A 72,089-nucleotide genomic window follows, 5' to 3' on the forward strand; every position below is an offset into this window, starting at 1 on the left:
GCCATCGAGGATAAAAAGATGGGGTTTATATAATATTGCATGAGTTTATCCCTCTACATCATGTCATCTTTCTTAATGCGTTACTCTGTTCTTTATGAAATTAATACTCTAGATGCATGCTGGATAGCTGTCAATGTGTGGAGTAATAGTAGTAGATGCAGGCAGTAGTCGGTCTACTTGTCACGGACGTGATGCCTATATACATGATCATGCCTAGATAATCTCATAATTATTCGCTTTTCTATCAATTGCTTGACGGTAATTTGTTCACCCACCGTAATACTTATGCTATCTTGAGAGAAGCCACTAGTGAAACCTATGGCCCTCGGGTCTATCTTTTATCATATAAGTTTACCATCTACTTTTATTTGCATCTTTACTTTTCCAATCTATATCATAAAAATACCAAAAATATTTATCTTATCATATTATCTCTATCAGATCTCACTTTCGCAAGTGGCCTTGAAGGGATTGACAACCCCTTTATTGCGTTGGTTGCAAGATTCTTGTTTGTTAGTGTAGGTGCGCGGGACTTTTGAGAAGCCTCCTACTGGATTGATACCTTGGTTCTCAAAAATTGAGGGAAATACTTGCGCTACTTTGCTGCATCACCCTTTCCTCTTCAAGAAAAACCAACGCAAGCTCAAGACGTAGCAAGAAGGATTTATGGCGCCGTTTCCGGGGAGGTCTTCGCTCAAGTCAAGACATACCAAGTACCCATCACAAACTCATCTCCCTCGCATTACATTATTTGACATTTGCCTCTCGTTTTCCTCTCCCCCACTTCATCCTTGCCGTTTTATTTGCCCTCTCTTTCCTAATCTCCTCTCTCTTTCGCTTGCCTTTTTGTTTCCTTGTGTGTTGGATTGCTTGTTGCGATGGCGCAAGATAATACCAAGTTGTGTGATTTTTCCAATACCAATAATAATGATTTCCTTAGTACTCCGATTGCTCCTCTTAATGATGTTGAGTCTTGTGAAATCAATGCTGCTTTGTTGAATCTTGTTGAAAAAATCAATTCTCCGGCCTTCCTAGTGAAGATGCCGCTACCCATCTAAATAACTTTGTTGATTTGTGTGAGATGCAAAAGGAAAGAGATATGGATAATGATATTGTTAAATTGAAGTTATTTCCGTTTTCACTTAGAGATCATGCTAAAGTTTGGTTTTCGTCTTTGCCTAAGAATAGTATTGATTCATGGAATAAGTGCAAAGATGCTTTTATCTCTAGGTATTTTCCTCCTGCTAAGATCATCTCTCTTAGGAATGATATTATGAATTTTAAACAACTTGATCATGAGCATGTTGCCCAATCTTGGGAAAGAATGAAATTAATGATTCACAATTGCCCTACTCATGGTTTGAATTTATGGATGATCATACAAAATTTCTATGCCGGATTGAATTTTGCTTCTAGAAATCTTTTAGATTTGGCCGCGGGAGGCACTTTTATGGAAATCACCTTAGGAGAAGCTACTAAACTCCTTGATAATATTATGGCTAATTATTCTCAATGGCACACCAAAAGATCTACTAGTAAGAAAGTGCATGCTATAGAAGAAATTAATGTTTTGAGTGGAAAGATGGATGAACTTATGAAGTTGTTTGCTACTAAGAGTGCTCTTGTTGATCCCAACGATATGCCTTTTTCTACTTTGATTAAGAATAACAATGAATCTATGGATGTGAATTTTGTTGGTAGGAATAATTTTGGTAACAATGCTTATAGGGGAAACTTTAATCCTAGACCGTTCCCTAGTAATTCCTCTAATAATTATAGAAATTCCTATAGTAATTCTTATGGTAATTTTAATAATATGCCCTCTGATTTTGAGAATAGTGTTAAAGAATTTATGATCTCTCAAAAGAATTTTAATGCTTTGCTTGAAGAAAATTTGCTTAAAGTTGATGATTTGGCTAGGAACGTTGATAGACTTTCGCTTGATGTTGATTCTTTGAAACTTAGATCTACTCCTCCTAAGCATGATATCAATGAGTCTCTCAAAGCTATGAGAATTTCCATTGATGAGTGCAAAGAAAGAACCGCTAGATTGCGTGCTAAGAAAGATTGCTTTGTAAAAGCATCTTCTAGTTTCCATGAAAATAATGATGAACATCTAAAAGCTATTAATGTGTCCCCTATTAAATCCTTGTTTTGCAATAGGAATCTTAATAATGATGGGACTAGAGATGAGTCAACTTTAGTTAAAAGGCGTCCCAATGATTCAGAGTTTTTAGATCTTGATGCTAAATTTGGTAAAAGTGGGATTGGAGAGGTCAAGACTTTAAATAGCATTGAACCCACTATCTTGGATTTCAAGGAATTTAATTATGATAATTGTTCTTTAATAGATTGCATTTCCTTGTTGCAATCCATGTTGAATTCTCCTCATGCTTATAGTCAAAATAAAGCTTTTACCAAACATATTGTTGATGCCTTGATGCAATCTTATGATGAAAAACTTAATTTGGAAGTTTGTATACCTAGAAAACTTTATGATGAGTGGGAACCTACTATAAAGATTAAAATTAAAGATCATGAGTGCTATGCTTTGTGTGATTTGGGTGCTAGTGTTTCCACAATTCTGAAAACTTCATGTGATATTCTAGGTTTCCATGATCTTGATGATTGTTCTTTAAATTTGCACCTTGCGGATTCCACCGTTAAGAAACCTGTGGGAAGGATCAATGATGTTCTTATTGTTGCAAATAGGAATTATGTGCCCGTAGATTTTATCGTTCTTGACATAGATTGCAATCTTTCTTGTCCTATTATTCTTGGTAGACCCTTCCTTAGAACGATTGGTGCAATTATTGATATGAAGGAAGGGAATATTAGATTCCAATTTCCATTAAGGAAAGGCATGGAACACTTTCCAAGAAATAAAGTTAAATTACCTTATGAATCTATCATGCGAGCTACATATGAATTGAGTGCCAAAGATGGCACTACTTAGATCTATCCTCGCTTTTATGCCTAGCTAGGGGCGTTAAACGATAGCACTAGTTGGGAGGCAACCCTATTTTATTTTTGTTCTTTTGTTTTTGCTTCTGTTTAGTAATAAATATTTCATCTAGCTTCTGTTTAGATGTGTTTTCATGTTTTAGTTAGTGTTTGTGCCAAGTAGAACCTATAGGATAACCTACGGTGATAGTTAATTTGATTCTGCTGAAAAGCAGAAAATTTGCACGCACGAAAATAATTTTAGTAATTCACAGAAACGTGATTTTGCGTTGATTATTTTTTCTGTAGATCAGTAGACAAATTTCCCAGGACTTCCTATTTTGGTAGGATTTTTAGAGTTTCAGAAGTATTCTAGAGTTACAAATTGCTACAGACTGTTCTGTTTTTGACAGATTCTGTTTTTCGTGTGTTGTTTGCTTATTTTTGATGCATCTATGGCTAGTATTGGGGGGTATGAGCCATAGAGAAGTTGGAATAAAGTAGGTTTAACACCAATATAAATAAATAATGAGTTCATTACAGTACCTTATGTGGTGGTTTTTCTTTCTTGCACTAACAGAGCTTATGAGATTTTCGGTTGAGTTTTGTGTTGTGAAGTTTTCAAGTTTTGGGTAAAGATTTGATGGACTATGGAATAGGGAGTGGCAAGAGCCTAAGCTTGGGGATGCCCATGGCACCCCAAGATATTCAAGGATAACCAAAAGCCTAAGCTTGGGGATGCCCCGGAAGTCATCCCCTCTTTCGTCTTCGTTCATCGGTAACTTTACTTGGAGCTATATTTTTATTCGCCACATGATGTGTTTTGCTTGGAGTGTCTTGTATGATATTAGTATTTGCTTTTTAGTTTACCAAAATCATCCTTTCTGTACACACCTTTTGGGAGAAACCCACTTGTTTGGAATTTATTTAGAATACTCTATGTGCTTCACTTATATCTTTTGAGCTAGATAGTTTTGCTCTAGTACTTCACTTATATCTTTTAGAGTACGGCGGTGGCTTAATTTTGAAGAAATTGTTAATCTCTCATGCTTCACTTATATTATTTTGAGAGTCTTTTAGAACAGCATGGTATTTGCTATGGTTATAAAATTGGTACTAGAATGTTAGGCATCCAGGTTGGGTATAATAAAAACTATCATAGGAAGTGAATTGGATGTTATGATCAATTTGGTACTTGATAATTGTTTTGAAATATGGAGGTGGTGATATTAGAGTCATGCTAGTTGGGTAATTGTGAATTTAAAGAATGCTTGTGTTGAAGTTGGCAAGTCCCGTAGCATGCACGTATGGTAACCGTTGTGTAACAAATTTGAAATGCGAGGTGTTCTTAGATTGTCATCCTTATGAGTGGCGGTCAGGGACGAGCGATGGTCTTTTCCTACCAATCTATCCCCCTAGGAGCATGCGCGTAGTGCTTGGTTTTTGATGACTTGTAGATCTTTGCAATAAGTATATGAGTTCTTTATGACTAATGTTGAGTCCATTGATGATACACACTCTTACCTTTCCATCATTGCTAGCCTCTTCGATACGGTGCATTGCCCTTTCTCACCTTGAGAGTTGGTGCAAACTTCACCGGTGCATCCAAACCCCGTGATACGATACGCTCTATCACACATAAACCTCCTTATATCTTCCTCAAAACAGCCACCATACCTACCTATTAGGGCATTTCCATAGCCATTCTGAGATATATTGCCATGCAACTTTCCACCATTCCGTTCATCATCATGACACACATCATCATTGTCATATTGCCTTGCATGATCATGTAGTTGACATCGTATTTTTGGCAAAGCCATCATGCATAATCTTTCATACATGTCACTCTTGATTCATTGCCCATCCCAGTACACCCCCGGAGGCATTCATATAGAGTCATATCTTGTTCTAGTTTTGAGTTGTACTTCATGAGTTGTAAATAAATAGAAGTGTGATGATCATCATTATTAGAGCATTGTCCCCAAATAAAAAAAAGGCCAAAAAGGAAAAAAGGCCAAAGAAAAAAAAGAAAAAAGGGAAAGGCCAAAAGAAAAAAAAGGCCCAAAAAGAAAAAAGAAGAAAAAAGAAGAAAAAGAAAATAATAAAAAAGGGGGCAATGTTACTATCCTTTTCCACACTTGTGCTTCAAAGTAGCACCATGTTCTTCATATAGAGAGTCTCATTTGTTGTCACTTTTATATACTAGTGGGAATTTTTCATTATAGAACTTGGCTTGTATATTCCTACGATGGGGCTTCCTCAAAATGCCCTAGGTCTTCGTGAGTAAGAAAGTTGGATGCACACCCACTTAGTTTCTTTTGTTGAGCTTTCATACATTTATAGCTCTAGTGCATCCGTTGCATGGCAATCCCTACTCCTCATATTGACATCAATTGATGGGCATCTCCATAGCCCGTTGATTATCCTCGTCAATGTGAGACTTCCGTCCTTTTTGTCTTCTCCACACAACCTCCATCATCATATTCTATTCCACCCGTAGTACTATATCCATGGCTCACGCTCATGTATTGCATGAAATTTGAAAAAAGTTTGAGATTACTAAAGTATGAAACAATTGCTTGGCTTGTCATCGGGGGTGTGCAAGATGAGAGCATTCTTGTGTGACGAAAATGGAAGCATGACCAAACTATATGATTTCGTAGGGATGAACTTTCTTTAGCCATGATATTTTGAGAAGACATGATTGCTTAGTTAGTATGCTTGAAGTATTACTATTTCTTATGTCAATATGAACTTCTATTTTGAATCATTTGGATCTGAAAATTCATGCCACAATAAAGAAAATTACATTGAGAATTATGCTAGGTAGTATTCCACATCAAAAATTCTGTTTTTATCATTTACCTACTCGAGGACGAGCAGGATTTAAGCTTGGGGATGCTTGATACGTCTCCAACGTATCTATAATTTTTGATTGTTCCATGCTATTATATTACCCGTTTTGAATGTTTATGGGCTTTACTTTACACTTTTATATCATTTTTGGGACTAACCTACTAACCGGAGGCCCAGCCCGAGTTGCTATTTTTTTGCCTATTTCAGTGTTTCGAAGAAAAGGAATATCAAAGGAGTCCAAATGGAATGAAACCTTCGGGAGCGATCTTTTTGGAACAAACGTGATCCAGGGGACTTGGAGTGGACGTCAAGCAACAGAGGAGGCAGCCACGAGGGTGCCCGGTGTGCCCCCCACCCTCGTGGGCCCCTCGAGCGTCCACCGACCTACTTCTTCCTCCTATATATACCCACGTACCCTGAAACCATCGGAGAGCATCACGAAAAACTATTTCCACCGTCGTAACCTTCTGTATCCGCGAGATCCCATCTTGGAGCCTTCGCCGGTGCTCCGCCGGAGGGGGAATCGACCATGGAGGGCCTCTACATCATCTCCAAGGCCCTTCCCATGAGTTGTGAGTAGTTTACCACAGACCTTCGGGTCCATAGTTATTAGCTAGATCGCTTCTTCTCTCTCTTTGAATCTCAATACAAAGTTCTCCTCGATCTTCTTGGAGATCTATTCGATGTAACTCTTTTTGCGGTGTGTTTGTCGAGATCCGATGAATTGTGCGTTTATGATCAAGTTTATCTATGAGAAATATTTGAATCTCCTCTGAATTCTTTTATGTGTGATTAAGTTATCTTTGCAAGTCTGTTCGAATTATCAGTTTGGTTTGGCCTACTAGATTGATCTTTCTTGCAATGGGAGATGTTCTTAGCTTTGGGTTCAATCTTGCGGTGTCCTTTCCCAGTGACAGCAGGGGCAGCAAGGCAGGTATTGTATTGTTGCCATCGAGGATAAAAAGATGGGGTTTATATCATATTGCATGAGTTTATCCCTTTACATCATGCCATCTTTCTTAATACGTTACTTTGTTCTTTATGAACTTAATACTCTAGATGCATGCTGGATAGCGGTCGATGTGTGGAGTAATAGTAGTAGATGCAGGCAGGAGTCAGTCTACTTGTCATGGACGTGATGCCTATATACATGATCATTCCTAGATAATCTCATAATTATTCTCTTTTCTATCAATTGCTCGACATTAATTTGTTCACCCACCGTAATACTTATGCTATCTTGAGAGAAGCCACTAGTTAAACCTATGGCCCCCGAGTCTATCTTTTATCATATAAGTTTACCATCTATTTTTATTTGCATCTTTACTTCTCCAATCTATATCATAAAAATACAAAAAATATTTATCTTATCATATTATCTCTATCTGATCTCACTTTCGCAAGTGGCCATGAAGGGATTGACAACCCCTTTATTGTGTTAGCTGCGAGGTTCTTGTTTGTTTGATTGTTTGTGAGGTTCCAAGTGTAAGACAATAGGTTTAGGGAACCGGCTCAACCCTCTAGGGGTGGCCTATCTCATATATATATAACAAGGGGGTACAACGTTACATCGTACGTATTCATATACGTACACATATACAGGAGCTATACAGTCTAACACCCTCCCTCAATCTTAGCCACTTCCTAAAGAATCTAGAAGGGTAAGATTGCGCCGACAATGCTCAAACTGTGGAAGAGGTAACGGCTTGGTGAAGATGTCTGCAAGTTGATCTTTGGAGGAGATGAACTTGATCTGTAGTTGCTTCTGAGATACCCGTTCCCGTACAAAATGATAGTCCACTTCGATGTGTTTCGTTCGGGCATGAAATACTGGATTAGCAGATGGGTATGTAGCACCGATGTTATCACACCAAAGAATAGGAGACTGTGATTGAGATATACCCAACTCCTGAAGTAAAGACTGCACCCAAATAATCTCTGCAGTTGCATTAGCCACAGCCTTATACTCAGCTTCACTACTGCTACGTGAAACAGTAGCTTGTTTCCGAGCACTCCAGGCGATCAAAGTAGAGCCAAAGAACACAGCATAGCCCCCCGTGGATCGCCTGTCATTCGGACTGCCAGCCCAATCCGCATCAGAATATGCTGAAATGATCCCAGAGGGATTCGGCCGAATGTGTAATCCATAGGACAATGTGAAACGAATGTAACGCAAGATGCACTTAACTGCAGACCAATGAGCATCACGTGGTGCATGGAGATACTGACATACTCTGTTGACAGCAAATGAAATATCTGGACGGGTAATCGTCAAGTACTGCAACCCACCAACAATACTTCTGTACTGTGTCGCATCAGCAGAGGGAAGGAGCTCACCATCTATAGCAGTAATCCTGTTAGTAGCAGACATAGGTGTAGTAGTTGGTTTGCACTTAAGCATTCCAGCTCGCTGCAGCAAGTCCAAACAGTACTTCTTTTGTGTCATAACAAGACCATCAGAGAGAGAAGCGACTTCCACACCAAGAAAGTAGTGAAGCTTCCCAAGATCTTTGACTGCAAAATCAGCACCAAGGGACCGAACAAGAGCAGAAGCAGCCGACTGAGAAGAACTGACAAGTATAATATCATCCACATAGACCAGCAGATACATGATAACTTCGGGCCGTTGGAGAAGAAATAACGAAGAGTCAGCAGCCGAGGATGCAAAACCATGAGCACGGAGAGCTGTCGCAAGACGAGCATGCCAAGCACGGGGAGCCTGCTTCAGACCATAGAGTGCTTTCGTAAGACGACACAGATAATCAGGACGATCAGGATCAGAGAACCCTGGTGGCTGCCGCATATAGACCTCCTCCTCCAGGACACCATGCAGAAAAGCATTCTGCACATCAAGCTGACGAAGAAACCATCCCCGAGTAACTGCAAGAGAGAGAAGAAGCCTGATGGTAGTCGGTTTAACAACTGGGCTGAAGGTGTCATCATAATCAAGACCATAACGCTGCCAAAATCCTCGAGCAACCAGCCGCGCCTTGTAGCGCTCAATAGAACCATCAGAATGCTTCTTCACTTTGAAAACCCATTTGGAATCGATGACATTAACTCGAGGTGGTGGAGGAACAAGGGTCCATGTCTTGTTACGAAGAAGAGCATGATACTCCTGTTCCATAGCCTCTCGCCAATGAGGTATGCTGAGAGCAGCTTGATACGTACGAGGCTCAGAGGTAGGATCCTCACGGATGGCAGCCAGGCATGCAGCCAACCAGGCAACCGTACCATCAGTACGCTGTTTGGGCTGAAATACTCCACTGCGACTCCGTGTATGTGGTCGTTGAGGAGCCACAGGAGGCACAGGTGGCGGTGATGGCGACGCCTCAGAGTGTACAGACGGCGAAGCAGGCGATGACGATGATGGAGAGTCCTCGACCACCGATGGAGATGCCTCAAGGAGCAACGGCGACTGGACTCCAGGGGCAGGTGAGCTCAGGACAGGCGAGCACGGCCCAGGCGAGCATGGCCCAGCCGCACCAGACCGAGTGGGTGACGAGGTCGGCGTGATGGTGGGCCGAGAGAACGGCGAGGCCTCCTGGCGAAGCGGCAAGGCCGGCTCACCAGACGTGGTGACAGGCCGAGACGACGAAACCTCCTGGCGAAACGACGAGGCCGGCGCAGAAACTGACTCCGGGCCCATGGGCGACGAAGATGGCCCGGTGATCAAGGGCGCCGGTCCAGAGGCCGGGGGCGCTGAAGCAGTCAGCGTAGGCGGAGGTTCGGCCCGATGTGCATGAGCATGATCACCGAGGCCATGCAGGGACACCTCACGATCATCAGGAGGAGACGATGGCTCCTCCAAAATCTCCAACCGAGCCCCACGTCCAGTGCCTGCACCATGGTTAGGCAGCAAAATAGGAGAGTATGCAATATCATCAAATTGGTTAGATGCAACGGAGGATGAATGCAAAGGCAATGGTTCAGCAGTGGACATAGGAAGCTTCGCAAAAGGAAAGACTTGCTCATCAAACACAACATCCCGAGATATGTAGACACGATTTGTGGGAACATGAAGACATTTGTAACCTTTATGAAGAGAGCTATAACCAAGAAAAACACATTTCTTGGAACGAAACTCAAGCTTGCTTTTGTTATAAGGACGGAGATGTGGCCAACAAGCACACCCAAAAACCTTAAAGAAGGTATAATCAAGTTGTTCATTAAGGAGAACTTCGAGTGGAGTCTTCATATTCAAAACACGAGTGGGAGTGCGGTTTATGAGAAAACATGCAGTGGTAAGGGCATCACTCCAGAACCGAAACGGAACCGATGCATGGGCCAAAAGAGTAAGACCAGTTTCAACAATGTGACGATGCTTACGTTCCACAGAACCGTTCTGTTGATGTGTATGTGGACATGCTAAACGGTGAGCGATCCCAAGCGACTGAAAGAAGGAGTTGAGGTTGCGATACTCACCCCCCCAGTCCGACTGGACATGAACAATTTTGTGCTTGAGAAGGCGTTCAACATGTTTTTGGAACTGAACAACAATGTCAAACACATCAGATTTGCGTTTAATAAGGTAAAGCCAGGTAAAGCGACTATAAGCATCAACGAAACTGATATAATAATTGTGACCACTGACAGAAGTCTGAGCAGGACTTCTAAAGGATGTTTAACCTCACGACTGGACTCCGAAAAAGGAAGTTGATGACTTTTCCCTTGCTGACAAGCATCACACACTGCTACATCTTTATTACTAGACATGCTAGGAAGCTCATGACGACGCAAAACATGACGAACGATAGGTGTGGCCGGGTGACCAAGACGAGCATGCCACTGTGACGGAGATACCCGAACTCCACTGAACACGCGAGCGACACCAGGATGCTCCAAACGATAGAGGCCCTGGCACAACCGCCCGCTAAGAAGAATGTCCCTCGTGCCCCGGTCCTTAATAAAAAGATCAAAAGGGTGAAATTCACAAAGCACATTATTATCACGTGTGAGTTTAGGAACAGAAAGAAGATTACGTGTCACAGAGGGAACTCTAAGCACATTACGAAGCTGAAGACTCCTATTTGCATGCCTAGTAAGAATAGATGCTTGACCAATATGAGATATATGCATACCTGCTCCATTGGCGGTGTGGATTTTGTCGGAGCCATGGTAGGGTTCGCGAGTATGGAGCTTGCCCATCTCGCTCGTCAGATGCTCCGTTGCCCCGGAGTCCATGTACTAGTGAGGATCAACAGAGTAGGACTGAGTGTGCCCTTGCTGCTTTGTGGCCGTCGGTTTTTCTGCCATGGCCACTTGACGCGCAAAGTTGCGCGTGTCCTTGCCATCATTGCCAAGGCCCAGAAAACTCTTCTGAAAGCGCTTGTGACACTTAGAGGCCCAGTGTCCATCACGACCACAAAGCTGACACACACGAGGACCGCCAGCCCCCGGTAATGTTACAGTAGGAGGGGGGGCCGAAGTGGGCTGTGGTGGCAGCCCCGAAGGGGCCCGAGATGATGAAGATGCGCGGCCACCCTTCGTGGCGGTGTTGGCCGAGAGGGAGCCGCTGCTCCTGGAGCGACGCGTCTCAACCCGTTGCTCAGTGAGAAGGAGACGGGAAAAGACCTCGTGCGCCATCATGGGTGTGGAGTTGCCCCGCTCGTTAATGATCTCGACTAAGGCATCATACTCCTCATCAAGACCATTGACAATAAACGAGTTGAACTCGGAGTCAGTAAGGGGCTGTCCAATAGAAGCCAGCGTGTCGGCGAGGCCCTTGACCTTGTTGTAGAACTCGGTGGCAGTGGAGTCAAGTTTCTGACACTCCCCAAGTTGACGACGGAGCGAAGAGACACGAGCCTGCGACTGTGCTGCAAAGGAGCGCTCAAGGATGGTCCAAGCCTCATGAGACGTCTTGGCGAAGACAACAAGACCGGCAACGGTCGGAGTGAGCGACCCCTGGATGGAGGAGAGGTTCGCTTGGTCCTGCCCCATCCAAACACGGTGCGACGGATTGTAGACCGGGCCGTGCACGCTGTCGATAAGCGCAGGAGGACAGGGGAGAGAACCGTCGACGTAGCCAAGCAGGTAATGACTCCCAAGAAGCGGGAGGACCTGCGCACGCCAGAAGATGTAGTTGTCCGCCGACAACTTGATGGTGATAAGGTTTCCGAAGTGAAACGGCGGCGGCGGTAGAGAACCCGTGGAGACTGCCGGAGGCAAAGGCGCCATAGGGGCAGTGGCGACAGGCACAGCCGCGGAGATCGAGGGCGCAGGAGCCGCGCCCGACGCGGCGAGACCGGCCATCAGGGCCGAATCAGAGGCCTCCATCGGGGCAGCAGCGTTGGCGCTGGCGAAGGCGGCCAGGGAGTCGTCCGTCGTGGCGCTGGAAGTGCGGACCACCAGCGTGGTTCCCGGCGACGAGGAGAAGAAGGAGCCGACGCTCCTCGTCCCGATCGGGAGTGAAGCAGCCGCGGCGGAGTCGAGGGGCCGGGAGAGGAGGGCCGCCAGGGAGGCCGGCAGGTAGCTGGCCGTGGAGGAGCCCGAGGCGGCGGATCCCGACATGGCGGCGGCGGCGCGATCGAAGATGGCGACGGCGCGACGTGGGGCGGCGGCGGCTTGGGGTGTAGCGGAAGCGTAGACCTAGTCTGATACCATGTAAGACAATAGGTTTAGGGAACCGGCTCAACCCTCTAGGAGTGGCCTATCTCATATATATATAACAAGGGGGTACAACGTTACATCGTACGTATTCATATACGTACACATATACAGGAGCTATACAGTCTAACACCAAGTCGTCTGGAACTAGACCGAGAGCACATAGCAAGACATTATCCGCCGGCTTTGGCTTGGCAGGGCTGGCGTTGACACTTCTCTTTGTAGCCCTGGTCGTCCACTTGGGGGTGAAAGGCTCTGCCTCGGGGCGGAGAGAGGAGGTTTGCACCTCGCGGAGGAGCAGGGGTGCCAGTTTCTTCATGAGGTTGTTGCAGAAGGCCTTGAGCCTGTCAAAGGCTATAGATTCTTGAGCCGTAATCCCTCCCCCTACAGCCTCATTGTCCACGGACGTCTTCGTGCACTGCTCCACAATGGTGGTGTTGCCCTCCCGAACAGCGCGGGTGGGAGCAGCTCGTCTTGAGGAAGCACAGCTAAGTCCCACACCGTTTCGAGTTCCAGCCCACGCACAGCAGGGGCATGCAACCCGTCAGCCCCACAAGCAACCTCATGTGCATGATTCCCATTAATCCCCTCGGGTGGGGCCCGTGCATGACCTCCTGAGTGGTGGGGTCATGTGGCACTGTATCCCCAACTACGCCCAACTGATACCAGGACATGAAAAACCACGATAGAATGTTATGTTCGTTACAAAGTAGGAGAGATAGCTCATAATTTTACCTGCCTATTTTAATATTACGGTGTAAATAGTTGTTTACTAAATATAATACCTGCCCGTGATTTACTTGCCTAAATAAAATCTGAAATTTTATTTGGCAAGCATTTATTGGCTTATCACAGAAAATATAATTTTATTTTGTAAATCACTAAAAGATAGGGCAGTTAAGGCCGTGGTTTTTCATGTAAAATCGATGAAAAATAATATATATAGATGGGGCTTAAAAAAACAAATAGAAAAAGATGAACTTACTTTTTTTAAAACACAATACAGACGCAGGCGCTTATATATACTCACATACACTCATCTATATGAACACACATGCAGACCGTACCCCTTTGAGCACCTCCATGAGACTAAGTCGGCATATCGTCTTCAGATCAACGAAGTCACGTCTCCTCCCTCTGAACACACATTGTCGGAAATTGTAAAATAAATTTAGAAATAATGCAAGTACCAGGACTTGAACCCTCGTTGACTGGGGATAACACTACCCTCCTAACCATCCAAGCTTGGTTTGCGATGAATGTACTTCAGGATGGATGAATAAGGTGGTGGAAAATAGAAAATTACGTTCTTTAGGATATGAGAGATTTCTAGAGTAGAGATGGTAGAGAATAAGATAAAAACACACACAAATATACTACTCTCTTCGTCTCATAATATAAAAACATTTTTTATACTAGTACTAAATATTTGCACAATAAGGTCTTCCTTGTTTCACACTAGTATTGCACATTTATTTGTTTCTGGAATCATGTGAATCTTCTTTAATTTTAGAGAAAAAAGGTCCTGCGAATCAAACAAGCACGGAATTAAGCTCTGTGCTGCGTCAACTGTGGTTGGCATCTGTAAACTATCGAACGGCAAGCGTGGTAGGCATTTAAATAAGGGAGTAACTAGAACTCATCTAGATGAGACGTAATTTGGTCTCATTCACTTGAAAAACAAGAACGGATACAACTCACGTCAGCACACAAGTATCTTATAGCATCACATCCAATGGCTATAAAAGATGAATGAGACTAAATTAAATCTCATCTAGATGAGTTCTGACAAAACTGTTTAAATAAAAGAAGCAAAAAAAAAGAAAAAGAGAGAGGCAACTATAGCCACAGAAGATCGTTCCGCGGTATCCTTCCTGGCAAGGGGCAACCCACCCCACCAACTCTCGCCATCGGCGGCCGTGTTTGGCACGCCGTCACGGCTTGCTCTCCCTATATAGCTCCTCAACCCGTCCACCCATCCCGTACCACTATCGAGCATCCGGGCAAGCAAGTGCAAGTCTGCTCCGTTCCCTCCCAAATCCACCCATCCCTCACCCGCGTCTCCTCCGGTTGCGGCACGAGAATGGGCAGCGTCGACGCCTCCGAGACGACGGTCACCGGGTGGGCCGCCAGGGACGCCACCGGCCACCTCTCCCCCTACACATACACCCTCAGGTACGTACGATCGGCCGTCCGAATCGACCCTCCGGATCTACCATTCCTCCCCGCATCCTCTGCTCCCGGTGTTCTCTTCGGCGGAATCTGTTCCTTTTCTTCCATGTTGTGCGGCATGCATGCAATCGCATCGACCATATGCCGATATGCGATGAGGTTTTGAAGGGTAAGCCCAAGAATCTGATGCGTAGAGCTCTGAAAGATTGATCTCGACAGTGGTTCCTGCTTTTCAGCCCACCAACTGAGCAGCAACCGCATGATGAACGCGCTGCGCTTTAGCCGTTACGCTTTATGCACCACTTCGGTTCGGAGGACCCGCGTCTGGTAGCCGATGCTTTTTGCCTGCGTGTTTGTTGTGTGTACGGTGCATGTTCTTGCTCCTCGGTAGGACTCAGATATGGTGCAAGTTGTCCAGCTGCGCGTGTAAATGAGTAGAGCACGTGTATTTATAAGATCTTTGTCACGTTTTGATGTTTCTTCGTTGACATATCCTTGTTTCCATATTACTACTATGTGTGGCGTCTGGTCTAAAAATTGCACCAACTGTTTGCAATAATACATACTTCTTTGGACTACAGTTTTTCAAGCCAAAATTATGCAGCTTTAGGTGACGATGATTTACGAAGTTATTTGTAGCAAATAAAACATTTTATTCCTGTTTTGGTAATTCACAATCACTTGAAATTATGAGTTTCCACATTTTGGGTTCTCCTCATCCATGTGAATTTTGACACCTGTAAAATAGATACTCCAGTGTTTTGCACCAAGTCCAGTTGACAGCATCCATATACGCCAATATTCCCTCTATAAAAAAATATATAAGCGTTTAGATCTCTTATATTTGTTTACGGAGGGAGTAACTGATACGGACTACCACTTTATGGCTCAGGGTTCGTCTATTTGCACGTGCCTGCTCTGTATTTGCACTTGCAGAAATACACAGCACTAGACACGAGTACAGTACTTGTTTTTTTTATTTTTGAGAAGGTACAGTACTTGTTGAAATTAACTAGTCCTCGCCAAAAAAAAAAGAAATTAACTAGTCAGTTTCGGGAGCGACGAATGCTCTGAATGGCACTTGCGGCAGAATAGTCAGCCAATTTCTCGTGTCGTCTTGTACCGAGGAATCTTGTGTTTTGCCATGGAATAACTGAGTAAGGATCTTCTTCAAGACAAGAATCTTGTGTAAGCATCTCTCTTACCTTTGTGTTTTGCCATGCTGTGGTAACAGGAAAACAGGCCCTGAAGACGTGGTGTTGAAGGTAAAATACTGCGGCATCTGCCACACAGACGTCCACCAGGTTAAGAACGACCTCGGCGCTTCCAAGTACCCCATGGTCCCAGGGTAAGCAACCACAACTACCTACGACTAAAATAGATGTAATTTCCTTGATGAATCCGAAATTAAAATGAAGATAAACCCTGCTAGTACTACTTAGTTTGAAACACAAAGTCCATCTGAGAAGAGAATGGCAACAGAATCATGCGTGAAGGTGGGGCATGCAGTAGGAATTTGGTGGGTGGCGGTGCCGTCAGACTTCCAGAAGCAACGGAGCACTGAGATAGAGCGTGCGTCACTTTTGGCATTATTTTTTCACTGTCATAGTAGGTAGAGACGTAGACACTAAATGTGCGCCATCAGTTCGAGAGAGAAATGCGTAAAAAGGACTCCATCAACTATCATCATCACCTTCTAGTCCGGATTAATAATGTTTCTTGGTGGCTGACAAAATGATATGCAGGCATGAGGTGGTTGGCGAGGTGGTGGAGGTCGGGCCGGAGGTGAGCAAGTTCCGCGCCGGCGACGTGGTGGGCGTCGGGGTGATCGTGGGGTGCTGCCGCGACTGCCGGCCGTGCAAGGCCAACGTCGAGCAGTACTGCAACAAGAAGATCTGGTCGTACAACGACGTCTACACCGACGGCAAGCCGACGCAGGGCGGCTTCGCCTCCGCCATGGTCGTCGATCAAAAGTGAGTTCTGTTTTACTACCACTACTACTATTCTTGCTAGCAAAGCCATTGCACCCATCGGTGTCATCCGTTAGATCTACCGAAAAAGACATATGGTAGTAGGACTTTTTCGATGTGGTTGGATCAAATCACTGTCGAGAAATTGTTGTAGTGGAAAAGAAGGATGCGAGGCTGCGATCTGAAACTTAGAAAGGCGTGGTGCGTGCGGAGAGTCAGATAAGGGTTGGTGTGCATGCCGTGATTCGGCTACTTTTCCTTGTGGAATTGTGAGCAACCAGCAGCTGTGCGATGAGAAAAGGAAGTACTAGTAGTAGGTTTTCGCTTCTTTGAAGCAGACTAGCGTGCTCATGATTCGTCAGCCGTCACCTGCTCCGCGGTTGTTGGGAGGATCGCTTGGCTTCTTCTACCCATGCAGTTTGATCCATAGCGACGTTGCTTTGACACCGATGGTAATGACACCTTCGTGAGTTGGTATACGTACCATTCTAAGAGTATCTACCATGTCAAAGTCTCCTGATCAGTTCAGTCCAGTGTCGTCCGTCCAAGTTGGTGACCAACACTTTCGTCGGCGTGATGTGGCGATATTGGCATTGGAATCAGTCAAGCACACACATATAGGAGTATATATTTATGAAAATTAAGTTGGGTTGCATTTTCTCGCGTGCAGGTTCGTGGTGAAGATCCCCGCCGGGCTGGCGCCGGAGCAGGCGGCGCCGCTGCTGTGCGCGGGCGTGACAGTGTACAGCCCGCTGAAGCACTTCGGGCTCATGACCCCCGGCCTCCGCGGCGGCATCCTGGGCCTGGGCGGCGTGGGCCACATGGGCGTGAAGGTCGCCAAGTCCATGGGCCACCACGTGACGGTGATCAGCTCGTCCAACAAGAAGCGGGCCGAGGCCATGGACGACCTGGGCGCCGACGCCTACCTCGTCAGCTCCGACGCCGACCAGATGGCCGCCGCCGCCGACTCGCTGGACTACATCATCGACACCGTGCCGGTCAAGCACCCGCTGGAGCCCTACCTGGCGCTGCTCAAGATGGACGGCAAGCTGGTGTTGATGGGCGTGATCGCGGAGCCGCTCAGCTTCGTGTCCCCCATGGTGATGCTGGGGAGGAAGACCATCACGGGGAGCTTCATCGGGAGCATGGACGAGACGGAGGAGGTGCTCCAGTTCTGCGTCGACAAGGGGCTCACCTCGCAGATCGAGGTCGTCAAGATGGACTACGTTAACCAGGCGTTCGAGAGGCTCGAGCGCAACGACGTGCGCTACCGCTTCGTCGTCGACGTCGGCGGGAGCAACATCGAGGACGCCGCCTGATCGACGGCCGGGAAAAAGAGAGAGAGAAAGAGCTAGACTGAGCGGCGAGTGCAAGGACAGTATCATGTGTGCCCGTGGCATTTGCCTGAACTTGATGCAGTACATGTTTGTGACCTGTTTCCATTTTCTATCAGAGTGCGCGCCTTCCTTTCCGTGGAGATGCATGTTTTGGTATGAAAAATCCGGCCTCAATGATGATTTCTTCCTGTTATAAATGGTGGTTTCTTCATGTTGAGCGTGCACATTTTACTTACTGTTAGTATTCCAGTTACCAAGGTGTTTTCGAAAAAACCGTAAATTTCAAAAATGTTCATAAAAGTTTTAAAAAAGTTCATAAATTTGAAAACTGATCGTGCATTAGAAAAAAATCATGGTAATTGAAAAAAGTTCATGAATTTGGAAATGTTCAAAAAATATCCAAAATTTGTTTGTGACTAAGAAAAAAAATCACATAATTTGAAATAAAGTTCACGAACAATAGTAAATATTCACAAAATTGCAAAGGCACAAATTATTTTTAAGTTCATCAATAAGACTAAACTTCATAAAATTTGAAAAAAAAATCACTATAGTTGAAATTTTTTTCCAAATTTGGAAAACGTTCAGAAAAATAGAAACAATATTCGTGGATTGGAAAATAGTTGAATAAATATCAATAATTTGGAACAGAGTTCAAAATTTTTGAAAGAAATTGAAGAATCTGAAAATTCTAAGAAAATATAAAATGATTTCGTGAAACTGAGAATTGTTTGTGATTTTCAAAAAGTTCACAGCAGTTCAAATTTTTTTTAGAAAAAGGCAAACAGAAAACAAAACAAAACAGAAAATAAAAAATGACAACCAAGAGAAAATCGTTGGAAAACAAAATACGAAAAAAAGGCTCCTCCGTGTAAACCAGGGAGAGACAATGGGATATATTACCCGCAAAATAAAAAGACAATGGGATATGGCCCACTTAGATTTGCGCCAGATCTGGCCTATTTATCCCATTGGGATATATTACCCGCAACTAAGAGCAAGGGAGTGGGCTGGTCCAATTTTGAACCACCTTTGTATTGAGTTTTTATTTTCTTTTATTTATTTGTTTGTTCCTTTCGTTCTTTTATTTCTTCGTTTTTCAACACTTGTCTACTTTTTCATACACATCGTACATTTTTCTTATATATCAGCAATAATTTTTATACATATTCAACACTTTAAAAATGTATGATTACATTTTTTCTTTCAAAATATAGGTTTTCATGCCCAATTTTTCATACACATTGCAATTTTTTCGAATATACCTCGAACATCTGTTATACACATTTTAGCTTACTCAAACAAATGATAAGTATTTTCAAAAATATGTTTTATATTTATTTTCAAATGAGTGTTAACCCTTTTTCAGATGCTAAAACATTGTTTTTTGAATGAAAGGAAACTCATTTTCAAACTATGCAAACATTTTCTTGTATTGTATATAGCATTTATTTTAAAATGTCATGAACATTTTTTTGACATACGTGAAGTTTTTTAATGTAATGTTTTTTGAATTACATGTAACAGTTTTTAAATAAGACGATATTTTATGGATATTGTATAAAAATCAAAATCACAAACAGTTTTTTAAAATATGTGAGCATTTTTAATGTTGTCCAATTTTTTTAAATTAAGCTAACAATTGTTTCACACTGCATCAACAGTTTTCAAATTCTTGGTATTTTAAGAAATCAAGTAATTGGAATATATTTAGAATTTTTCTTTCAAAAAGGATGAAGAAAAGAAAATACAAAACGAACTAACCTCCAAATAGTAAGTTGGGCCGGGCCAATAGTAGCGACGGGGAGGGCGCATGTGCAAATCTATATCTATATCTATATCTATACCTACTATTAAAGCAAGGTGATATTCTTGGTTTCGTCCCGCTTGGGTGTCGTTTCATATTTTAAATTGTGGCTACTCGAGGTGGTACAAAATTTAGTCTGCCGGTCCGATACAAAAACTGTAACAAAAATTCGTACGTCGCCATAGCAAGCCGAGATGGGCCGGCCCATTGGCGGACGCTATACCACAGCGCCAAAGTGTGCTCTTGTCAAAAAATAAAAAAAGAAAGAAAAGTGTGACATCAGGAATCGTACCGGGGTGGTAGAGGAGGTAACTGGGACGTGTTATCCAATACACTAGACAACTTCGCGTGTCAGCTTCCAAATCTTGATTTATTATTAAACAATACAAGCAGCAGCACCTGATCCAAACACATACGTGAATATTTTGCAAAGTTGTGAACACAAAATTTAAACTCGATCATTTTTTAAAAAGAAACAAGTTTTTAAATTTGGACTTTCTGTAAAATATGAACAATGTTTTTTAAAAAAATAGGAGGTATTGTACTCGAATTTTGAATATTTTTTAAGCACGAACATTTTATAAAATTAAAACATGATTTAAAAAATACTAAAAAATGATTCAACGACGTGATTCTGTTTTTAGATGGATCCAGACGTGATTCTCCTATTTACGTAGAAAGAAAGTTGTTTTTTTATTACTCCCTCCGTTCACTTTTATAAGACGTTTCAGGCAGTTTGACATTGAACTGTTTTAGGTGATGTCTGAATTGTGTACAACGTCTTATAAAAGTAAACAAAGCGAGTACAAAAAATGGTAGGATTGTTTCTGGGGCAAGCCTCGATTGCTCATACCTAAAATTCATATACGTCATCCTCATCTCGCATGTTACACCTTTACCTCGGTGACCCCACCTGGTTTTTATCTCAAACCAAACGATCACCATTTTCTTCACAAAAAAGGAAACAATGGCTGCAATCAATCGACGATGATCACAATCGACACCCCTAACCCTACGAACCCTTGGCTCTCTGTCCTTCCAAACTAAGTTTCTGTGGTTCTGGTTGTGCCAACCCAATTGCTGCCGCCACTTAGGATGCCTACGGCGAGCTGGAGGATGTGGAGGCAGTGGTGATAGTCACAAATGAGGCGAAGGAGCTAGGCAGCATGAGCGTCGCGGATGTGCACATGTGGCCTGAGTGCATCGATGATATGGGGCGGCTCATGCAACGATGATGGTGAAATCATAAGGGCGTCTTGCATGATGATAGGGAAATGGTGGAAGGATAACGGGGATGGTGAGATTCTATGATGATAGTTTCATTACCCGTTACAACGCACGGGCATTTTTGCTAGTACATAAAAATCCTAAACGGCACCTTCTGCGCCCGTTTCTCCAGGTTTCTCAAACGGACGCCATCCCCCGCTGTGCTAGAACGGATGTTCTGCTATTTTTGTTTTGTTTATATAAAACTCAAAAAATTGGATGGCTAGTGAGCTCAAACCGGCGATTGCCTATTTTAATGTACGCTACAACGACGAACCTGCCACCTCACGTGATGTGTTTGCTCACAGCTTTTTCCTTCTTTTCTACTTTCATTTTCCTTTTTTGTTTTTCTTGAAACGGCTTTCTTCCCTTTTTATTTCTATTTTTATTTTGTTTTTTCTAGGAACAGTTCCGTTTGGTTTTTCTACGTAATGTGTGAGCTTTTTAAAAATTTGTGAACTTTTTTCATGTTTGTCACGAATTATTTTTTCAAAATCATTGAACTTTTTATTGAGAAAAAAATCATATTCGATGAACTCTTTTCAAATTTGCAGATCTTTTTCTCAAATTTGATGCGTTTATTTTCCAAATTCTGTTCAAATTTGATGACGTTTTTTTAGTTTTCATGATTATTAAAAAAATTGTGTACTATTTTCAAATTTATGAATTTTTTGAATACGCGGACTTTTCTGTCATTCCTTTTTTTGCGGAAATTTAATTGTTTGTGTTTTTATTGAAAAGTCGACAGTTGACCGGTCAATCGGTCAATCTTAGAATGAAAGCGATGAAGGTGTGCGCTAGCGACCGATTTTTGCTTTGCCTCGTGATGGGCGGGCCCATACAAGCTGTGGCGTGGTTGCTAGAAACACCAATACATAGTGTCCTCCCGGCGGCGCAACTCGATCACGCCCCGGCAGCGTGCTCGAATCATAGCCCAATTGAATTGAAGTTTGTCGAAGAGCTCATGAACAATAAAGGCACTCGTATGAGATGATGTGGGAAATGCACCCAAAGCTGAAAACATGTGTTGAGATTGTTTGGTAGAAGAACCAGAATGCAAGTTCAGTCATGGAGGTGCAAAAAAAAGTTGTGGGAGTTGTCACGTGACCACTCTAGTTGGGATCGTCTGACTTTTGGGAATGTGTAAAGGGAAATAAAACTTCTCATGCATGAATTGGAAATACTAGGAAGCTTACCTGGCCTAGTTGGTCCGTCACACAAGAGGTAAAATTTGTTGAGGAACTTGTAGAATTATACCACCGTAAAGAGACAATGTGGAAGCAACGGTCGTGTGTGGAATGGCAGAACTGTGAAGATAAAAACATATGTTACCTCCACTTGAGAGCCACTATGAGGAGAAGGAAAAACCTCATAAAATCACATCAAAGTTCCAATGGTGATGTGATCCGCAACATAAATGAGCTCAAAGAAATGGCAACATAGTTTTACAAAGATCTACTCACGGTATTACTAATATGCAGGAGGTCCCGGGTCCGGCTCCCCCTTGGGGAAGACCACGACGTGATCAGAGCATGGAGACGGGATGTGCTCAACTGCAGCAAAGGCAAACATGTTACGCCACTCGTTCGTGGCCACCGCTCGATCCAGTCTCACCCGCCCTGCTCCGCCTGTTATCATATGTAAAAGGTAAGCCAGTGAACCCAAGATCCACTAGCTCACAGATCTCAAGCGTATCTCAAAAGGCTAGCATCTGCGCTTCTGCCCGAGGTGTGACCGAGAAGTGTTCAAAATCCCACATAGCCTCATTAAAATCACCAATTACCAGCCAAGGCAAATCACTGACAGATTTCAAGTTCTATAACTTTGTCCACATTACGTGTCTGTTCTCCACACGCGGCTCTCCATAAACAAAGGTGGCTCTCCATTGCGCAGCTCCTTCTCGAACTCTGATAATTGTATCAATAAATATGTCCTCTTTATCCAAAATTTCTACCGCGCAATCTTCCCTCCAATATAAAGCTAAACCTCCACTCATTCCATTGCTATCCACACCACAGAAGCCCTTAAGACCCAATCTATTGCGGATCCTCCTCATCTTCCCTTCATTCTGTCTAGTTTCACACAAAAATACAAGCATGAGGGAACGCGACTTACACAACGTCACTAACTCTCGAACTGTCCGGGTGTTCCCCCCTCCTCGGTAGTTCCAACTTAGGCAATTCACTGTTCACATGTTTTTAGCACAAACTTTTTTTCATATTTTTTTGCACAAAGCTCCTCAGATGTCATTTGCCACCAAATTTTGCAAGCACTTAAAACATTTGGACATAATTTCAGGATTTAAAAAAATGTTTTGCTAAGTTTTTTATCATGGGTGCACAAGAACCACACTCTGTTTGTTTTGCTTTCCGGGGTCACCACTTGTGGCTTCTATCTCCACATGACCCCTTTTGTATCCCTTTGAATATTGCTTTAATAAACTGTGGGATCCCTAAGGGCATGAGCAGTGGAAGCATCACCATACGATAGCCTCGGTGCTTCCAGCAAGGAAAGAGACGATGAGACTACTGTCATAGTTGCTCTTGCCCAACGCAGGCAACACATTTGAACCACCATCTACTTTTCCTCTCAAACTTTCTCCTTCTTCTTTGTGAGAAACAAACAATGATGACTAGCGGTCCCTACACAGGATTCCTGCCTTTCTACCACTTTCTCATGCTTTTGTCAGGCGAGAGGCTGCCTCTTCTGCAGGAGGCCGTTCCGGCCTGCAAGCAGCAGGTTTGGCTTAGCTGGACAGAGCAGGTCGACGTGGAGAGCCGGGGCATCTGTCCATGGTGGAGCGATGGCCATGCCCTAAAAAAGCATAGCACACGTTGCTGCCTCCAAGCTGTAGAACAAAGACGCAAGACAAACTAAGAGGAAGGAACGAATGGTGCATTCTGAGGCATGTAATTTCTGCCACGAACAGCTTGATTGTAACAGGCAGGCCACGTGATTGCTAGGATGTCTACGTCGCTAGGTAATCCTCGAGACATGAAATAAAGTTGCGCCGTTGGACTAAAGAAAACTCAAGGCGAAGTACGTAAAGGCTTTCGCAAACAGCACGTGTTGTTCCGTGGGCACAACCATCCCTGCGTCTATTAAAATTTGAGGGAGCAGATTGCGCAGCTTTCGCGGGCATGCTTTGCTGTTTTGCACAGGGATATTTACTCTACGGTGAACAGCCAGGGATATTTATCCCTGCCCCCTCTATCAATACCGCCAACTGTGAAATGTCGCTACGCGTTTTTTCTTGGCGAAACAACGACCGTCGCCGGTCACCACCACGCCGCACACTAGTCCTGCTGTCCTGCAGTCGCGTAACTGCGAGCCAGTCCATAACTGTTGCTGCCGCTACGACTTTTGTTGTACTGTCCCCAACGATGCTCGATTCGAATGGTTCGTGCGGACGGTACACAACCGCTCGGGCTTGTCGTTTCTGCTCCCGCCTTCGTCATGGTTAGATTGTGCGTTCCAGTAGTACATGCATTCTCATTGGACGCCATGTTTGGTTTGCACACAGAGGTAGTAGTACACACGGAAGGCTTACTAGATTTGATTATAGCAGGATTCAGAGATGACCACGGTTGGTAATGTCTGAGCATGCCGGCGCTACATGCTACTCCTGTGCGGAACCATCAAAGAAACTTGCTAAATTTCGGCGCGTAGATCGACCGCGGAGAGGCGAGCATGATTTGCCAAATTTCGCCATCACCGGTCCCGATCATCTCATTCCTGTGCCGAAATGACAGCCTCGGGCGGAGTAGCAGCAATAATTAACAATTTCCGTTCTCTTTTCTTTCCATTTCCCCCTTGCCGACTTCACCGCTGCTCTGTTTCAGAGCAGGCCGAAGAATAAACAGACTCCAAAGCAGGAACGCAAACAGAAACCAGAAAAGAAAACGACTACAGCTCAGCGCTACTCCTTCACAAGATCTAGCGGCGGTGCGACCGCGTTCGCGGCGACTTCTTTGCACTTAGCATCGGCGGATGGCCGACGGTTTTTACTACTGGCGTTTTATTTTCACTGGCGGGTCATGACGCCGACCCGCTCCGCGCGGCGCGCATCACGCCCTCCACGAGCTGCGGGATGCACGCCTCGCCCACGGCACCCGCGCCGCACCCGGCCGGGAGCCCCACGCCGGACATGTACTTGCACACCTCCGCGCGGATCATCTCCTGCATGGCCGCCACCAGATCGCCGCTGAACGGGTACGAGGACGACGGCTGAGGCACCGGCGCCGGTGGAGGAGAAGGCGAGCGTGGCGATGGCGAGAGCTCCTGGAAGTGGCTCCGGGCGCTATCGTGGTGGAACCCGTGCTCCAGTCCGGGTAGCGAGAGCGACAGAGAGGTGATCGGGTCCTCGTCCTGGCGCGGAGGAGGCGGCCTCACGTCCGCGCTGATAGCGTCGAACCCGCCGGGGCGCGGGACGGGCCGGAACACCTGCCCGCTCCCGTGGCTGAGCTCGCTGCGGTCGGATCCAGTGGGACTCTCGGGACCCGGGCTCGCGCGCTTGCACGGCCGCGGGGAGTCGCCGGAGTCGCTGGCCTCCTCCCACGCCGCGCCGCCGGTGGCGGTGGCGAGCTTGCGCTTGAGCGAGGAGTTCCAGTGGTTCTTGACGGCGTTGTCGGTGCGGCCGGGCAGCAGGCGCGCGATGGCGGCCCAGCGGTTGCCGAGGCGCGCGTGCGCCCGCAGGATGGCGGCGTCCTCCTCCGCCGTGAAGGGGCGGCGCTCCACCTGCGGCGAGAGCTGGTTGCACCACCGCAGGCGGCACGACTTGCCCGACCGCCCGGGGATCCCTCTCCCGATCGCGGTCCAGTTCCGCGCCCCGTGCCGCTCCACCAGCCGCCGCAGCGCCTCGTCCTCCTCAGGGCTCCACGGCCCCTTTATCCTGTCGCACTCCGCCTCCGCGCCCATCGCCGGCGACACACACAACGACCCAAAACCTTCTCCTCCACTCCCCTTGGCCTCACGAGCAGACTCCGGTGGTGGCGGTGCGCGTGCTTCCCCCGATTGATTAGTGATTAGGACGTCTGGACTCCGATGGTGATTGGAAGGGAAAGAGGAGGCGGGGGCTTATATAGGCCGGGGCAGTAGCGGCCGGTAGCTGGTCGCCGGGGTACAGCTGGCGAGGGGCCACCTCACGCTCGGAGGCTGTGTCGTTTGCGATAACAGAATGGCAGGTGGGCCCGCCATTTCCCGGGGCCCACCTGGCGGGGAGAGTGGGCGCGTGATGGAAGCCGTTGTTTGGTTGTTAATCCGCTCGCGGTCCCCCGGAGCCGCATGGTTTGAATTTTGAATTGGAGGATTGGCTTCCGTACCATCAAACCCCATGCCACAAAGGCCGTTAAAAACTGGCGAAAATAGCTGGACTGCTCGCAAAACGGGGCTCACATATCCGAACCGGCCGTTCCATGGCGCGTTCATATACGACCACGCCAAAACAGCTCCGACCCGGTACGAGCCCTCACCGGGCGGTTGTGTCCCAGATCGTATGCTTCGTCCACGCGCGTTCGTTTAGGTCGACGTAGACATAAAAATCGCCACAATGCGTCGATTTAAACGGACACACGTCCGTTTTTCATCCACCTGCCGATTCTTTTTCGGTTCATTTTGAAGTCTAATTTGCGTCGGCGCGAACACAAAACAAACGCGTGCCGCGTCTGTCTACTCCTCTTCCTGAACCGCTAGTCGGTGGCACATTGGTCATCCTCTCCTATTCCAACAGCAAACCCTCGCCCGCCTCCTTCGTTGCCGACGCCCACTTTTCTTGTTACTCTATCGGTTGCCGGTACCGCAACATCCCCCCTACAACGCCGCCACCTCCCACGTCGCCGCCACCGCCGTCTTGCCGTCGGGGATCCGAAAGCTTCCCACCCTCACTCCCCGACACAGCAGCGACGAAGAAGCCGCCTCGCCGCCCGGCCTGCTCCTTCGTCCTGACAACGGCACGCTCGTCGGGCGCCGCCAAGGCAGCTAACTGGTCCTTCGTCGACGCGACTCCCTTCGTCGGCCGGCTCCTTCGTCGACGCCCGCAAGCTGTTCGACAGTTTGCCAAGGTACAAAATGGACTCCGCCGACGAATTCTTTTTTCACAATTTCTTTTGCGACTCCTATGGTTCCTCGTCCGATGAGGAGGAGATCTTGACTGCCGTGTTGGTTCATCACCACCTTAATAGCCAGCGGCCGTTGTTCCGTGGCTCCATTTCGGGGCACCTTCCGGCGTTGAATCGCAACCGAGAGTGCGGAATTTCCTTCTGTGGAAGGACTACTTTGACAAAACGAACCCGTTGTTTAAATATCAGAAATTCCGCCGCCGTTTTCATATGAGTAGGCATCTTTTCAACCGTACTGGAGAAGGGGTTGTCGGCTACGATGACTATTTCAAGTGGAAAGAGGATGCCCTTGGAAAGATTGGCTTCTCCTCTAATCAAAAATGCATTGCAGCCAATCCGAATTTTTGCATACAGAGTGTCCGGTGATCTCATTGACGAGTACATCCGTATGAGCGAGTCTACATGCCTAGAATCCCTGTAAAAGTTTGGCCCTGAGTACTTGTTGGTGATGAATGCCAGCAGGGGCTTCCCAGGGTTACTTGGCAGCATAGACTGCATGCAGTGGGAGTGGCATCGTTGGGTATCCTGCTAATACTTGGAGCACGAAAAAACTGTGAGAGATGATGACTGCTTGTGTGATCATGCACAATATGATCGTAGAAGATGAGCGCCCGAAACGTCTCTACGATCAAGGGTTTCAGTTTCAGGGTGAGAATGTTGTGCCTGAGCATGGAGGAGCGGCGTTTGAATAGATCATCCAATTTCATCCTGACATGCGTGATAGGAAAACTTACATGCAACTGCAAAATGATTTGGTTGAGTATATGTGGACTTATGTTGGCAATCAATACATGTATCTTTTTTATTCGGCTTGCAAAGCTATGTGAGACTATTTTATTTTTATTCAGCTTGTAAAACTATGCTATTTATTTGGTTGTGGACTATATGTTTGCTTGTGAAATAATGCAAAATTTGTGTTCGAAATAATTTAAATTTGTGCTATTTGTTGAAAAATGGCAGTCAGCCGGCCACGCCGGCATATATTCGTTGGCGCGTTGGGCGCAGTGACGATCCAAATCTCAAACAGGGCAGACGCCGAGCGGGGGGCCAACTCTAACGGACAAAGGATGGACAAAAACACTTTTTATTTGGGTCGACGCGTTGGAGTTGCTCTTAAGGAATAAGTATGAGGTTTTTTGCATTTTGAAGGGGGCTCACTGCCCCTGTTACAATGCGCATCGTGCAACACACTTTGTTCTCTCGCGGGGTAAAGGTTGGCGAAAAGCGAAATACCGAGGCTTTGGCGCTTATGAGCAGGAGATGGAAAGATGATAGATTCATGAATCGGTGATCCGTCCAGCTGTGCGTCCATCCCCCTTTGGAGTCGGGAGTTGGGGGCGGGGATGGCGACGCGGGCGCGAACGCACGCAGCGGTGCGGCACGGCCCAGCCAGCACAGTGGCATGTACCCTCGCCGGAGCCCATCCCGGGGTGAATCGCAACCGTCCAGCCCGTCGCAGGGCCCGCCCGTACATGCGTACAAGCCGGACTGTACGACCGCTGCGCGCGACGGTTCGTGCCTCCCGATCCATCCATCCACCGCGCCGACGCGGTGGCCTCCGTCGCTGACGCGCGGGCCAGCGCTTGGGGGCGGGACCACGTGGAGGCGCTGGGCTCTGGCTGCGAGGGGAAAACGACAGGGGGGTCGGAGGAGGCGATAGGGGGGGTGGGATGGCGCGGCGGTTTGCGGGGGGGTGGCCAGGCTGGAGCGCAATCTCTCGGGGCGGGGCAATGAAAACCGGCGCGATTTCGTGGGGGGAGGCACGGCAGTTATGGGCACAGCTCAGCGCGGCTGCCCCGCCACGGCCCGGCCCAGGTGTCTCCGTGTACGTGCGCTGAGTCATCACTCGCCTCACGCACGCCGCTGCTCCACTGCCACTGCCTAGCAGTAGCAGCTATCCCTGACGCCTGCCTTCATGGGTCGTACCCGTACGGCCTCCGCTGGCCTCGCTGGCAGGCACCGATCAACATGATAAAGGAAAATATCTGCACTGCGCTGCACTGCACTGATGTTAAATCACGAGGTTTATCATGGTGGTTACATTGGCGGTTTTGCCTTCCTCGTGATGTGTAATCCTAGCTGCGCTGGCTGGTCATGGTGGGAGTAACATAAGTAGTAATATAGATGCCACATAAGCAAAAGTGATGACGTGTCAAGTAGTTAATGAGGAGAGAGACAAATAAAGTAACATAATATGTTACCATCACCTAGCGGTTCCCAATGCTAAATGAGTCTATGAAGTAATAAATGAAGTGATGTATAACACTACATATATGTTACTACCCACTATAGAGGTAGGAACATAGCCTAGTAACATAGTACATGTTACTAGTCTAAGTTACTCCCCACTGTGACCAGCCTAAGGCGTGCTCTCCAAAAGCTTTACTGCAACTTGACTATTGCTGCTCTCCAGGTTTCACAAATCACAACCGTTTTGAGTCGGGGACAAGAGCTGCTGAGAGTAAGTAACTGCATTGACGACTTAATTGAACTCGCCCGTAACAACCACAGGAAGCGAGCGAGCGTGAGAGCTCAGGGGCAAGGCGAAACCGTAGACATACCGGCTGAAGTTGACGGAACTGCAGAAGCTATAGATGCAGAGCACAGCCGCGCGCGATGAGTCACTGAAGGTCATGCCCGGACAATAAAGTTGGGTTCAGAAATAAAAGCAGGCAAGGCGAGAAGGATGAGGTCGGAGGGGTGGCTGGAGAGTGGAGATGGCGAAAACGGCGAGCGAACCGGGCGGCTCCACGTCGCGAGGCCCGGCATCGGGCGGCGCGTCCACGTAGCCGCACCACCGTAGGGGTAGTGGGGAGGGGCAGAAAACGACGAGGCGGGGAAGGTAGTAAGGTTGGGGCCGTGGAAGTCAGAGGCGGGTATCATCGATCGGCGAAAGGGGGACGTGGACGGATCTGGGACAGCCTGGCGAGGCTTTAACGGCCTCCCACCGCACCGACACTGGCCGGTACTGTACTGTACAGCCGAGATCGGCAGAGATCCACGCCCATGGAGAGAGCGAGAGCGAGATCGGGGAGATCCATTCCACGGGTGCCAGTGCCAGCCCAACCAACAACCCCACCACCCCACCCGTTTCAGTTACGACCCTAGGCAGCTTCGCCGCAGCTTCCTGGGACCGTTTTGTTTATCGCCCGAGCCGGTGCCCTGCACGCCGCGCGGGATCCATCCATCGTTCCTTGCTTTGCCACTCCCCCAGCCTGTATCGTACAGTATTTTTATTTTTTATTAATGCCCTCGGGGCGACCTCCGTACCGCCCCCAAACACGCCCGGTGTCCTATCCGTCCAATGTCCATCCATCAATCTATCTTCTCCCCTGCCGACGTGCGGGATTCGGGAGCATTTCTTTATTTATCAACCGGGGGACGAGGCAGGCAGGCAGGCGGCAACGGCAGAGGCGCATCGGTCGCTCGTGTGGATGGATCTCTGAGCCCTCTGGATGAAATTTCTGTTTTGACCTTATACGCGAAGATTAGCACGAATTGACCTCGTTTGGAAAATACTTTTGAATCTGACCTTTTTTGGTCACGCCAACATCCTCAGCGTTTGGATTATACTGGAGACGCCACGATCAATGGCGTCTGGCCCTGGCCCACACTTACACAGCTAGTGCTGATGTGGCGCAGGCGAAACGCCATGAACCTTGGCGTTTGGGCAAACGCCATACTCCTTGGCGTTTGGTGTCAGACACAAATATGTGCTAGCCTAGCTTAGCTAAAGCTAATTGAGAGCTCATGTAAGAAAAAAAAGCTAACTTACAGCTTGGCTAGCTAGATAGAGTACATTCAACGGATGATTTGCATTGCAGAGTGCGACACACTAGTAAAACATGACCAACACTGACTCCTGAAAAAAATATTGTATTTGTCAGTGGACTGGTTCGGACCAGTCCGCATGCAAGAATATGAAAGCCAACCATCCAATCATGTTCGCATACTTTAGGGACGTGATTTAACAAACCGAACAGTTTTTTTGCATGCTAAACCGAACGAATTTGCAAAGACAACAAAATTCACTTAAGTTCACGCATAATACCTCTGTCCTGATTTATTGGTCCTCGTCATATTTTGCTAAATTTTGATCATAGATTTAAATAAGAAAATATTAATGCATGTCACAAAAAATATATCCTTCTATTCTTATTTGAACATAGTTTCCAACATTATTATTTTTTGTGACATTCACTAATATTTTGTTATTTAAATTTAAGATCAAAATTTGGCACAAAATACAAAAGGGACCAATAAACCAGGTCGGAGATAGTACTCCTGGTGTCAAAAAAGGTCTTACATTATGGGACGGAGGGAGTAATTTACGGTGGAACCACCATTGTCGTTCATGTCGCCGTCGTCGTCGTATTCATCATCAGAGTAGTCCTTCCAGCGACGGAAGGGCACGGGGTGCGGCAGCCCCGTCCGATCGCCACATGGCGCTCACGAACGAGCCGTTTCGCTTTCTCCTGCGTCGTGCCGAGGGCCGCCTAGGCTAATGCCGACCCTGGTCGGTGTGCCTTGGTTGCCTTGCCCCTGCTGATAGGGGGGGGGGTGTCGCTGAGCGATCACTCCTAGCTGATCTTTGTAAGCTCCCCGTCAAAGCAGTCGCGATGACACGCGACCGTCCCCGCCGTGGTCAGCGCGGACCTAGTCGGCGCCTTGTCGGACTTTGCAAAGGCCGAGCGGCACACCGTGTTTATCCACTTCTGCCTTGCCGCCGCGACGATGCTCCACGAGGACGACAAGCCACCGGGGCCACCGAGGTAGTGGACAATCTATCGCTGGCACTCCTGGTTCGTTCTTGCCGCCTCCGAGAGGAAGCGTGACTGCTCCGTCGGCTAATCCTCCGTGTCGTCAGAGAAGATGACGATCTCCTTCATCTCGGAGGAGTTGGTGGCCGTGGAGGTCAAGGAGTCCGAAGAACGATGACGGCGGTGCCATGATCTGAAGGGAGATCCAAAGCCGACACCTCAGAAAACCAAGACTTGGGCATGGTGGAGATCTTGGTCTGGACGGCGAGGGAGTGGAGAGGAACGAATAGGGTTAGAACGTAGAGGAAAGGCACCTGTGATGTGTTGTGTGGACGCCCACCCGTCCGGTCATATTGCTCTAGAACGGCTGTGTCCAATCACGTCTGCTCTCGGTAATGTGGAAAGAAACTGACGGAGCCATCAATTGTGAACGGGGATGCCACATGGCTCCTCTTTGCCGTGTGTGGCTCTCGGCATCTGCGTCGTTTGTCATGCGATGCTTGTTCGCCGTGAGCCCGTGACGGCAACGTCAACTAGTTGCCGTGAAGCAAGGTTTGGCGAGTGTGGCTCTCGGTGTTGTTTACTTTGTTGAGTGTCCGTGTTTTGGCTCTCGGCAAAGAGCCTGACAACCGGCGTATATGGAAATTTCAGTAGTGGTTGGGGTCAGATCGTGTGGTCGGACCCGTAAGTGGCACGAGTTTGAACACCTGCAAACCTTCTGTAAATTTGATGTCGATTTGTGAAAATTCAGACGACTTGATTTACAACACCATGTTTAATGACAAAAAAGTCGGGTTGGAATTTTTACCGGCGATTAGCAGCACCGAGTTAATGGCCCGAAACCGTGCAGTTCATGCTTGACTAGGAGTAATAATTCAACGAAGGCAATCGTAGTTCCTGTTCCGCTCACAATACGTGCAAGTTGTCATGGACTCTTGCATGGAGCACATCGTTTGCATGGAAAGAAGAAATAATACTAACATGCAAGCTCGCCCAAGGAATATGGCGTTTACCCAAAACGCAAGTTTGATACTAACATGCAAGCTTGCCCAAAAGATTTAACCAGCCAGCTCTCGGTAGTTTTAGCTAGGCCCGCCAGACAAGGACACATATATGTGTGTATTACCAAACGCCAAGCACTATGGCGTTTGCCCAGACGCCAAGGTTCATGGCGTTTCGCCTTTGCCACATCAGTGCCAGCTGTGTAAGTTTGGGCCAAGGCTAAACGCCATTGATCGTGGCGTCTGCAGTGCAATCCAAACGCCAAGGACGTTGGCGTGACCAAAAAAGGTCAGATTCGAAAATATTTTTGAAAGGAGGTTAATTCGTGTTAATCTTCATATATAAGGTCAAAACAGTGATTTCGTCCGAGCCCTCTCTCTTTCGGTGGCACTCCCTGCCACGGCTGCGAGCGAAACCAGTGAATGTGCCGGGCACGGTGGTCGGGGGTGGCGGGATGCCTTGTCTGGCTCCGGCGGGCGGGCGGTGAAGTGAAGGTGAGCGAGACAGAGGGGCAGTCAGGCTCGAATCAATGTGCGTGTCGCGGGCGAGCTGTGAGTCACTGTGCGCGGATTCCAGCGCCCCGCTAGCGGACAGGCGGCCGCGCGCGAAACTTCGAGCGAGCCTGCCGTGCGAGTGAAACTCAACAGGCCTACTAGCTGTCATGCACGAGTGGCGGCTAAATTTCGTGTTTTGACCTCTTTTCGTAACTTATTCGAAATCTGACCCTGGTTGGTAAATTTTTTGAGATTTGATCCTTTTCTTACCGCCAAGGCCCCTGGCGGTAGGGTATAACAGCCTACCGCCAAGACCTACCGCCAAGGCCTCTGGCGGTAGGGTTGTTTTTTTTCTAAGTATGGAACACAGTGCACGCTGGCACCTACCGCCGGACACCTTGGCGGTAGGGTTGTACAGCCTACCGCCAGCCTGTTTGGCGGTAGGGGTCTTTCTTACCGCCAGGGGCTTTGGCGGTAGGCTGTTATACCCTACAGCCAAAGGCCTTGGCGGTAAGAAAGAGTCAGATTCTGAAATTTTTACGAACCGGGGTCAGATCTCGAATAGGTTTCAGAAAAGGGTCAAAACACGAAATTTAGCCACGAGCGGCGGTACTCCGGAATTCAACTGTTCGCTCAGTCACCACGTGAGCGTAAACGGCCGTGCGACTGCCAATGGAGTTGCACGGACGGGTGTAGTGGCGCATCGCCTCTGGCCCGCACAGCGTGGTGCTCTCGTTGCGTACCAACAGTCCACCACCAAAGAGACGAATTCACAATCTCAAAACAAAAGAGAGACGAATACACCTCGAAAAAAAAACGAGACTAAGTGCCAAAAAAAAAAACGAGACGAAGAAGGCCACACGGTGCTCATTTAAGCCGAAATGTCAAGTCATAATACAGGCACACACGAGATGCTATTCCTAGGCAGTCAGGGAAAAAGGAAAACGAGTGCAAAGTAAAGGAATCCAGCAGCTCTTGAGCTCTTGGGCCCTTGGCTCATGTCGCAGCAGGCTCGGTCGGGGCGATTGACACGGAACGGAGCAGCTCCAGGGAAGTCGCCACACCTAGGAAATGCGACAGTATGGTGTTCGCTGAAGCCTGCGCACGGTGAGGATTAAAGACTGTCAGATTATTTCTCGTGAATGTTCGCTGATACTGATGAGCTGTGAGTGATGAAGCCTTCAAGAAATTAAACTTCCAGCATAAGCAATTCAACTTCAGTAATTCCACTACCTCTTCCGGTTTATAGTTTCTTAGTACTCCCTCAGTCCCATAATATAAGAAAGTTTTTCAAACTAACAAAGCTTGAAAAGCGTTATTATATTATGGGACGGAGGGAGTACTTCGCAATCAGGAATGTGAAACGAACTCGTAAGCATTTTTCCTTAATACATAAATGAAAAGAAACAAAAAAAAATTGGGTGGTTAAGACTCGGTTTGCGGTTGATGAACTGTGTCGTTCTGTGCTTATTTTATAATCTGTTGTGGAAAAAATTTGACACAAAAGTGGGCAGCAGTGGCTCAAACAAACAGTGAAACAGGGAAAAGCGGCTGGGGTGAATGGGGTTATGAGAATCCACCGCAATGCCAAACGCAGCCTAAGTTTAGAATCCACAAAACTAGCTACGGAATGTTCACTGTATTCGTTATTTACATGATTTTACGGGCAAAGTTTGGAGGACCTGAAGGTATGTATTCAGATTGTGCGCTATGAAACTGAATTCTTTTGATGTTAGTCCTAGAGCACCTTCTTTACAATATAACTATAACTATATAAGTACAACAGACAAACCAGGACTATTGCAGTACAGATTTGGTCCTAGAGAAATGACCCTATCCATTGGCTTATCAAAACTTGCAATTACAATCAGGCTTATGGGTCTTGCTGTTTTTACATGAAGCTCAACAGTTTATGATCTTGATTGTAGAGTAATGTGTGTCATCAAAATTCATCTTACATATAGAAGAATGCACTTTCAGAATTCAGAAATACGAACATAATAAATAAGCAATCAAATACCTGAACCAGGAATACATCTAGAGCCAAAACAGGACTTTGGCCAGCAGAAGTTGCCTGATAATAGGGGACTGCGGAGGTAGTAAGGGCTTTTGCTACCAAAGCACCAACAAGTGCCTGCATACCGAGAACAGCTGAACCCATCCCAAGAATATTGAGCACAATGCCATTTTTCAGACTTTTAATCACATCAGCCCGTGGAGGAGCCTGGAAATCAGTCCATAGTTTAATATTCTAATCTGAAAGCAAATCATATCTGAAGTATATCTTCTCATGCATAAAACAAAAATAAGCAGATATGAGTAATCTTTGCACTACCATTTAAATGTGTAAAAAATCAGTTCAACTCTCAGATGGTACACAAGACAGATAAGTACACAAGATGAGACACAGGCAGTGGAGAAGGTTATGGTTCTCTGATAGGTAACAATGTGAAATGGGTGGTCAAGAAAGAGAGTACCTTTGCGGGTGCACTTGCTGTTTTCCGAAGTCTTTCAGAAAGACGGATGTAGCCAAATGACCAGAAGACTGAAATAAAAGCTGCAGCAACGCCAGCAGCAGTTGTGTAGAATGTAAAGGGTGATGTAACCTTCCCAGTAACAACTGTGGAGAATGACAAAATTCCAGCAGAAACAAACGTGCACACCAACTGGGACCAGAACCCTAGGGTACCCAAATTCTTGAAATACCTAGCTGTTTTCTCTAGCCTCTTGATAACCTGTCCATTCAGTCATTGAAAAGGAATGAAAATATATGCTTCAGTCATGGTACATGGCTTAGAGTAGTACTTAAAGATAATCAATATACATGCAATATAATTTTAGCTATGTGAATAATAAACAGCCTAATTCAAAGCTACCAGCATCACGCAGGTTAATCAGCCTAATATAACACATACAGCTGGGAAAAGAAGAACATTGTCACAATGTCGCTTCAGGTATCAGGATCACAGTTTGTTCACTAAAAGTAGGAGCAAGGAAAGTTGGAAGAAATGGCATCGCAATTAAAACATGCTGTGTCGCTTTTTCTAGGTAAGAGAGTTTAACCAGAAGATATGAAATCCTAATGATCAACAGGTCATGACTGGGGAGCGCTGTATTTATTAACCCTATATTTCACTATCATTTTTCAATCTACATGCAACAGATGCGACATATGGGCACTAGCAAAATCACAAACATACAATTTTGTACCATCAACTATCACAGCAAAACAAAGCCAAAACACCATGAAATGCCTAATGAGGACAGTGGTTCTATTGGCAAGATCCAAACCTGATAAGGTAAGTTTACCTGTCATTAAACAGTTATAAGCGCACTAGCAAATTCAGCAACACACAATCCTCTCAACTATCACATCAAAACGAAACCAGCAGGCACGCCATGGAATGCTCAGTGAGGCGAGGTTCTATCAACAAGATCCAGACCTGAAATATCTATCTATGATATCTTTAGCGTCCAGTTATCCTGACATTTCAGCAATTTCCCTGTACTCGAGATATATCAGATACAAATCACTTAATTTCCTAAACCCTAAACATCACCATGCCCGAGTGCATTATCCTAAGACAAGCAACCATCACATAGCCCAACAGTAAATACTTCATGTGTCACTCTAAAATACATAAACATAAAATTCCCATACAGATTTCCAAACATAATCTTTCTCGAGAAAGCAGGATAAGAACCCTACTTCACGCGCGGGTCAAGTACCGGACGTCGATGGATCAATCAAAGGGGATAAAATTAGGGAAGCACCTGCTCGAGCTTGGCGCGCTCAATTGTCTGCTCGGTGGGGGGAGGCGTCGGGTAGAGAGGGCCCGACGAAGACGAGGACGCCGCCGCCGCCACAGTGAGACGCCGCGGAGCGGCTTCGCCGCCCCCGAAGCAGAGGCGCCCGGTAGGGAGGGTAGCTCCGTTGAGGGGATGGCTGGCGAGAGACGCAACAGCGGGAAGCCCTCGCTGCCGGAGCAGCGGCGGCGGCAGCCGCGATGGGAGTAGGAGCGCCTGCATTTTGGCGATTGCGATGCTACTCGCCCGTTGTGCAGCGGTCGTGCTCGCCGTTGTCTTTTCCAGCGGAAGTTTAGCGTGAACCACCCTCTGGTTTTGTTATTTTCCGTTGGGCACTGCCGCTCCCACATTTGAGCACCATCGCATCGAACATAACAAATTCTAACCAAATTTAGGATAACTTTCTTGAAAGCACCTAATAAACGACTCATGCAAATAATTTGAAATATCATTCGTCGTGAATCAACAAGCCTCTTGAATAAGATCACATATTTTATATAGTTGAATCAATTATATGATCACTTATATAAATGCACATTTTCACCTCGCGATCAAACTGCACACAATCATGCTGCCTCGCCTAGAATCGTTGGCAGTTTGATGCCTTTGCTACAAGCCTAAAGACCAAGTACAGGGAGCTCCGGGCGACATTACGTCAAATCATCACGAGCTAGGGTGGCGATCGATACGTGTTATCTTATCCTTCTCTTGTAATTAGCTCAGTGTTACGTCGCTTGATAGGTCATTGTTGGCCTTGTATCGAAACCTCTACTATTGCACGTTGCCTAACGCATGTCTCGATATACATTTTTTTGTTGAACCTTGTAAGGGCCTTAGTCTAAGGACGAGCAATCGCCCTATTTATAAAAAGATAAATCGTCAAAAGGAGTGTGTGTGTGTGTGCACGCGCGCGCGTGTGCGTGCGTGTATGCGTGCGTGTGACATACCTCTGTGGTTACCAAAATACTAAGCAAGATTCGCATAGAAGTTTAAGTAACTTGAGAAAATAAAGTCTACATAAGCACAATACTCACCTTTATCAAAAGGGAAGCATATCTCACAACAAACAACACCATGGGTTTTTCCAGTGAACATAGCAAATTGTTGTAAGTTAGCTGGCAGCCAAGTATCTGGAAAAAAATGCTCTATCGCATGTGTAAAAGAGAAATTCAATGATTCCCCTGTCTAGAAAGCTCTGTTGGAAGTCAAGGAGACTTCTGGTCGGCAGAGAAGTTGCAATTCACTCAGAAGATGTTATCGGGCTTTGGCATGATCCCTTAGACCCCCCCTCTCTTAGTATTGCCAAGTTCCCTGATGATACTATTGCCCAAATTCGGGAAAGAGGCGCGGGGGCCTTGTTTAGGCGCAGACTGAATGTGGATCTAGCTCAACAGCTAGCTAAGATCAACGATATATTGACATGCTAAATTTATCCTTTGATCATGATAAGATTGTGTTGTCTTTTGGTCCTAAAGTTGGCTATACCACTAAGTCGATGTATGCTTTCGAAAGAGACCTGGCTGTGACTATAGGTGGATTTGGAAAGCCAAGTTACCTATTAAAATTCAAATGTTCCTTTGACAACTTTTCTAGATGTTGTGCTTAGCAGAGATGTCATGAAACATAGAAACTGGGCTAGAACCCTCGATGCTCGTTTTATGATTGTAGAGAGACTCTTTTTCACTTATTCTTCTTGTGCCCGGTTGCAAGAATTGCATCGAGCACAGCTCGGTGTTTGGCATAGAGCTCTGTCTCAATAACCTTTGCTGGTTCTACTCCTGGTGTTACGTATTTCTCCTAATTGGGAACAGTTCTTTACTGTCGGTTTGGCAACTATTTGATGGGCCATCTGGATTTGTAGAAACCGTGCTACTTCTAAACTAAAAAGACTTAAAACCCCCTTTGAGGTTGTGTTTGCGACTTGTGTAAACTTGTCTTACAGGGCAGGGCTTCTGAAGGATGGTGATCGATTGAAACTGGAGCGAGGTGCAGCGCTTCTGAAAGATACGCCCAAAGCATGATGAGAATCTGCGTGACTGCCTACTCCGATGATGCCCTGGAGGGAAACTTGCCCCCTCCTTCTCTGGGCGCTGATATGATGCTGACTGCTGCTGTTTTCATGGTCATGGTGGCCCTTGTTTGTGTATTTTGTTAAATCTCATGTTGCCTCTGCGTAGGTCTATCAAACATGATGACTGTTGTTTGGTGAACTGTTTAGGTTAGCGTTTTGAGGTGTTTCTGGGTTTTCGCCCCATGGCATGCGTTTCAAATGCAAGCATCTGCAATGGGTATCCTAGAAATGCTTGGACTCACTTTTTCCCTTTCCCTTTCAAACTCCTGGATTTTGTTGTATTTATGTTATCTTTTAAATGGAAAGGGGATTAGCCCAGTTCAGAAAAATACTTCTACCCTCAATATCGGAACATGAAGTAGAATGAGATTTCATATAATTCCCCATATGATTTTAAGCATGCTTCTCTCCCCAACTATGCCCTGTTTTACGATTCTACAAGATCATAATTCAGTACAACGACATATATCCCCAACTAACTAACTCCTCTACACTTTCATGTTGTATACAAATAAGATAATGTGATTTCACCCCGATTAAATTTACTAGTATGATTAGCCAAATTGGTACGGTTACTAAGTTAATAGTGTTTGAATTTCCCCTTTCGTAGTCGTCCCGTCTTCAAATCTATGTGCCACTATCATATTGTTCCACGACTAAGATGCTAGCATACTAAGTTCTTCCGACAAACCAACTTTACATAAATCAGTCCATCAAACTAAGCGATTTCACTTTGATAACCCTACTTGATGTTCTACCAGTTCTTGATAAATTTGATAACTTCTGTTGTAGTGTATCCCATAATGTGTTTTAGGTTGGGGTCATCACCGATTATTTAGGCCAGACTGTTACAACAAAGGGGCACTAAGTTATCTTTCTGATGGATAGTGCATAGCGAGGAAACTGGGAATTGTTACAAGTCCAAACACCTAATTCAAATATGTGTATTGAAGGACATTTATAATTGATTATATAGTAATGATTCCCCTTAAAATATATTCTTGAATTTTCTATGAATATACTTGTTTCTTTTTTGCAACTTTAGTTTTATGAAACATGAATAATGCTATATTTTATGCACATTGTTTTGATTTGACCTCACAAATTCACCGCCCATTTCTATACAGACCAAAAGCTACTCCTACTTCTGCTTGGCAAATGGTTGACCACCTTGCACTGAAGCTGTTTAGTTGCTTAAAGTTGGTTTACGGGGTTTTCTCATTTATCATTCTCTTAGTATTTCTCTGCCTTTTATTTTCAAATTTTCTAGGTTTATCTTTTAGTAGTACATGTTCTGGATGACAAAGCTAAAGCATTCAAACATAGTCTCTTGCTGGCAAGTATTTGCTCAGAACACAAAGAGATTTCTCTCACAGCTTTCATAGGATTTGGGTTTAGCATCAGAGAATCAAAGCTTCGAACGCTATACCCCTCTTAATAGTAGGTGGTCCTATGACTCAATGAAAGAAGAAGAATAACGAAATAAATGTCATGTCTTCACTTTGTCTTCATTCTCCTCAGACGCAGTCATCTTTCTTCAGACAGACACTGAATCAATTGCTTCACTTCAGCAATTTTTAGGGGTCACTCTTGTTAGCATCATCTTCGGTGATAACCTTCACTGCAGCGCAGGGAGATTATCTTCATTGTTTGCATCAAACTCCTCAATACATCAGGGACCTGTTACTCTGTGTGCACTAGCAAACACATAAGTCCCAAACTGTTTATGTCAACAAGCTCCAAAACATAAGGGGCATATCATTGCACCAACAATCTCCCCCTTTTTGGACGGTTGTTGACAAAACAGATAATCATCAAAGTGAAGGTAGATAGGTAAAATGTAAATCAAACAAGAGTGAACTTGCGTTACTTGACTCGATGATGAAATATACTACCCCTTGATGTATGCAGGGTTAAAGATATGAAATGAAATTCCTTGCGATTCATTTAAGTATGTGGAGGATTTTTCAATCATTCGAGGTAATGATTCGCACTGATGATATGTAATCCATCGAGTATATGGTGCAATCATTCATAACTTTTGGTAAATAATTCCACCTACAAAAGAAATGCTTCGATAGAAATAGTGTGGCATGCGGGGTTACTAACATTACAACACAGAAGTAGTTTTACATCAGAGCACACATAGAATCACAAATAGTCTTTTAGACAAAGAGCTCAGAAACCAGACCAAATAAACACTAAGATCAAATTCAACAGAGTAAATCTATCCAAACGACTCAATGTAATTCTCCCCCTTTTTGTCAACTAGTGTCAAAAAGGTGACGAATGACATGAGTGCAAAAGAGGTGAACTTGATTCACTCTGAGGCATCATCGAAGAACTTGTTGGGGAACGTTGCATAAAATAAAAAATTTCCTACGTTCACCAAGATCAATCTAGGAGTTCATCCAGCAACGAGAGAGGAGTGCATCTACATACCCTTGTAGATCACGAGCGGAAGCGTTCAAGAGAACGGGGTTGAGGGAGTCGTACTCGTCGTGATCCAAATCACCGGAGATCCTAGCGCCGAACGGACGGCACCTCCGCGTTCAACACACGTACGGTCAGTGAGATGTCTCCTCCTTCTTGATCCAGCAAGGGGGAAGGAGAGGTTGATGAAGATCCAGCAGCACGACGGTGTGGTGGTGGATGCAGCAGGGATCCCGGCAGGGCTTCGCCAAGTGTCTGCGGGAGGGAGAGGTGTAGCAAGGGGGAAGGGAGGCGCCAGGCTGCCCTCCCTCCCCTCCTCTTTATATAGGGTCCCCAGGGGGGGCGCCGGCCCTGGAGATGGGATCTCCAAGGGGGGGGGCAGCCAGGGGGGAGGCTAGCCCCCCAAGGCAAGTGGAGGCGCCCCCCCACCCTAGGGTTTCCAACCCTAGGCGTAGGGGGGCCCAAGGGGGGGGGGCGCACCAGCCCACCAGGGGCTGGTTCCCCTCCCCACTTCAGGCCTCCGGGATAGGTGGCCCCACCCGGTGGACCCCCGGGATCCTTTCGGTGGTCCCGGTACAATACCAGTGACCCCCAAAACTTTCCCGATGGCCGAAACTGCACTTCCTATATATAATTCTTCACCTCCGGACCATTCCAGAACTCCTCGTGACGTCCGGGATCTCATCAGGGACTCCGAACAACTTTCGGGTTACTGCATATTCATATCTCTACAACCCTAGCATCACCGAACCTTAAGTGTGTAGACCCTACGGGTTCGGGAGACATGCAAACATGACCGAGACGCCTCTCCGGTCAATAACCAACAGCAGGATCTGGATACCCATGTTGGCTCCCACATGCTCCTCGATGATCTCATCGGATGAACCACAATGTCGAGGATTCAATCAATCCCGTATACAATTCCCTTTGTCAATTGGTATGTTACTTGCCCGACACTTGATCGTCGGTATCCCAATACCTCGTTCAGTCTCGTTACCGGCAAGTCACTTTACTCGTACCGTAATGCATGATCCCGTGACCAGACACTTGGTCACATTGAGCTCATTTGATGATGCATTACCGAGTGGGCCCAGAGATACCTCTCCGTCATACGGAGTGACAAATCCCAGTCTTGATTCGTGCCAACCCAACAGACACTTTCGGAGATACCCGTAGTGCACCTTTATAGTCACCTAGTTACGTTGTGACATTTGGCAAACCCAAAGCACTCCTACGGTATCCGGGAGTTGCACAATCTCATGGTCTAAGGAAATGATACTTGACATTTGGAAAAGCTCTAGTGAAACGAACTACACGATCTTTGTGCTATGCTTAGGATTGGGTCTTGTCCATCACATCATTCTCCTAATGATGTGATCCCGTTATCAATGACATCCAATGTCCATAGTCAGGAAACCATGACTATCTGTTGATCAACGAGCTAGTCAACTAGAGGCTCACTAGGGACTTGTTGTGGTCTATATATTCACACATGTATTACGATTTCCGGATAATACAATTATAGCATGAACAATAGACAATTATCATGAACAAAGAAATATAATAATAACCATTTTATTATTGCCTCTAGGGCATATTTCCAACAGTCTCCCACTTGCACTAGAGTCAATAATCTAGTTACATTGTGATGTATCGAACACCCATTGCGTCCTGGTGTTGATCATGTTTTGCTCTAGGGAGAGGTTTAGTCAACGGATCTGCTACATTCAGGTCCGTATGTACTTTACAAATATCTATGTCTCCATCTTGAACATTTTCACGAATGGAGTTGAAGCGACGCTTGATGTGCCTGGTCTTCTTGTGAAACCTGGGCTCCTTGGCAAGTGCAATAGCTCCAGTGTTGTCACAGAAGAGTGTAATCGGCCCCGACGCATTGGGTATGACTCCTAGGTCGGTGATGAACTCCTTCACCTAGATTGCTTCATGCGCTGCCTCCGAGGCTGCCATGTACTCCGCTTCACATGTAGATCCCGCCACGACGCTCTGCTTGCAACTGCACCAGCTTACTGCCCCACCATTCAAAATATACACATATCCGGTTTGTGACTTAGAGTTATCCAGATCTGTGTTGAAGCTAGCGTCGATGTAACCCTTTACGACGAGCTCTTCGTCACCTCCATATACGAGAAACATGTCCTTAGTCCTTTTTAGGTACTTAAGGATGTTCTTGACCGCTGTCCAGTGTTCCATGCCGGGATTACTTTGGTACCTTCCTACCAAACTTACGGCAAGGTTTATATCAGGTCTGGTACATGTCATGGCATACATGATAGACCCTATGGCTGAGGCATAGGGGACGACACTCATCTTTTCTCTATCTTCTGCCGTGGTCGGGCATTGAGCCGAGCTCAATTTCACACCTTGCAACACAGGCAAGAACCCCTTCTTGGACTGATACATATTGAACTACTTCAATATCTTATCAAGGTATGTGCTTTGTGAAAGACCTATGAGGCGTCTTGATCTATCTCTATAGATTTTGATGCCTAATATGTAAGCAGCTTCTCCAAGGTCCTTCATTGAAAAACACTTATTCAAGTAGGCCTTTATGCTGTCCAAAAGTTCTATATCATTTCCCATCAAAAGTATGTCATCCACATATAATATGAGAAATGCTACAGAGCTCCCACTCACTTTCTTGTAAACGCAGGCTTCTCCATAAATCTGCATAAACCCAAATGCTTTAATCATCTCATTAAAGCGAATGTTCCAACTCCGAGATGCTTGCACCAGCCCATAGATGGAGCGCTGGAGCTTGCATACCTTGTTAGCATTCTTAGGGTCGACAAAACCTTCCGACTGCATCATATACAGTTCTTCCTTAAGGTGACCATTAAGGAATACCATTTTGACATCCATTTGCCATATCTCATAATCATAGTATGCGGCAATTGCTAACATGATTCAGACGGACTTCAGCTTCGCTACGGGAGAAAATGTCTCATCGTAGTCAATCCCTTGAACTTGTCGATAACCCTTAGCGACAAGTCGAGCTTTATATATGGTAACATTACCATCCGCGTCTGTCTTCTTCTTAAAGATCCATTTGTTTTCTATCGCTCGCCAATCATCGGGCAAGTCTGTTAAAGTCCACACTTTGTTTTCATACATGGATCCTATCTCGGATTGCATGGCTTCAAGCCATTTGTTGGAATCTGGGCCCGCCATCGCTTCTTCATAGTTCGAAGGTTCACCGTTGTCCAACAACATGATTTCTAAGACAGGGTTGCCGTACCACTCTGGTGCGGAACGTGTCCTTGTGGACCTTCGAAGTTCAGTAGGAGCTTGATCTGAAGTATCTTGATCATCATCATTAACCTCCTCTCTTGTCAGTGCAGGCACCACAGGAACATCTTCCCGAGTTGCGCTACTCACCGTTTCAAGAGGCAGTACTTCGTCAAGCTCCACTTTCCTCCCACTTAATTCTTTCGAGAGAAACTCTTTCTCCAGAAAGGACCCGTTCTTAGCAACAAAAATCTTGCCTTCGGATCTTAAGTAGAAGGTATACCCAATTGTTTCCTTAGGGTATCCTATGAAGACGCATTTTTCCGACTTGGGTTCGAGCTTCTCAGGTTGAAGTTTCTTGACATAAGCATCGCATCCCCAAACTTTTAGAAATGACAGCTTAGGTTTCTTCCCAAACCATAATTCATACGGTGTCGTCTCAACGGATTTAGACGGTGCCCTATTTAAAGTGAATGTAGCTGTCTCTAGAGCGTATCCCCAAAATGATAGCGGTAAATCGGTAAGTGACATCATAGATCGCACCATATCCAATAGAGTACGATTACGACGTTCAGACACACCATTTCACTGAGGTGTTCCAGGCGGCGTGAGTTGTGAAATGATTCCACATTTCCTTAAGTGTGTACCAAATTCGTGACTTAAATATTCACCCCCACGATCTGATCGTAAGAACTTTATCTTTCGGTCACGTTGATTCTCTACCTCATTCTGAAATTCCTTGAACTTTTCAAAGGTCTCAGACTTGTGTTTCATTAAGTAGACATACCCATATCTACTTAAGTCATCAATGAGAGTGAGAACATAACGATATCCTCCGCGAGCCTCAACGCTCATTGGACCGCACACATCAGTATGTATGATTTCCAATAAGTTGGTTGCTTGCTCCATTGTTTCAGAGAACGGAGTCTTGGTCATCTTGCCCATGAGGCATGGCTCGCATGTGTCAAACGATTCATAATCTAGAGACTCTAAAAGTCCATCAGCATGGAGCTTCTTCATGCGCTTGACACCAATGTGACCAAGGTGGCAGTGCCACAAGTATGTGCGACTATCGTTATCAACTTTACATCTTTTAGTATTCACACTATGAATATGTGTAACATTACGCTCGAGATTCATTAAGAATAAACCATTCACCAGCGGGGCATGACCATAAAACATATCACTCATATAAATAGAACAACCATTATTCTCGGATTTAAATGAGTAGCCATCTTGAATTAAACGAGATCCCGATACAATGTTCATGCTCAAAGCTGGTACTAAATAACAATTATTGAGGTTTAAAACTAATCCCGTAGGTAAATGTAGAGGTAGCATGCTGACGGCGATCACATCGACCTTGGAACCATTCCCGACGCGCATCGTCACCTCGTCCTGCGCCAGTCTCCGCTTATTCCGCAGCTCCTGCTTTGAGTTACAAATATGAGCAACCGCACCGGCATCAAATACCCAGGAGCTACTACAAGCACTAGTAAGGTACACATCAATTACATGTATATCACATATACCTTTGGTTTTGCCGGCCTTCTTGTCCGCTAAGTACTTCGGGCAGTTCCGCTTCCAGTGTCCGCTTCCCTTGCAATAAAAGCACTCAGTTTCAGCTTGGGTCCATTGTTCGACTTCTTCCCGGCAACTGGCTTACCGGGCGCGGCAACTCCCTTGCCGTCCTTCTTGAAGTTCTTCTTACCCTTGCCTTTCTTGAACTTAGTGGTTTTATTCACCATCAACACTTGATGTTCCTTTTTGATCTCCACCTCCGCTGATTTCAGCATTGAATATACCTCAGGAATGGTTTTCTCCATCCCCTGCATATTGAAATTCATCACAAAGCTCTTGTAGCTAGGTGGGAGCGACTGGAGGATTCTGTCGACCACCGCGTCATCCGGGAGATTAACTCCCAGTTGAGATAAGCAGTTGTGCAACCCAGACATTTTGAGTATGTGCTCGCTGACAGAACCGTTCTCCTCCATCTTACAACTGTAGAACTTGTTGGAGACTTCATATCTCTCGACCCGGGCGTGAGCTTGGAAAACCATTTTCAGCTCTTGGAACATCTCATATGCTCCGTGCTGCTCAAAACGCTTTTGGAGCCCTGGTTCTAAGCTGTAAAGCATGCCGCACTGAACCAGGGAGTAATCATCACTACGCGACTGCCAGGCGTTCATAACATCTTGAGTTGCTGGGAAAACGGGTGCTTCACCTAGCGGTGCATCTAGGACATATGCTTTCTTGGCAGCTATGAGGATGATCCTCAGGTTCCGGATCCAGTCCATATAGTTGCTGCCATCGTCTTTCAGTTTGGTTTTCTCTAGGAACGCGTTGAAGTTGAGGGCAACATTAGCATGGGCCATTTGATCTACAAGACATATTGCAAAGATTTTAGACTAAGTTCATGATAATTAAGTTCATCTAATCAAATAATGAACTCCCACTCAGATAGACATCCCTCTAGTCATCTAAGTGATCCATGATCCGAGTCAACTAGGCCGTGTTCGATCATCACGTGAGATGGACTAGTCATCATCGGTGAACATCTTCATGTTGATCGTATCTTCTATACGACTCATGTTCAACCTTTCGGTCTTCCGTGTTCCGAGGCCATGTCTGTACATGCTAGGCTCGTCAAGTCAACCTAAGTGTATTGCATGTGTAAATCTGGCTTACACCCGTTGTATTCGAACGTTAGGATCTATCACACCCGATCATCACGTGGTGCTTCGAAACAACGAACCTTCGCAACGGTGCACAGTTAGGGGGAACACTTTTCTTGAAATTATTTCAAGGGATCATCTTATTTAAGCTACCGTCGTTCTAAGCAAATAAGATGTAAAACATGATAAACATCACATGCAATCAAATAGTGACATGATATGGCCAATATCATATTGCTCCTTTGATCTCCATCTTTGGGGCGCCATGATCATCTTCGTCACCGGCATGACACCATGATCTCCATCATCATGATCTCCATCATCGTGTCTTCATGAAGTTGTCACGCCAACGACTACTTCTACTTCTATGGCTAACGCGTTTAGCAATAAAGTAAAGTAATTTACATGGCGTTCTTCAATGACACGCATGTCATACAAAAAATAAAGACAACTCCTATGGCTCCTGCCGGTTGTCATATTCATCGACATGCAAGTCGTGATTCCTATTACAAGAACATGATCATCTCATACATCACATATATCATTCATCACATCCTTTGGCCACATCACATCACAAAACACTTGCTGCAAAAACAAGTTAGACGTCCTCTAATTGTTGTTGCAAGTTTTTATGTGGCTTATATAGGTGATCTAGCAAGAATGTTTTCTTACCTATGTTAAAGCCACAATGTGATTCGCCAACTTCTATTTAACCTTCATAAGGACCCTTTTCATCGAATCCGCTCCAACTAAAGTGGGAGAGACAGACACCCGCTAGCCACCTTATGCAACTAGTGCATGTTAGTCGGTGGAACCTGTCTCACGTAAGCGTACGTGTAAGGTCGGTCCGGGCCACTTCATCCCACAATACCGCTGAAGCAAAATAAGACTAGTAGTGGCAAGAAAGTTGACAACATCTATGCCCACAACAAATTGTGTTCTACTCGTGCAAAGAGAACTACGCATAGACCTAGCTCACGATGCCACTGTTGGGGAACGTTGCATAAAATAAAAAATTTCCTACATTCACCAAGATCAATCTAGGAGTTCATCCAGCAACGAGAGAGAGGAGTGCATCTACATACCCTTGTAGATCGCGAGCGAAAGCGTTCAAGAGAACGGGGTTGAGGGAGTCGTACTCGCCGTGATCCAAAACACCGGAGATCCTAGCGCCGAACGGACGGCACCTCCGCGTTCAACACACGTACGGTCAGCGAGACGTCTCCTCCTTCTTGATACAGAAAGGGGGAAGGAGAGGTTGATGAAGATCCAGCAGCACGACGACGTGGTGGTGGATGCAGCAGGGATCCCGGCAGGGCTTCGCCAAGTGTCTGCGGGAGGGAGCGGTGTAGCAAGGGGGAAGGGAGGCGCCAAGTGCAAGGGTTCGGCTGCCCTCCCTCCCCCTCTTTATATAGGGTCCCCAGGGTGGCGCCGGCCCTGGAGATGGGATCTCCAAGGGGGGCGGCGGTCAGGGGGGAGGCTAGCCCCACAAGGCAAGCGGAGGCGCCCCCCACCCTAGGGTTTCCAACCCTAGGCGACGGGGGGCCCAAGGGGGGGGGGCGCACCAGCCCACCAGGGGCTGTTTCCCCTCCCCACTTCATCCCACAGGGCCCTCCGGGATAGGTGGCCCACCCGGTGGACCACCGGGACCCTTCCGGTGGTCCCGGTACAATACCGGTGACCCCCAAAACTTTCCCGATGGCCGAAACTGCACTTCCTATATATAATTCTTCACCTCCAAACCATTCCGGAACTCCTCGTGACGTCCGGGATCTCATCCGGGACTCCGAACAACTTTTGGGTTACTGCATATTCATATCTCTACAACCCTAGCGTCACCGAACCTTAAGTGTGTAGACCCTACGGGTTCGGGAGACATGCAGACATGACCGAGACGCCTCTCCGGTCAATAACCAACAGCGGGATCTGGATACCCATGTTGGCTCCCACATGCTCCTCGATGATCTCATCGGATGAACCACAATGTCGAGGATTCAATCAATCCCGTATACAATTCCCTTTGTCAATTGGTATGTTACTTGCCCGAGACTCGATCGTCGGTATCCCAATACCTCGTTCAGTCTCGTTACCGGCAAGTCACTTTACTCGTACCGTAATGCATGATCCCGTGACCAGACACTTGGTCACATTGAGCTCATTTGATGATGCATTACCGAGTGGGCCCAGAGATACCTCTCCGTCATACGGAGTGACAAATCCCAGTCTTGATTCGTGCCAACCCAACAGACACTTTCGGAGATACCCGTAGTGCACCTTTATAGTCATCCAGTTACGTTGTGACGTTTGGCACACCCAAAGCACTCCTACGGTATCCGGGAGTTGCACAATCTCATGGTCTAAGGAAATGATACTTGACATTTGGAAAAGCTCTAGCGAAACGAACTACACGATCTTTGTGCTATGCTTAGGATTGGGTCTTGTCCATCACATCATTCTCCTAATGATGTGATCCCGTTATCAATGACATCCAATGTCCATAGTCAGGAAACCATGACTATCTGTTGATCAACGAGCTAGTCAACTAGAGGCTCACTAGGGACTTGTTGTGGTCTATGTATTCACACATGTATTACGATTTCCGGATAATACAATTATAGCATGAACAATAGACAATTATCATGAACAAAGAAATATAATAATAACCATTTTATTATTGCCTCTAGGGCATATTTCCAACAGAACTGTCCAAAGATGTTTCTGATTCGGAAGTGGCTGGTAAATCTTCATCATCAGCAGCAGAAGATGTTCCTTCAAGACTGGCTTGGGCTGAGAAGAAGAAGGCACATTGGGATCAGCTTGTTGATTCTTGCGGGACAACACATTTTCTTCATCAGGCTTCTCAGTAGGCGAGGTGGCTTCTGATTCATCGAGCAACTTGCGTAGTTGAAATCAAGGTAAATCTATTGTTGGCTCATGAGCTGGCAGAGGCGGAGTGATACGATCTTGAAAATCTTCAGCAGAGAAACTTTGATCAATATATTGAGAGAGCTCTTTAGGATTTGATTTGCTTAACTGTTTCCTGGAGAAGAACTTTCGAAGCAATTTACATAGAAGCCTCTTGTTTTTCACCGGTAATCATGTGCACAACTTTCGTATGGTTGTTGATGGCATTTAATTCGCCAGCCAGATGTTCTTTCTCTTGGTGATCCTCAGCCATATGCTTCAACAGGAGCTGCTGAGTGTGCAAACTCACTTCAAGGTGTGAAGGAGGTTGAGTATTCGGTTGCCGATCATGCTGAGGTAGCCGTGGCCCACCGAATGGATTGTGATAATCTGGAATGCTTGACACTGGCACTACAAAAAAAAGACACTTTTGTGATGATACATGTTTGTCACAGTAGGTCATGTTTTCTGTCATGCATGTACATCCATGACGATTTTATGACAGAATCAAGATAGTCATACCTTTGCTGTCGTAGAAGTGTTCCATGTCAATACCAAAATTATCATCATGGAAGTGTCCACTTCCATGATGATAAATGTCGCGTCATAAAAGTGCTTTCATCAAGGGTAACCGACACATGGCATCCACCGTAATGGGTCGCCGTTAAGCTATCGGGTCCGGTTTTGGATCTGATAACCCACTAACAGACACGACAAATGGGGATTTTCCATGTGTAAAATTTTCATTGGCCAACAGAACCACGTGCCAGCTCCGTGTTGGCACAGATGTCACTCATCGAATGGGCGAGATGCGCCTATGATATGTTGACACGTGGACCGGCCCAAAAGTGGCCCATAAAGATTAAATGGGCCGGCCCAACTAAATGCCCGCAAGATTTTGTAGACCATAATGGGCCGGCCCAGCTAAAGGCCTACAAGATTTTGCAGACCATAATGGGCCGGTCCATCTAAAGGCCCACAAGATTTTGCAGACCATAATGGGCCAGCCCAGCTAAAGCCCCACAAGATTTTGAGGACACTAGTGGGCTGACCCGTTAAAAGGCTGCCATGTTTTGGGCCAAATGCCGGCCCATATTTGATTTGGTCCATTAACAACCTACCACGTTTTGGGCCTAATAAGGGCCCATATGAGATCCGACCCGTTAATATCTTACCATGTTCTGGGCCATATTACGACCCATATCAGATTCGGCCCTTTAAGAGCCTTTGGGCTAAATTGTGACCCATATCAGATTCGGCCCATCAATTGGACCCTGTGCTTTTGGGCCCATTTGAGGCCGGTTAGGATTTCTGTTTGCTAAAGGCCCATTTAGTAATACGACCCGATATAGGTTTCGGCCTATTAAAGGCCCATTTAACATTTTGGCCCTATATTTATTTCGGCGTGTTAAAAGCCCGTCATATAGTTGGGCCTAACTATGGCCCGCTTTGCATCCGGCCTGCTCACAGCCAATAATCTGATTGGGCCAAACAAGGACTGGGACAATTTTGGCCTGTTAATGGCCCGTGATGTGATTGGCACAATCATGGGCTCGGGTCTATTTCGGCCTGCTATCGGCCCGTGAGCTATTCGACACGTTTCAGGCCCAACCTACTTTTGAGCCTCCTAAAAGCCCATTGAATTTTCTTGCGAAATAGGGTCGGCGGTTTACTAGGCCTATTAAAGGCCCGAAACTACTAGTGGGCCAATTTACATTTAGGCCTGTTAACGGACCAAGATGACTGGGCCCATGATGTGGCCCATACATAGTGATTTGCATGATGGCCCGATTATGTACCATAATTTTACGGTTTGGCCGGTTTACTTTTCATGGAGTGAAGACAGGATATATATTACAGTAAAGTAACCACAGCATCATGAATAAGAAAAAACCTAGACTACGCAATAAAGAAATGACGGCATATTACATCCACTGGGCATCAAAGTTTGCCACTATGATAATAAAGCACAAGCAGACAACAGATTACATACACTGGGCATCAAAGATCGCCACCAGTGCAAATAAACATGCTGACAAAATAATATACAAAATCGACAGCAATTCAATAGAGTTCAAGAAAGGTTAGCCCTGCTTGGGAGCTGCAGCGCAAGCAGCTGAGCAAGCTGATGAGACTACGCTTGTTTGGCGCTTATATCCTCCTCACTCTAAAAGAGAAACAAGCAGACAGATGCCAAGTTTTGCACATATAAGTAGCAGTGCTAACAATTCATCACATTTCTTATTGACGAATGAAGTGACACATTTTAAAATAGCACTAACACAATATGATATTGTTCAGGTTAAGACATGGCAGGAAATGACATTGTGAAGGAGTTGGCAGCTTCACGACACCACTGGATTACAGATCAAGAACTCATAACTATAAATGGTTAGTGTGCTATCAATTTATCCTATTTTAGATTGGCAAATAAAGAGATGGTTTAAATAATAGTAGAATGATATGACATGTTCATAGTTAAGACATTGCAAAATATGACATTGTGCTGTAGTGGGTAGGTTCACCACACCACTGGATTACGGATCAAGAACAGAAGCATACATGTAGTGCAAAAGAAGATCATTTGCTTTGTATATTTTAATTTACATGGTATGAAGAAGGAACTTGGTTGTACAACTGAAAACTTAAATTGAGAAGGACAAACTTTTGTTTATGACCTACATAATAAACTTTAAACATGCAAATTGATGCAAACACAAAAAATAAATAGCTGTTGCAGCCATGCCTAACCAAATATACACAACAAAGTTTGAAGGCTTGAGAAGGACAAACTTACATTAGTGGTGAAGACCAGCTCTATAAATCCCATGCTGATGGGGGGGGGGCAATTCAAGAAGTTTACCACAAAATCTTCGTCATAAGCATTGCCTTTATTCTACATTTTGTTAAGAGTAAATATAGATGTGATAATATAAGAAGGTTTTTCCATTCAATGTCTTCTAAAATTTAGCACAGGAGACTTCACCGAAAATTCGTTTATAGACTTGCCATTAAAGTGTGATTTCCTCAGGTAACACAGATACTGTTGCAATGCTTCTTTGAAAAGCGCAAGCAAGCTTTGCTTGTCATGACTATCTAGATTGACCCTCGCCTACTTACAACAATGTAATATAAATCATTGATGTGTTCAATCAACAGAAAACAGGAAAATAATCACCATGAATAATAGCACTTACATGTAAGTGGGACATGAAGATGTGAAAATCGTGTTTGTCTTCACTATAATATTCCCATGGTGGGAATATATGCATGTAGTCCCTAACAACATTGAAAGCATTGTTTTTTAAACTGGGAATAACTGGAATGGGTTTCCAATCTATAGGAATTGGTCGTCTCTGCAGTTGGGATAGGTCTTCAGCCAGTGGACTTGCTGTACTTTTTGCTGGAGTGGGATTTGTCTGTGGTATGGCTGGTGCTATGGCAACTGAAATCGGCATACCTTTTGTGGGAGTGCAGGTCCTGTGTGGTGGGGCTAGTGGTGTGGCTAGTGAAGTCGGTACAGCCTGCTGGAGTCGGTCCTACGTTTTGTGTCACTGGTTGTAGAGCCAATATAAGTGGGGTGATGTCTGATTTCTCCGGCACCACCATGTTTTTCAAGGACTTTGCCGGTGCTCCTTCAGGTTAGGCAATCACCCTCTTCCTTTTTGATGTCTGATGCACAAGAATAACATTTGAGTGAAAAAACATGGTATGATGATAGATGGAATATGTATTTGTAATGGATGGGCATGGCATCTTGACATATATGATGAGTAAACTAAGCAGACGGTGGTGCAACAAAGTAGAAGAAATGCAAGACACCTTAGCAAGATACACACAATCAATAAAACCTTGCCAAATTAGAACAGGCACCTTGATGGGTGAACAGGACAGGCCATCTTCCTTCGACCCCTCGAGGTGAGAATAGTCATTAGGATCATATTCTGAACAAGAATCTGCAGGCGGGGAGCGCATGAGTTTCATTACATCTAGAATGTCACTCAATGCCTTGGTGCCAATTTTGTTAGTCCTTGCAGTCTTCTACAATATTCTTCTGATGCGCACATTTTGATATTCATTGTGATTACATAAAATATGTGAGAAGCATGAAAACATAAATAGTAGCGAGATTACCTTTGTAATGCAGAGGATATTCTAATATAGGGGCTCCCTATAAACCCTTGTGTGCTATCACTGGATTCTCATGAGAGAGCCCATGTGTACTGTAATATGGTGCGTGCATTAATATAATCTGGCATAGGTACACAAAAAATAGGCTCCAGAAGTAAGGATAGTTGGCAGATGATAGGTTCATAATATACTGTATAGAGAGTTTATTGCGAAACCATGATAACAAGAGCACATAGCAACTAGGAAGACCATAGTGTACATAAAAGGGGTACACCATAACCAGCATATATAAATCAGGAAAGTGAAACTGGCTGGAAAATATGGTGTTGTATTGCCACTACTAATTGAAAGCCTATCGATCACGTACAGGCTAGCTCTATCAGCTATTGACTACAGATGTCCCTGCTCCCCTTCCTAACAAGGAACATACTATACGTGCTAAATACAGAATAACAAAAGAGGAACATGTTAAAGAACAGAAGAAGAAGCATATCCTTGAGGTTCCGCTTCTTTGCACACAATGTTGGTTGCCAACTCATGATGAATCACAACGCCCAAAGAAATGCAATTCCATGCTGTCTCTCTATATGTGGCCACTTGCATTTGGAAAATCAAGTGGGAGCATTAGTTAACCAATTAAATGTGTGTCGGTTAACTAATATCAGTATCATATCACAATTCGTATTTGAAGAAGTATGCTTTGGACTTATGATTGGTGTGTTGTTTAGCTTCAAGAGTGGACTGCTGCTAGTGCGACACAAAGCAGCTACACAGATCATAGTGTAGATATAACGGGAAAACCGTAAGCATCACAAGTAAAATCAGGAAAGTGAAACTTGTTGAAAATATGGGCTACTATTGATGGTATGGCGATAAAGGCTTCGAATACTAGCTCTCTTCAACTGAAGGTGCGGTACTGTTAATATCAGTGTAACTCTCAAAGGCGTCACGACTCCCCGCATTTCCTTGCTAATCTTATAGGATTCAAGTGGGCAGGCCACTACAATTCCTATTCCTATGTTTACAAAATCCTACGAATAAAAGAGGCCCGAAGAGTTGAAAGTGTCCATCACAACCGACCGAATAGACCTCTACACTACAAATGTCACTGCTCCTCTTCACTACAAGGAACATATTGTACAACTATCGTACTCCCTCCGTTCCAAAATATAAGTCTTTGTAGAGATTTCCACTATGGATCACATACAGATGTATACAAATACATTTTAGAGTGTAGATTCACTCATTTTGCTCCATAGGTAGTCCATGGTGGAATCTATACAAAGACTTGTATTTAGGAACGGAGAGAGTACTTATTAAAGAAGAATAGAAGGGGAACATGCTAAAGAAGAGCAAGCAGATTTTGGATAATAAAATGTTCGTTGCGCAGTGCCCACACATGCTGAACCAGAGCGCATTAAGAATGCAACTCCCTGCTGTCTCTCTATATGTGGTGCACGTGCTTTTCGAAAGTAAAGTAGGAACATTAGCTGACCAATTAAATGTTATCTATTTTAGTAATATCAGCATCATATCAGATTCGTATTTGAGTAACAAGTTTTGAATTATGAGTGGAACATTGTTTAGCTTGATGGATTGAGGAGCAATGCTAAGCAGCTACGATGATGGTACTGAATATAAAGGAATGTCTACATGCAAGTCGCGTGACTTTCATCATTTGGGTCAGTCGACCATTTCAGGCGGTTGTATGAAGATCCTACGTCTCCTAACCCTTCTTCCTCATCTCTGATTCTTCACCTATAGAACACCGCCCCGACCGCCGATTGAACCACCGGCCCGACCCCCCGGCACTCCCCTGAACCGCCCCCACCTCCTGTGTTCCTCCGCCACCCCCACCCCCACCCCCGCCCCCACCCGTGTCGAGTTTTCTTCATTTGGCAAGGCCCCACCACCGCCAGGCCACCGCCCCCCACAACCACCATCCCCACCCAAGCCCCTTCCTTCCCTCCGGCGAACTCCGGCAAGCTCTCAAAAATTGACTGACCCAAATTTGAAATTTACTCTACTGTCATTTAACTAGTGTGGAATATAAAACGGGAAACCCATAAGCATTGTGAGTATAGTGTTGAGCGTGCCATGGCGGATCTGAAGGTGCAAACCGGACAAAGGCAACTTCGCAACCAATGTTTGCTTTCAACTAACAAGTAAGATCCTAAGTGATGGACAAGAAATCACAGTAAAGAAGTGGCGATCTATTTTCTTGCCGCGATAAATAAGTTGAGCAGATACGAAAGAGTACCGCCTCTAGTGTGGCGCCATGTATGCATCTGCTGAGAATTTGGCGGTGCTGCGGTAGCGATGGCTGTCGGAGGCATGGAAGCAGATCTAGGAGGGTAGACGGTGGCAGCGGGGGAAATATCCTGGTGCAGTGACGAGACGGTCCTAGGAGTGGCTCCGGCAAGGTGGACGATGGCGGGGATGAAGCGAGAGGACGGGATGCAAGGATCCTGGTCCGAAGCCGTGGATGAGAGAGGTCAATCTTTTGTAATGGACGACGGCGTCGATGTATCAGCTCCGACATGGCGGAGGAGGACGACGGTGGATGGGGTAGCGGACTGAGGAGGCTGGGGTGGAGAGGGTGTTTTGGCGCCCACAAAGTATGAATGGGGAAATGGAGGGAGAGAGGAAGGGGGAACCATGCCTTCAGGGCGCACTTGTCTCAAATGAGAGGAAATTTACAAACTTAGCCCCCGTTTAAAATTTCCTACATCACAACAATATTATTCAGTTGGGGATAGGACGGTAATCTCGCATACACCAAATATTTGCTGCCAGAAATTTCGTCCGAGGAGAGTTTGTTTTGGTGCCCACCATGTATGAATCCGGGTGAGAGGCAATTTTGGCTAAGGACACACTGTGTTTTGGCACCCACTGTGTATGAATCCGGGTGATAGACGGTTATGTCACCTTTGAGTGAAATTACAAACCTGCCCCTATCAAGACCTATTGAAATCGAGCTGACATGTGTTGCATGTCAAGGACATGCGGCAATTTCCATCTCCCATATTTTGGTTTCGGGCAGTTACTGCGAGTTTGGCCGCTTTGTTCATTTTTTGAGAAAAATCTTGCATGTTTACCAAGCCAACTCAATTTCAATCCATTTTGTATTCTATTTTTGTTTGGACAAGATCCATTTTCGATTGGAATAAAATTCTATATACATCATTTTTTACATATACTTTCAAAAGCACAACAAAGAATTCTGCTCCTTGATATATATATAATATGATTTACAAATACAGTGATCTCAAAATCATAAGGTTGAATTCAAAAAATTTAAACCAAATTATGTTCTACTAAAATGTATGGATCGGTAATATCTACATATTAAATAACATAGATGCACGTGAATTCATATGAGTATGCATGTTTGATAGATCAATTTTGGTTCGTGTATGAACTACATGTATCATCATCTGAATTCAAATATATGAATCCCTTTGATGTTGACATTTTCTATACACGCAACTAAATATCTGAATCTCCTTTCACACCCATCTCTCTCGCATGCTCCTTCATGTAGCTATCACTCTCTTTTCTCCAGCTCACCCGCAAGCTCACTTCATGTTTCTCCTATTTTTGCAAACATGGTCTCTCGACGTCTCCCTTGAGAAGTGTCACACTCTCCCTATCATTATACATTACATGGTTTTCATTATCTCTCATGTCTCTATCGTTCTGTGGTATCACTAGGTACCTAAGCTTTCTTTTTCACCACCACACACACACTCACTCGTCTTTCACTTTGTCTTTCTCTCTAGGGTTGTCTCACGCACCCCATATCTCTCTAGATATGACTCCTACCACTAAAATTACTCTCTCCCGCACACACAACATTTGTTGTGGTCTCCTTTCCGTCTTCATCTCAGTTATAAAACTGACATTATTCATTTGTTACCGACCAGACAAACTCCCCCTCCCTTTCTCTCTCTCTGTCTCTCTCTCTCACACACACAAACACACACACACACACACACACACACACACACACAACTCCTGCTTCCACTCCCCTTCCCGACTACCGTCTCTCTCATAGACACACAAAACTCTCGCTTTCGCACCCCCAACTCGTATTTCTCTCACAAACATTGATGGACTAGCCTCTAGGTAGGTTTATACACCCGCACACTTTCTTCCACTATCTCGTACATGTCTCTCTCGCGCTCCTTGTATCTATGTAGATTTTTCATCCCTTCTCGATCGTGCACACACACACTATCGCCTCATTTTATGGTGATACCTCTCGCACACACACTCTTTGTGTCTTTGTCACACATGCACTCCGTCCTCCTCCTATTTCCCTCTCTCTCTCTCTCACACACACACACCACACACACATGGGCTTTTTGCAACAACTAGAAAGATGCCCATGCATTGCACGGAACATCAAGATGCATTTGTATGAGTAGTTTATCTTGTGGGAGAAAGGGATGAATGAGGGAAGGCCTTATTTGCAAAAGTGGAGAGGGGTATGGGTATCTTTTTGCAAAATTGCCATAGTGTCCTTCCTATCCGTCAGATATAAATCGGACGGCCCATATTGCAGGATGGCAGGCACACCATCATCACCAACTTTGTTTTTTATAAGAGTAGAGATATACCACTTCTCGAATCTTGAAACCAACCACATTCCCCCCTTATCTCATCAAAACCGCCAAAGGAATATATTTTGAGTGAAACATAACATTTTTTACTGATATACGTATTTCAAAACTAGACCCTTTTCTATCAAATCGGTGAATATGTATTAATATACTTTGATCGTGTGGCAACGCATTGGCACATTGCTAGTTATTACTACTATATAATTTTGTGGACACCAGACAAACGGTGGAGTACATATACAAAGAGAAGAGGCACATGCACACAGTCGGTCTCTCGCTGTCTCACACACATGAGAGTTACGTAAAGGCACCATAAACAAATAAACCCTAAAACCTTAGGTGCACGATTGCTGCAAGCGCGGGTATCGGGTATGTGGTGGAGCGCACCTTTGTAGGAATAGTCAGCTCGCGTGATAATTTGATCCATAGGAGTTGATGGTCGGAACCACATGTGAACGACTTGGAGGCGGTGGCTCGCTAGTCGCCACTGATCGAGTAGCCACATTTAAAATGTAATCTTTTTAGTGGGGTAAGAGTTTCGATTTTCAATGGCGCGTTATAAGTACTAGCTTTCAGAACGATTGGTATGGAGCAAAAATGGAATCCATAACTACTACCTCCGTCCTGGTTTACTAGTCCCCATCGTATTTTGGGTCAAAGTTTGTCCATGAATTTTACTTGTAAAATGTGAATGGAAAAAGAGATTTTGTTATACCCAAACCAAAAAGGACTGGAGGGAGTGATTGCTTTGACATGGATGCAACCTCTGATAGCGTAGGCATTGAACCGGTGCGCCGGCCAAGAGGGCCCCACTCACTGCAAGCCAGGCTGAACATGCCTCCTCACCGCATGCAACCGGCTTCAGACTGCCCCGCCTGCCTCCATTGAATCCGCGCGCGTGCCAACAACACTTCCTTCCGCGAGCCATCCAGCATTTACAACACAACGCCGGTTGGGTCCTCTCGTCCGCCCGCTATTTAAACGAGGCTAGACCCTAGCAAGAACCACACCACACAGTCGTTCCCCATATCCTCCTTGCACCATTTCCAACACACTCTCCATAGCATCCGGTGAGCAGGAAGACTAGTTCTCTGGCATAAAAGCCGGCTGGGTGCCCTGATGAGCTAAACAACTCGCTGCCCCGACGAGCCTTCTCACCCCAGGCCGTCAGTACCATGGGCGAGGATGCAGGCAGGTAAGTGAAGGAGCAAGCCGCCGCTCCAAGCTGTCCCCTGGTGCATCAATTCGATGCTCCAAGCCTGCTCCCAGAAGAGTCGCCAGTTGCTGCACACCGGCACACGAGGGACCACGACGTCCAGTGCACCATGGTTGGCCACGTCCTCCAACGCAAACCTTGGTGGAACCGCGACATGCTGGCGGAGGTGGCCAACAAGTCTGCGGCCACCGCCGACACCGAGGTCGGCAGCCGCCTCCGCTCAGAACCCACGAATGCTACGACCACCGCGTCACCCGCAGACACCAGGTGTGTTGCCCGGTTGGCATTAGAAATATTATACCCGCCTCCAGAAGTTATTCGCATTTAGTCAAAAAATATTCAAAATATAATTAATTATGTATGGTCTTGACTTGTTGTGCTCGCACTGGTAGTAGGAACTAGAGATTTTTATTTATTTATAACTCTCTCAATTTTTTTGGCTTTGAAGTGAATCATGGTTGTGGATGTTATCTATGAATGTGCAGATATCTGTGAACATGAGTTTGATGTGGAAGTTGAACTTGGAATGTTGGGCTTGCGTGTGAACTATACCATGTCCAATGCTTCGTCTGTTATTGTTTGGAAAGTAACTGATGTTAGTATATGTAAGTGCATCTAGTGCCCCTTAGTGATTTTGGTGTATTGGAGACTTATAGGTTAAGGGACTGATGCGTTTGTGAGTGTACACAGGTCTATAAGTCTATGAGGAGTTTGATATTTACAGAGAAAGTCGACCCCCAAAAATGAAGTTCTTCGACTGAAGACTTTGATATTCTGAAGACTTTCTGAAGACTTTGAAAGTGAAGAAATTGGTGTGACCTTGAAGACTTGATATTCATTTGAGGAACATGAAGCGTGAAGACTTTTGTTTTCGTAGTTTCATTTTCTCTTTCTTGAGTCATAGGAAACACCGTACTGTTAAAGGGGGTCGAGGAAATACTAAGGAAAAATTTCCATGTGATGCTCAACTCAGAATCCTACACCTACCAATCCCTTCGAGTGAAGCCATTGGAAATCTCATATAGTTCAGTCAATTTCTTCAGTGACAGAGACGCAGTTCTTCTGGTCACTGAGGACTTTGCTCTGACTGAGGAGTTAGGAATTTGCCAGTGCGAATTGCCTACACAGTGAGGAACATGACAGCCCTGAGGAATTTGAGAGTCAAATTTCCGACCGTTGCTGTGCTGCGAGCCGGCTGTCCCAAAATATCTTATCCACCTAACGGTCATATCATTGAAGGGCATTTATGTCTTATCATGTTGGGCTGCTCCCTAGGCTATAAATAGCCGCCCCCTACAACCACTAGTTGGTTGGCTGCTCCGAGAGAACTTGACACTTGTCATTTGAGAGCAACCCATCCTCCGAGGACTTTGAGCGAAAATCATCAAGTGAGGAAAATCCCAAAACCAAACCCCCACAAACCCAAAGTGATTGAGCATCACTGAAGAAATTGATCCTGCATGGATCCGACGCTTGTTACCTTTGAAGACTGTGCTTCTTCCAGACGGTTAGGCGTCAAGGTCTAGAGCATCCAAGAGGAATTGTGGATCGCCGAGTGACCAAGTCTGTGAAGGTTTGGAAGTCACCTGAAGACTTATCACGACTGATTGGATGAGCCCTGCGTGGTCTTAGTTCAAGGAGAATATGGTGAGGTCTGGGTGTCCTAAGTTGCGGCTCAGTGACTGGGTGTCTGGGACTGCGTGTCCTCGAGTTTAAATACTCAGCCGCTCCAACCAGACGTACAACTGAGACAACAGTTGGAACTGGTTTACCAAATCATTGTCTTCACCAACTAACTGGTTCTATTTCCTCAACCCTTTCATTTCCTCATTACTGTGTTGAATGTTGTTCATATCTGTGCTTGAAGACTTTGACTGAAGACTTCCTCAATTTCCTCAGTTCAAATTTCTTCAGTCTGTTTGTCTTCATCTTGTGTTATCCTGTGATTACGCTTTCTGTACTCAGTGCTTATCTTCATTTCATCATGATGACCATGCTTGTATTCTGTTATGCTTACTTCTGAGTACTTATTCTGCTGCAAGTAGTTCTTCGCTAAGGAATTTCCTCACTGGCAAATTCCTCAGTGAAGAATTCATAAAAATCGCCTATTCACCCCCCTCTAGTCGATATAACGCACTTTTAATTGGTATCAGAGCAAGGTACTCCCTTGTTCTATGTGATTTTGGTTTAAACGCCTGGAGTTTTAGTTATGTCGAGCGCAGGTATGATCAAGGTCTCGGCTGGGTGTCCTACCTTTGATGGGATGGACTACCCCTACTGGAAGAACAAGATGCGAATGCATCTTGAGGCAATTGACAACGATCTCTGGTATGTTGTGGAAAATGGTGTCCCCTCTGTCACACCCTCACTGAACGCTACCGATGTGAAGAGATTCAAGCAACTCGATTCTCAAGCGAAGAATATCATATGTGGCCATCTGAGTAAAGGACAGTATGGAAGAGTGAGTGCTTTGGAAACGGCTAAGCTTCTATGGGATAGGCTGTCCAAAGTAAATGAAGGAGTCTCAACTCAGCATGACTCTCGAGTTGATGTTCTTCGGAATCTCTTCAACCGCTTCAAAAGACTCGACAATGAAAATGTCCAACAAACCTTTGATCGCCTCACTGACATCTCAAATGAGCTTCAAGCCCTCGGTGCCACTGACATCACTGATCATGAGGTGGTGAAGAAACTGTTGAGATCGCTTGATTCCTCATTTGATACTCTGGGACTGATGATACAAGAACATGCTGACTACAAGTCTCTTGATCCTGCCGATATCCTCGAAAGGCTAAATACTCATGAGTTCCAGCTTGCTGAAAATAGAGATCTCTATGGTTCAAATTATGGCAAACCACGTGCCCTAAAGGCCAAGGCTGTGTCTGACTCTGAATGTGAGGATTCTGGTAGTAGCCTTGGTGATCCTGAAGAATTGAGCCAGGAGCTTGCACTGCTCGTGAAGAAATTCCAGAAGTTCTCAAGACGTGGTCGCCTTGGAAAATCCTCAAGAAGCAGTGATTCCTCATCCAGTGACTATAAGAGAAGGCTGTGCCACAAATGCAAGAAACCTGGTCACTATATTCAAGATTGTCCTCAGTGGGAAAAGGAAATGAAGAAGAAGAAATACAAGGATTACGGTTCTGATGATGCGAAGAAGAAGAAGAAATCGTCAAAATCTTCGTCATCAAAATCCTCGAAGTCTTCATCTCACAAGAAGAGCAGCTCAAAGAAGGCTCGTGCATTCATTGGCAAGGAAATGGACTCTGAAGCTGAATCTGAGGAAAATGACGAAGAGGAGGCGTCTGAAGAATCTAAATCTGGTGTGGCGAGTCTGGCCTTCGCTACTGCCTTCGTTAGCAAGTCGATCTTCAACACTGAAGAAACTGACTCCACCGACAAGCCTGATGAAGATAATGATGACTACGCTCCTACCTATTGCTTCATGGCGAAAGGTGCAAAGGTACTCAAATACAACTCCTCTGAATCTAGTGAAAATGAATCTGATGAGGATCTCAAGCCCAGCTACTCTAAACTTGCTAAGATTGCTGTAAAACAACAACGGGCTTTTGAAAAGGTTCAAAACATGCTAGACAAAAGTGATGATATGTTGGTTGAAGAAATGGATCGCACTAAAGCCCTGACTGAAAATCTTCAGAGACTTCAGTCTAGGTTTGATAACCTTCAAAGTCATCATAACACTCTCTTATCTGATCATGAGAAACTTTCTTATGAATTTCTTCAAGAAAAGCAAGATCACGAGAAGCCTTCTTCTGAATTTCTTCAAAGAAAGGAAGATCTTGAAAAGCTAAGAGTGTGTTATGAAGATCTTCAGAAGGAGCGCGATTAATTACTAGCTCAACAAATCAGCGCTTCTCAGGAAGAATTTGTTCCTCCATGCTTAAAGTGCATTGAACGTGAATCTGCTAATTCTTCACCTGAATGTTCAAATGCTTCAACTGTTACAAATTCTTCATCTGCCTCTGCTATCACTAATTCCTCATCTGAGGACATTGCTAGTATCACTGACAATGCAGGCCTGAAGGAATTGTACATGATAGGCATGTACAAAAGCCTCAAAGGGCATCAGACTCTTTGTGATGTGCTTAAAAAGCAGATCCTCAACAGAAACCCTAGGAAAGAGGGTATTGCATTTGAGAGGAAACTCAATGCTGATGGAACATATTGGAAGCCTGAGCAGTACCCCAAAACCTCATGGGTTGCTGCAAAGGGACCTCCAGTTGATCCATCTAACTTATCTGGCTTTACATGTGAATCTCCTCATTCTTCTGATGAGTCATTTGACTCCAACTATAAACTGTTCAAAAATCAGAATGGTGAAGTATTTGCTAGATATGTTGGCACTAACTGCAGGAACGGTTCCCCTATGAAGAAAATATGGGTTCCCAAAAGTTATGTTGAAAGTCTTCAGGTGAATGTCCTCATGACACCACCTGTGAAGAACAAGAACCCCAGACCAAATTCTTCATATGGATCCAAGTCCTCATACGGACCAAGTTCCTCACATGGATCAAATTCCTCAAAAGGATCAAAGTCCTCATATGATTATCATCGTGCTAACAACTCTGTCTCGCAGGGTAGAGCTAAGGGCTATGAATATGTGCATTATTCTTCAAACCATTATGTTCATAAGTCCTCAAAGAATTTCTCTGCTTATTCATATGCTTACCCTAACCCCTCTTATGTGAAACGAAATGGTTTGGCGTCTTTGCCACCTTTCTCATATGGTGCTCGCAGAGTGATGAATTCTTTGCCACCCTTTTAGATGTGGGTGGTGAAGAAAAAGAACTAATCTCTTCTGCAGGGTCAGGTCTCCAGACGTGCTTTAACGTCTGAAGAATTTGCTGGGGACCTGACAAAAATGCCTGAAAGGACACAGGCGAATCATGATGAAATGAACTTTCATTTCACACGTCCTCATACTGCTATATCTGTTTACTGCTTGATGAAATTCGTCTGATGAACTTGATATCATATTCTTCACTGATGAAGCATATGAGATTGTAAGCTACACTAATTCATCTGCAGGATGATCAACCCAAAACTACTGAATGGGTCCTCGATAGTGGATGTATGAATCACATGACTGGTGACAAGAATCTATTGGTGGATGCTCCCTTATCACCATCACCTCTGAAGCATATCATCTTTGCTGACAAAGGCAAAAGTCAGGTATTGGGTCTTGGTAAGGTTGCAATCTCTAAGGATAAACACATGGACAAAGTCATGCTTGTTGAGTCCTTAGGATACAACCTCATGTCAGTCTCAATGCTTTGTGATCTTGATATGGTTGTTGTCTTTGGCAAGTATCGCTGTGTTGTGATTATGGAAGCTGACAATTCCAAAGTCTTCGAAGGCTTTAGGAGAGGAGATTTGTATATTGTTGATTTCTCTACAGGACCACAACCAGCCGTGTGCCTACTTGCAAAAGCTTCAGAAGGCTGGCTATGGCATCGACGACTTGGTCACGCAGGCATGAGGAATTTGCACACGCTTGTGAAGAAGAAGCATGTCATTGGCATTGAGAATGTCAAATTCCTCAAGGATCACTTATGCGGAGCCTGTGAAGCTGGAAAAATGACCAAGGCCAAGCATCCAGCGAAGACTATCATGACCACTACTCGTCCATTCGAATTGCTTCACATGGGCCTCTTCGGACCTAATCATTACTCAGCAGTCACTAATGATGCATCTCTATATGGTTTTGTCATTGTTGATGACTATTCTCGATATACATGGGTACACATTGTTACTTACAAACATGAAGTGCAGGAAGTCTTCAAACGATTTTCCTCGAGGGCTTCAACCAACTTTGGTGTGAAGATCAAGCACATCAGAAGTGACAATGGAACTGAGTTCAAGAATTCCGGTCTTGATGCCTATCTTGATGAACTTGGTATTACTCATGAGTTATCTGCTCCTTATACTCCTCAGCAAAATGGTGTCGTGGAGCGCAAGAACAGAACTCTTGTTGAGATGGCTCGCACTATGCTTGATGAATACAAAACGCCTCAATGTTTTTGGATTGATGCAATTGATACTGCGTTCCACATCATCAACAGAGTATATCTTCACAAATTCTTCAAGAAGACGGCCTATGAACTCCTCACTAACAAGAAACCCAATGTGAGTTATTTCAAAGTCTTCGGTGCCAAATGTTGGATTAGAGATCCTCACCACAACTCTAAATTTGCACCGAAAGCACATGAAGGTTTTATGCTTGGTTACGGAAAGGACTCGCACACCTATAGAGTCTTCAACATTGTTCTTCACAAGATTGTTGACACTGTAGATGTGTGGTTCGATGAAACTAATGGCTCGCAAAGAGAGCACCTACCTTCTGTGTTAGATGAACCAGCACCTGAGGATTCCATCAAGTTCAAGGCAACTGAGGATGTCATTCCTACTGAAGAATCTGCTGAAGAATTCATTCCTGTTCATGAAGAACATCAAACTGATGCACCTGAAGAACATGATGAGGAAAATGGTGCTGAAGAAAATGCTGATCAAATTCCTCAGCGACAACCAGCTCATCCTCGCGTTGCAAAAGAAGTGCAAGTGGAGAAGATCATCGATGACATTAGTGCACCAGGTCCTCTCACATGCTCAAAAGCTTCACACTTATCTAACTTTTGTGGGCACTATGCTTTTGTCTCTATCACAGAGCCCACTAAGGTAGATGAAGCATTTCTGGAGCCGGAGTGGATTCATGCTATGCAAGAAGAATTACATTAGTTCGAGCTCAATAATGTCTAGGAACTGGTCAACCGTCCAGATCCTCGCAAGCATAATATCATTGGCACAAAGTGGATCTACCGCAACAAGCAAGATGAAAATGGCCTTGTGGTGAGGAATAAGGCACGACTAGTAGCTCAAGGCTACACACAGGTTGAAGGAATTGTTTTCGATGAAACTTTTGCACCTGTTGCTAGACTTGAGGCTATTCGCATATTACTTGCTTACGCTAACCATCATGATATCATCTTATATCAAATGGATGTTAAAAGTGCATTCCTCAATGGTAAGCTTGAGGAAGAAGTATATGTTGCTCAACCCCCAGGTTTTGAAGATCCAAAGAATCCTGACAAAGTCTTCAGACTTAATAAGGCCCTCTATGGCCTCAAGCAAGCCCATCGGGCGTGGTATGATACATTGAAGGAATTCTTCGTGAAGAATGGCTTCACACCCGGTTCACTCGACCCTACTCTCTTTACTAAATCTTATGATGGTGAACTGTTTGTGTGCCAAATATATGTTGATGATATTATCTTTGGCTGTACCGACCAACGTTATAGTGATGAATTTGCCTATATGATGAGTGAAGAATATCAAATGTCTATGATGGGAGAATTGAAATTCTTCTTAGGTCTTCAAATTCGTCAGCAACACAATGGCATATTCATATCTCAGGAGAAATACCTCAAAGATGTACTGAGGAAATTCGGCATGCAAGATTGCAAAGGCGTCAAAATTCCTATGCCCACAAATGGCCATCTATGCACTGATGAAAATGGTATTGACTTCGATCACAAGGTATACCGCTCCATGATTGGTTCTTTATTGTACTTATGTGCATCTAGGCCAGATATAATGCTTAGTGTTTGCATGTGTGCCCGATTTCAAGCTACACCGAAGGAATCACATCATAAGGCTGTGAAGAATATTCTTCGATATCTAGCTCACACACCAACACTAGGATTATGGTACCCCAAGGGCTCTGCTTTTGATCTCATTGGATATTCTGACTCTGACTATACTGGTGATCGTGTGGACCGCAAGTCAACATCTGGCACTTGTCATTTCCTCAGACGATCTTTGGTCTGTTGGTCCTCGAAGAAACAGAACTGTGTATCACTGTCTACTGCTGAAGCTGAATACATTGCTGTTGGCTCTTGCTGTGCTCAACTGCTTTGGATGAAGCAAACCCTCAAGGACTATGGCGTCAATGTGAAGAATGTGCCTCTCCTCTGCGACAATGAGAGTGCCATCAAGATTGCACACAACCCAGTTCAGCACTCGAAGACAAAGCACATTCAAATTCGTCATCATTTTCTTCGTGATCATGTGTTCAAGGGCGACATCTCAATCGAGCACGTGAAGACTGAAGAACAGCTAGCTGATATCTTCACTAAGCCCTTGGATGAGAAGAGATTTAGCAAGTCGCGGTGTGAGCTAAATATCTTAGAATCTTCGAATGTTCTTTGAAAAGGACACACATCCTAACACTTATGCAAAATGTGATGACTTAGATGTGCAACACATGAAGAAACGTTTTTCTTCAATCAATGAAGAATGACACTCTAAGTGTGAAGAAATTAATGAAGAATTTGATTCTCAGAACCCTACGACAATTGTACGCGGTGTCTGAAATCATCATTCTTATACGGTGGGTCACGCCACCACAAAAGTTGAAAAATCTTCAATTTGAGTTTTTCCTCAGTTTTGAAATTCTTCAGTTTTTCAAATTCTTCAACTTTGCAAAATCTTCACTGGTTCCGTCGTTTTTCTTCATTGGCTATACATATATATGAGTTTATGTCCTCTACAACATTCACTTATGGCTATTTCTTGAAGTTGTGTTTTCTGCTAAGTGAATGTGATCGGACCCTTCCCCCTCTATGCTATACTCAACCCAATCTATTCACAAATTCTTCATGTGCGTTCTATTTGAAACTCGTTCAAAGTCTTCACTGTGTCCTTGTCAGCTGAAGAAATTGCGAGCGAAACTTTAAAACAAATCTTATCCCGATTTTCAGTTTTACCGCTCAAACCATTCCGCATCCCACGATGCATTATTTTATTCACCCACGATCTTACACGATCTCATCTGCACAGTACGTGGGTGACACATGTCGCGTGAAGGAGAAAGGGCAGGGGCATGTTCGTCCCAAAATCTTCGGGCGAACAGTTTTTCACCGTGGCTATAAATACCCCTCTCCCTTCCTCACTTCATTTACTCCGCTCGACCGCTGTCTCTCGCTCGAGCTCCTCAAACCCTAGCGCCGCCGCTACTCCATCGTCGTCGGTGAGGAAGAGCTTCACTGCCTCGACCTCATCGCCGTCGTACTCGCGCCGGTTGCGGAAATCTTCACTCCGCCGCCGCCATAGCTATCTCCCTCTGCCAAGTTAGGGCGTGGGAGATCTAACCTGACGAACTTCACATACGTTCATCTCAGTTCGTCGTGTTCTTCACTTCGGGTAATTAAAAGTTACTTTTATTACTCACTTTGATTCTCAAGCTTTCCTGAAAATCTTCAAAGGTGTTTTATTCTTCAAATCTTCACACATATGAACACCTCACACACTGTATGCTCTTGATCCATTTCTCTAAGCAATCATTTTCTTCAAGATTCCTCAATTGTGTGGATTTTCGATCTGTACAACTCTGGAACCTAAGACAAAGAGCGCTTAGTGAAATTCCTCAAGGCTCAACTGGTCAAATTCCTCAAAACTTGTCTTTTCGAAAAACCTTATGAGAACGCATATGACCTCTCCAAATTCCTCGCACCTACACTCTGTTCACAGGTACTCATGTCCGTTGCTGAATCACTAGGTTCTCATCAACTTAACTCATTTGCAGCGTTCCTCGAAGAAAAACTGCATACTTCTTCAGAGTGTTCAATTGTTCAAATTCCTCATCTGAAGAATATGGCTGAAGGAAAGAGACCGCAGAAAGGAGGAAAGAAGCCTGAGGTCATGACTGCTTTCGAGATCCCTGATGACATATATAAGGACTATTGCACACCTGATGAAGCCAAGTTTGGCAAAGAGAACAAAAATCAGCGTAAAGTGCGCATTCAGAGAATTGAACGGAGATGGGCAAGAGAATGGAGGGAATATCGATATGTTACTCCAAAGTACATGAAGAAATTCGCCCTCAATCCTCCATGCCCTAGAGCTCCATTGGCACCTGGCCAAGTAGGTGATCCCACTAGCATCAAAAGTGGTGAGGACTTTCTTGAAGAATGGGCTAAACGCCAAGCCAAATTGGCAAGACAAGCCAAGGAGGCAGTGAAGAAATTCAATGAGGATTCTGCCGCTGCTGCTGCTGCTGAGACCTCGGTCAGACCGAGGAAATCAATGCCAAAGAAGCCTGTTCGCAAGCCAAGTGCTTCACCGACAGCGCCCTCACGGCCATGTTCCTCAGCTATGCCCTCACGACAAATTCCTCAGACTGCTACAGCTCCATCAAAGTCCTCAGCTCCTGTGCATCTGGCTACATGCCAAAGGACTACTGGTTTTTCGATTGCTTCTGGTGTCTCAGCAAGTTCCTCAGCTGCACCAATGTCCTCATCAGGCCCCACACTGTTGAAGACTAAAGCAACAGCTGGACGCGGTCCTCGGCCAAGTCCAAGGAAGAAGCAGGTCGCATTCCATGTGCCCTCTGATGATGAAGCTTCTGATGATGAACTTGCAGAAATCATCAGAGAAAGACAAGTGAAGGCCGCTAGAGCCAAAGGCACATCTGTGCCATTGCTTTTGGATCCGAGGAAAATCCTCGACTACACTGATCTCTGGCACAAGGATCCAAACACCCCAATGCCTGATCTTCCTCTGACTCCTGGTCAAAGTCACATGATGACCCATTTCATCACTCAAGAGAAATGGAAATTTGAGAAGGCAAGAGAGATAAAGAAAGCTCAATATAGAAAGGAGAAGCTCCTGAAGAAGAATGTTGTCAGAATGACACCCGAGGAACTTCTCAAGGCTTAGTCTGAAATTCAAGCTCTCAGCAAAGACTTCGATGCATACTATGCTGATTGGCAAGGAGCCAAAGTGAGATTCGTCGATCTGACGAAGAAATTCACGAATGTTGCAGCCCCATCGCAATAAGAAAATCTTCAGGCTGCAGACTCTGCTCAGCCTGCTGAAGAACATGCCAGCACCACTGATGACTTTCAGCCTACTGAAGAAAATGAAAGTTCCAGGGCTGATGACTCCATTCCAACCACTGAAGAAATTGCCAGGGCATCCACTAGTGGTGCGCCTGAAGAAACTGAAGAGATCAGGGCAACTGCACCAGTTGCGCCTGAAGAAAATCAACCAGATTCCTCAGCTCCTCCCGCGCCTACACCAACTCCAATTCTTCCTTCTGCCTATGAAGTGAAGAAGACCAAGGCCGCAGAGCGAGCTGCAGTGAAGAAAAGGAAGGCATCAGCTGTGTCAAATTCTTCGGTTGCGAAGAAAATGAAGCCAATGACCAGCTCTTTTGAAAATCCTATTGATGCTGTTCCAATTTCCTCCATGTCGTTAAAGGAAATTGTTCCTTATGGAGAAGACTATAAGATCCCAAGCAGATCTGATGAAGAAAATCATTCTGCTGCTACGTCAGAGCAGCTTGATGAAGAAATTGAAGTGGACGCAATCCCTTCAACGCCAGTCATTTCCTCACCTATGCCTCAGTTCACAGCTGAAGAGGCTGGTGTTGAGGAAATTGAAGATGAAGATGTGGATATTGGATGCACCACACCTGTGATGAATGATGACTTTTGGGAAAGTCAGCATCCCAATACTCCTCCATTCACACCTATCCAGCAGATTCCTCAGTCCCCGGCAACAATAGTTCAGATGGGCTCTGAAGAAACTCATCCCACTCCCACTGTTCATGAAGATATTCCAGCCGCTAGT

At 45.3% G+C, this 72,089-nt stretch overlaps 2 protein-coding genes and 1 pseudogene across 2 annotated transcripts; 1 reads left to right on the forward strand and 2 right to left on the reverse strand.

Annotated features, from left to right (window-relative positions):
* The first annotated feature begins 14,346 nt into the window (after positions 1-14,346).
* On the forward strand, positions 14,347-18,101 carry LOC123136821 (probable cinnamyl alcohol dehydrogenase). Its single transcript, XM_044556326.1, has 4 exons — positions 14,347-14,586; positions 15,818-15,931; positions 16,329-16,556; positions 17,224-18,101. The coding sequence occupies exons 1-4, from the start codon at positions 14,495-14,497 to the stop codon at positions 17,870-17,872; spliced, it is 1,083 nt and encodes a 360-aa protein (XP_044412261.1). The 5' UTR covers positions 14,347-14,494; the 3' UTR covers positions 17,873-18,101.
* A 6,635-nt stretch (positions 18,102-24,736) lies between these two features.
* Positions 24,737-26,023, reverse strand: LOC123136822 (transcription factor MYB44-like; annotated as a pseudogene).
* Positions 26,024-34,184: 8,161 nt separating this feature from the next.
* LOC123136823 (protein TIC 21, chloroplastic) lies at positions 34,185-37,431 on the reverse strand. The gene is made up of 4 exons (XM_044556327.1): positions 37,110-37,431; positions 35,813-36,070; positions 35,356-35,559; positions 34,185-34,433 (listed from the first exon to the last, which is right to left on the reverse strand). The coding sequence occupies exons 1-4, from the start codon at positions 37,362-37,364 to the stop codon at positions 34,332-34,334; spliced, it is 819 nt and encodes a 272-aa protein (XP_044412262.1). The 5' UTR covers positions 37,365-37,431; the 3' UTR covers positions 34,185-34,331.
* Positions 37,432-72,089: the final 34,658 nt, after the last annotated feature.

This window comes from Triticum aestivum, chromosome 6B (assembly GCF_018294505.1).
Source record: "Triticum aestivum cultivar Chinese Spring chromosome 6B, IWGSC CS RefSeq v2.1, whole genome shotgun sequence".
NCBI lineage: Eukaryota > Viridiplantae > Streptophyta > Magnoliopsida > Poales > Poaceae > Triticum > Triticum aestivum.

Coding starts and splice junctions, on each gene's coding strand:
- LOC123136821 (XM_044556326.1), top strand. CDS start 14,495: ATGGGCAGCGTCGACGCCTCCGAGACGACGGTCACCGGGTGGGCCGCC. Junction 14,587..15,817: donor CCCTACACATACACCCTCAG/GTACGTACGATC, acceptor CTGTGGTAACAG/GAAAACAGGCCCTGAAGACG. Junction 16,557..17,223: donor GCCATGGTCGTCGATCAAAA/GTGAGTTCTGTT, acceptor TCTCGCGTGCAG/GTTCGTGGTGAAGATCCCCG.
- LOC123136823 (XM_044556327.1), bottom strand. CDS start 37,364: ATGCAGGCGCTCCTACTCCCATCGCGGCTGCCGCCGCCGCTGCTCCGG. Junction 35,560..35,812: donor CAGCAAGTGCACCCGCAAAG/GTACTCTCTTTC, acceptor ACTGATTTCCAG/GCTCCTCCACGGGCTGATGT. Junction 34,434..35,355: donor TAGATGTATTCCTGGTTCAG/GTATTTGATTGC, acceptor CACCGTGCGCAG/GCTTCAGCGAACACCATACT.